Source organism: Phragmites australis, chromosome 8, assembly GCF_958298935.1.
Source record: "Phragmites australis chromosome 8, lpPhrAust1.1, whole genome shotgun sequence".
Taxonomy (NCBI): domain Eukaryota; kingdom Viridiplantae; phylum Streptophyta; class Magnoliopsida; order Poales; family Poaceae; genus Phragmites; species Phragmites australis.
In genome coordinates this window covers 17,037,385-17,109,473 of record NC_084928.1, presented here as the reverse complement: position 1 = coordinate 17,109,473, position 72,089 = coordinate 17,037,385, and the positions used below count along the sequence as shown (strand labels likewise).

The following is a 72,089-nucleotide window of genomic DNA, read 5'->3' as shown; positions in this document are numbered from 1 at the left end:
CACCATCTTTTAGGACAAACTCAACTGGATTAGAGGGAAAGTTGAGAAGCTTTTGGTCAAGAATGAGTATCTCCTTTCTCTAGTGGAGAAATGCTCAGAGGGTAAAGGCAAAATGAACTTGATCTTGGCCAAGACCAAGATGTGTGCCGAAAAGGCGGGTTTGACACTTTGGTTAGGTTTTGAGAGGGTGGCTTATAATGGGGAGAGTAAGACTGTGTTCACCATATCTATTACCCTAGAAGTTGAGAAATCCAAAATCAATACCACACACAAACCATCAAGAAACCCAAGCCCGCATACAACCCAAGAGAGCTCCACAACCCAAGATGAGAGACTCTGTGAGAGAGCCCGAGTGACTGGCAGTTGAGTTCTTGAGAGACGCTACCACTGCACCTACTGCTAGAGAGAGGGTCACTTGGTTAGGTTTTGCTTTCGCCGTAAGAGAGATGGGTGGCGTGAATGGGAGTGGAGCACTCGGGACATGTACCGCCCCTCTATTGGTATACATGAGCCTTTTTCTCGCTTCCACTCACGAGTCCCTAGCGCTTTTCAGTCTCTTCCTAGAGGTTTTGCCGGGTGTGGATCCTACCATGACTCATATAGTCTTGATTCATGTGTAAGAGGCTTTGAGTCACAGTGCTTTGGCGGACCACGCTCTCCTCGATGTGGTACTCGCCCCCAGCATGCTTGTGCTAGCATTGATTTGCATGCACTTGCTTTTACTACCTTAGGGCGGATGATCCAGTACTGGATTGCCAATAAGTTTATGACTAACCCCAGTACTGAGCCATCCACCTACTACTCTTCTCGCATGTAGGTGGCATGAGGAGGCCTGGAGAACAAGTAGCTTATTAATTCCGGTTGTTCACGCTATATGACTGGAGATGCATCATAGTTCTCCAGCCTCACCCCGACGAAGCGGCACGAGTACATCACTTTCGGGGATGATCGGAAAGGAAGGGTGAAAGCCAAAGGTATGGTAAGGGTGAATGAGAGTTTTACTCTCAAGGATGTGGCTTTGGTAGAGCATTTGGGATACAATCTTCTCTTCGTAGATCAGTTGCTAGATGAGGACTTGAAAGTGCATTTCAAACGTGATACTTCTCGAGTTTTTGATTCTTCTGGTGCTTTGATTTATAAGATTTCTAGAGTTGGGAGAGTTTTTGGAGGTAATTTTTTTAAGTCTCTTGGTTTTTTTCGTTGTTTGATTGCTCAACCTTCTTTTGAGCTTTGGATGTGTCATAGAAGACTTGGGCACATGAGTTTTGATCTACTTACTCGTTTGAGTGCCCTAGGTTTGATCCAAGGATTGTCTAAGCTCAAGTTTGATAAGAATTTGGTTTGTGCTCCCTGTCGACATGGTAAGATGGTTGCTACCTTCCACCCACTAGACAATCTAGTGATGACTGAACGATCGGGAGAACTTCTCCATATAGACATTGTTGGTCCTTCCCGTGTTCGTTCGGCTGGTGGGAAGTGGTATGTACTTCTCATTGTTGATGATTTCTCTTGCAACTCTTAGGTCTACTTTCTTGTGAGCAAGGATGAAGTGTTCTCATACTTTTGGAGCTTGGCTTTGACATTGTTCAGGGAACTTCCTGGTGCATTGAAAGAAATTCATAATGATAATAGCACCGAGTTCAAGAACTATCTCTTTAATGCCTTTTGTCTTGAGCAAATGGCATTGAGCATCAATTTTCTCCCCCCACGTATTCCTCAGCCGAATGGCGTAATTGAGAGGAAAAATCGCACTTTGATGGAGATTCTTAATCTGATTGTGAGAAAGCGTGAAAAGAGCCAAGAGACTTGAATTTAAGGCTGGTTAGGATGATGCTCGATGAGCATGGGTGTTGGAGCAAGAGATCGTCTTGCCCTAGCAAGTACGGTGAGAGTTTCTTCTGAGGAGACTCAAGCTTGGAGACGAAGTTTGAGAGGAAGGAACACCAAAATGTATTGATAGTAGAAAAAATGGATTGTTCTAGGGGAGTATAACAACGTGACTTTTTGTTTGTGCACCTCTGTGTCTTGTGTGTTGCCCTCTCCTCTCCCAGACGACCATGACCTCCTATTTATAGGGTTGTACGTACCTTAGTGTACAAGTTATCGCTATGAGCAAAATATCCAGGACCCGACCGAGTTACATGGCCTTATCCTGGATAACTACTTTTTACCCTACATAGAAGATAAATATCTACCATGGCAACTAATGTGGTGCATGTACCTTGAGGGGTGAGTCGGTCAGGACAACCTCTATTGTACTGGGATGTCAGGACGGTGTCCACTAGCCTAAGTACTTAATACCAGTCACTTCCTTGCAGGCAAAGAATGATTGGTGTTCCCCTTCTGGTAGATCTTTGAGGCTTGATGACTCACCCCGTAGCCTTTGGGAAAACTGCCCGAGCCTTTGAGACGGGGGCTCCAGGGTGGCATGGCTCTGGGAGGTGGAGGCTTCGGGAGGCATGGCTTCGGGAGATTGAAGCTTCGAGAGACATGGCTCTGGGAGACAGTTACTTCGAATCCCGGAAGTTCGAAAGTGAACTTCAGGAGGTGTGGCCGTCGGGGGTCCTTAACAACGACCCCCAACAGTAGACTCTCGCGAGGACGGCCAGCGGAGCGGTCAGGCCCGTGGTTCTTTCGAAGCAGGGCCTCCAATGGTCCCTAACTTTGGTGTTTGATGGCTCAAGGTCCCTATTATCTCTTGGCTTGCCTTGGAAGATTCGATCCACTTGATCTGAACTGTCTGTTCGATGATGTTGGTAACAAGAGGAATTGAATGCGCCTTGTGGAAAAGGCACGATCACGCCTTGTCAGGCGAACGTGGGACGTGTGGTGTCTTGCGGTTGGGGGGTCGTGGGGGGCGGTTCCGCTGCCCCTTGTTCGTGGCCTGGTAAGCGAAGGGACACGACATGCACCCATTTTTCTAGGGGAGGTAATCTCTCCCTTATCTTTTCGAGGAGAGGGATTACCCTGAGCGGCCTTCTTGCTTGCGCCTCGTTCTCATCTTCCCTTTGTCTCCAGTTGTTCTTTCTTTGCACGTACGTCCATCGATTGCTGCTCTTCTTTCTTTCTTGCCATCCAGTGCCTTCCGCCATCCTCCTGCGATCTGTGTGGCCAGCTTGAGTGCCCCGGGTGGAGCTGAAACTCAGGCGGCGAGTGAAGCCACCGGTGCGGCCGTGGCAGGGGGCCCTTAGGTGGCGCTGGTTCCTCCGTTGTTGATTGGACCACCGCCAGGTGTGGAACTTCGCTGCGCTAGCAGAAGTATCCCCAACAGACCACCGTGTTGGGGGTGTCTACCATCGATGACACGGAGCTTGACCGGATGGTTAGGGAGGAGAAGATTCCCTCTAGAGTCGTCGCTCAGTCTCCGCTGGGCGAGGTGGTCCTGGAGCCTCTAGCCCACGAGGTCGTGGTGTTTGAGGCTTTCTTCGAAGCGGGCCTGGGCTTTCCATCGGTGCCGCTGCTTGAGGAGGTGCTCCGCCACTACTATGTGGAGCTTCCGCAGCTCCATGCCAACGCCATCGCTCACCTAGTCGCCTTCGAGTGGGCCATGCAGGCAGAGGGGTGTGAAGGGAGGGCGGATTTCTTCGCGGCCCTCCACTTTGCCAGTTGCCAGCCGAAGATTGTTAAGGGTGATGGGATGAAGAGGCCCCTCACCTTCGGCAATGTTAACTTTCAGATATGGCAGCATACCGCGATTCCTTCCCGACGAACGCTATTAATGGTCGGTGGTATACCAGCTGGTTGCTGTGATGGTTTCACTACAACGTCAGCCTCGCATCCCCTCTTCGATCCAGAAACCAGGATATCGCGTATGCCCCGAAGCCAGAGACAGGGATCACGGATGACCAGTTTGCTTCACTGCTGGCCCTTCTCCTGAGGGTGACTGAAAAGATGAGCATGCGAGACCTTGTGGAGGAGTTCACCATGTTGCGCATTCAGTCCCTTTAGATGGGCTGGGACTTCGCCTTCGAGAAGGTGCGAAAGAGTGGCCGAAGGTGTACTCTGATCCCCCCATCAACTCTGGTGAGTCCTCTTTGTTGTCTAGTTTTTGATCCTCAAATGTGAGCTGTCATTTTCTTCTAGAGAGCTGCCTTCTGCTGCAGCGTGCGGTGGAGATCGCGGAGGAGATTGCGGAGCTCGAGCGGCGGATGGCTCTCACACAGAGCAGGGAGCGGTAAAACCACATCTACTTTCACCTCAGAGTGGGGCCTCTGGCGTGGCAAGATCCGCTGGAGCCTAAGTCCCCTCGGAAACGAGCATGTGCCACTCCTGCGATCCGCGCGAAGCCACTCCTAGCCCGGCGGCCTTCTGTATCTGAAGGTTCGCATGCCGGCTCGACTGCTGAGTCGTCCGAGTTGCTGCTAGTCTGTAGGATGCGTCAGAGGCGGGTCGGGAGTGCGGGCGACCAGTCTGGAGGTGAGGGTCAGCTCGGTAATGGTGACCGGGGGAAGGGCCTATCCTCGCCGGATATTGCCAGCCACTGCCAGAGCCGGAGAGGAGGCGTCACCTCCATGGAATATGATTTTGGGTTCACCGGTTCGGATGTCGATGGTGTTACGGGCCCTTATATGAGAGGGTTTGAGGGACATGGTGAGGTGCCATTGCTTCGTTAGCTATATCCTGTTTTGGTTGTGCACCGGGATCTTGATTCATGTTTCTTGGTATTTTGCAGTGACCGTTGAGGTGGATGCATCTTCAACTCCTCCCCTAGAGGCTTCGGAGCCCTGGCAGGGGATGGGGACTCCTCTGGAGGTGTCCCTTAAGGCCGGATTGGTGGACGTGGCCTCATCTTCGCGGAGCCCTGAGTCGGCTGGTGACTTGGTCTTTGCAACCGATGCTGGGGGTACTGTGCCCTCCGTCGGGGCTCCCTTCGCGACAGCCGAGGGGGGCCCTAACCTTGGGGTCTTGACTCTGGATGACTTCGCCCTGCGCCCAGAGGCGTCATGGGCCTTCGTCGTGGCCTCCTCTCTTCTGCGGTGTGGAGAGGTTGAGCTATTGTTGGCCCAACATCCTTTGGAGGAAGTGGACGTACGTCTGGTAGCGGCGGCCCTACAGGTCAGTAGTTTAGTCGTGATTTGTTGGGTCCATTGTCTGGTTCTGAGTAGCTCATTTTGCCCTTTTTCATCTTTTGCTATGCCTCGTAGCAAGTAATTTTGACGAGGGCACTGGGAGAAGGGGGGCGCCAGGCCTTTGTTGCGGCCTGTGACAAGGTTGAAGGCCTTCGTCAGGCCTTGGAGGAGGCCCAGAAGCAGGTGGACTCTTCAGAGGGTCGTCTTTAGGAGGAGACGGCACTCCGCGAGCATGAGGAGGGTCTCCAGCAGGAGGAGGTTTTGAAGCGGGTGCGTGCAGAGGCTGAGGCGCAGAAGGCTGCCAAAGACCTTCGGGAGGCGAGGGAGTTTGCTGATACGGCCAACGCAGCCCGCGTGTCGGCCAAAGGTGATGTTGAGACCCTTCGAGTTGCGTTGGGTGAGGTGCGGCGAGAGCTGAAGGAGGCTCAGGCATCGGAGGGGGTACTGTGCTCGGAGTGCCAACAGTTAGTTGCACTTGTGTTGGAGGTTGCTGGATTACCTCTGGTGGCATGAGCGACCTTGGGGTTAGGTGTTCGCCACTACCCTCCGACTCATAGGCGTCGGTTATGCCACTCTTCTGGCTCCGGTCTGCTGCGAAGGTCATGGTTAGAGCTACGGAGACCTACACGAGGTCCAGCGCATGTGTGGTCGTGGCGCTCCAGCTGACCCTGTTGCACCAAGCCGGGGTTGGTCCCCTCGAAGTACTGGAGCAGCAGGTGCCGGACTCTGTGATCGAGGTTTTTCGTCTAGAGGCACCTCTGGTGGAGATTCGTGTGGCTCTGGAGAACTTCCGCCATAACTTATGGGTGAGGCATGGCCAGAGCGTGGTGCTGCAGTACATGACAGGTCAGGTGACTCTAGGCATCTCGGGGTGTCTTCGTCCGGATTCTTCGTCGGGAGGTCTGGCCCTTCATCCGGAGCCTGCAGGCGCACTGTGGCCCTCAGGAGGCTTTTCGCTTCACGCTGTTGCTCTACAGGAGCAGTCTCCCCGTGCGGACACCCTGGAGGTGTAGCTCTATCGTAGGCTGTCTGGTTTTTGCTTTCTTTTCTTTCTAAAAGGGGTCAAAGTCTTAGTATGTTGACTACCCTCTTCTACTTCATGTATTTGGCCTTTTTCTAATCTAATAGAGCTATGTCTGCCTTCTTGTGATTCACCTGTGTTGTTCTGGAATGTTTGTACCTTTGAGGCTAACTAGAGTCTGATCTATGTATATAGGTGCGGTGGTTCGAAGCTGGAGGGGGCCTTGCTTGTATCTGGGATGGTGCCTCCGAGGAGGGATCGAGTGCGTCCAGAGGTCAGGGGCCACTCTGTCCGTCCGACGGTGGAGTCACTTCGTTGTGCCCCGTCATTCCGAGCCGAAGGACCCCTTTGTGTCTGCTCTGGATGTATATTTGATTCCAAAGAATGACTGGTGTGCAGCCCGAACAGCCCGTGAGATTGCCGGCTCATGCTTCTTTCAACGCTTCGTCCTCTCCCGAGATTCTGACGGAAGGGTGCCTTCAGAAATCCTTGAGCCAATTCTGGCCAAGGTGAAGGTGGAAGAGGTACATACTACAAAGTCCCCGCTGGAGGAGCAGGAGGAGGAAGAGCTGGATTTCTCAACCTTTGACTCATATCACTTCCCATCCTTTGTCTTTCCGAGGCCGAGGGGGCTCCGTCTTAGGCAGTACCTCCCTCCGTAGAGAGGATTTGCGTTGACCCCCTGTGCGCAGTTACCGGGGTCGATTCTGCATGTCCCGCGGTATTTCTAGGAGGCTTGGCAGTCAAGCGCCCTCATCCTCCTGTAGTATTTTAGGGAGGCATAGCAGGCTAGCAAGTTTGCTAGGCATAGATTCGATGTACAACGGTGAGCTAAATGCAAATTCTTTGTATATCATCTATGAATAAACTTGCGTTGTGTTAGCTTTGTTTTTGGTGTTTATAATTTATTGTATCAATGCTTCCCCTGTGCCCCCTATCTCAGCCCCTTCGCGTTCCGCGGCTGTTAGCAAGGGTTATTGCGTTGCGTTAGGTGTGAGCAGGGAAGAACATATCGTTTACTAACGTTCCAATGTGTGACGCCTTGTAGTACGGAGCCTAGGCCTTCAAGATACCAGAGGGGTCAAATGATTTTGGCACGGAGGATCAAGGTGCCGGAGGATCATTACTTTGTATGAATCCTTTTTGGCACGGAGGCTAGGCCTTCAAAATGTCAGGGAGGTTATCCCTCTGCCATGTAGGTCAGCTAGGCCTTAAAGATGACGGAGGGTCTTTTGCCTCCCCAGCACGGAGGCAATACCTTCAAGATGCTGAAGCGGTCTTTGCCTCTCTGCCACGTAGGTTAGCTAGACCTTAAAGATGGAAGAGGGATATATGCCTATCTAGCACGGAGGCTAAGCCTTCAAGATGTTGGAGCGGTCTTTGCCTCTTCGCTACGTAGGTCAGCCAAGCCTTAAATATGACGAAGGGATATACTTCTCTGGCACGGAGGTACTACGTTCAAGATGCTGGAGGGTTTTTTGTTCTTTGGCACAGAGGTAATGCCTTCAAGATACCGGAGGTTTTTACCTCTCTGGCACGGAGGCAATGCCTTCAAGATGCCGGAGGTTTTTACCTCTCCGTTACGGAGGCAGTGCCTTCAAGGTGCCAGAGGGTATTTGTAGGATTTGTGTGGGGTTGTTGTGGGGTAAGGGCATTTTTGGGAGGTAATACCTCTAGGTTTGGTGGTGATTTGTGGGTGTGTAAACCTACAGTTTTTTTATTGTCCTGGACCTTCGGAGATGACTGATCCTGGGGTCCCCTACACATAATATTTGCGGAGGGTCTCCGCATTCCAATGATGTTCTGAGTGGGGTCCCTTCTGTATCGGCCAAGCGGTAGGAGCCAGGCCTGTTAGACCTGAGGATTAGGTATGGGCCTTCCCATTTGTTGTGTAGTTTTCTCGGAGCTAGGGCACATCAAAGTACTAGATAGCCAGAGCCGTGTGCCTTCAGTGAGATCGAGGGAGAGCTCTCTTTCTCCGGTAGTTTTTGGAAGCTGCACCCTGAGCGAGCATCCCTTTACCTCAGTAGGGGTCATGGCCTCGTTGCCATATAGGAGGCAGAAGGGGGTGAACCGGCGGCTCGCGTGATAGTGGTGCGGAGGGACCATAAAACCTTGGGAAGCTCTTCGACCCATAGACCTCGAGCTAGGCCGACGAGTCAGTGATTTAGGCTGGAGAGGATGTTATCGTTGGCCTGTTCGGCGGCCCTGTTGGACTGACAATGTGGAACTGGCGCGAAGCATAATTCGATATGCCGAGGTCATCGCAGAATTGTCTGAAAAGGCCTGGAGTCGAATTGTGTGCCGTTGTCGACCATGAACTGTCATGGGACACTGAAGTGGTAGATTATGTTCTTCCAGAAGAATTTCTGGACATTTTTTGATGTCATCATCGTGAGGGGCTCAGTCTCGACCCATTTGGAGAAGTACTCCAATGCTACCACCACGTACTGAAGGTTACCTTTGGCCCGGGGGAATGGTCCAATGAGGTCCATGCCCCAACGAGCTAGGGACCAGATGGGAGCGATTGGTTGTAGGGGGGCTAGGGGCCGGTGGCTTCGGCGTCTCATCCATTGGCATCCTTGGTAGGTGCGGATGAGGTTGTCTGCATTGGACATGATTGTAGGCTAATGGAGCCCCTGGCGAAGTGCCTTGCCAGCTTGGGTGCGAGGCGCAAAATGGTTGCCGCAAAGGCCTTCATGTATTGATGAGAACAGCGGCCCGATCTTCCGATAGGTTCGATTGATTTCGTCGTGAGGACGTTGACGCTTGGAGGCTTTCAACCCGCAGATTGTCACCTCGCAATTCGTTACACCCGCACGACTGTCGTTATCAACCACGCTCGCACGCGATCGACCTTACCACGAGGGTTATTGTTCCTGCAAGCAATCGAAGCAACTCACAAGAACAAGGAAGATGCAATCTGAATTGCTAATAAAGATGAAGCACACGAGTTGGGGTTCCACAAACCGATGAATGGTGAAAAACTGACTAATTATCTAGTTGTAATCTAAGCAAAATCCAAACCCTAAAAGAGGGGGCGGCTATCTATTTATAAGCTAGGAGGAGAAAGGATTCGGCCACAACTGAAAGTAGACTCCGCGAGCTTTCCAACCAGTACTCATGGGCCTCGACCACCTTTTGGAATCAAGAGTTATGGTCGTTTGAATTTGGTGCTGTCTGTAATTCCGATTCCGAATTGATCTTGGGGACAGAACTGGATTTATGCGCGGTAGCCCTCCGGTTACACTTGTGCTTATATGGATCTTCTCTCAGGTTCCTAAGGATAATAAAATCATTGCAATAAGTTAGTAGCATCCAATCCTTAGAAACATTTGTATGGACAGCGAGGAACGAGTTCACCTGATAATTAAGTTCTCGTGCACAAGCTCTTGTCAAAGGACCTTGAATTACAGCAGCGCGAGGAGGAATATTTGTGGTGCGTGTAACCGAAGGAGTGATGTCCTCATCATCCCCCCCCCCCCTCTTGAATTGGAGTCGTCCTCGACTCAATCTCATCTTCTTCTCCCACATACGGCTTTAAGTCTGAAACGTTAAATGTGGGACTAACCCCGAAATCTGCAGGCAACTCAAGCTTATATGCATTATCATTAATCTTCTCGAGTATTTTAAAAGGACCATCAGCTCGAGGCATCAATTTAGATTTCCTCAACTCGGGAAAACGATCTTTACGCAAGTGTAACCAAACAAGATCACCCGGTTCAAAAGTTAAATGTTTCCTACCCTGGCTACCATAAGCACGATATTTTTCATTCATCTTCTCAATATTTTCTTTAGTTAATTCATGCATTTTAAGAATCAGTTCAGCACGTGTCTTGGCATCAAAATTCAACTTTTCAAAAGTAGGCAAAGGTAGCAAATCAATAGGAGCACGTGGATTAAAACCATATACTACCTGAAACGGACTTACCTTGGTGGTGGAGTGGACGGACCTGTTGTAAGCAAACTCTATATGAGGTAAACACTCTTCCCACAACTTCAAGTTTTTCTTCAAAACAGCCCGCAACATTGTAGATAACGTGCGGTTAACGACCTCCGTTTGTCCATCGGTTTGGGGATGACATGTAGTAGAAAACAATAGTTTCGTTCCCAATTTATTCCAAAGTGACCTCCAAAAGTGACTCAAAAATTTCGCATCGCGATCTGAGACAATGGTATCGGGCACTCCATGTAGGCGAATAATTTTCCTGAAAAACAAATCAGCTATGTTTGTAGCATCATCGCTCTTGTGGCAAGGTATACAATGTGCCATTTTTGAAAAACGATCGACAACCACAAAATATTATCCCTCCCCCTCTTTGTTCTAGGCAACCCTAAAACAAAATCCATAGAAATATCCTCTCAAGGTATACTAGGAACAGGAAGAGGCATATAAAGACCATGTGGATTTAAGCGAAGCTTAGCTTTATTGCAAGTAGTGCAGCGTGACACGTAGCGCTCGACGTCACGTCTCATCTTTGGCCAAAAGAAGTGGGCGGCCAGCACATCTTCCGTCTTCTTTGCTCCAAAATGCGCCATCAAACCTCCTCCATGTGCCTCCTGCAACAACAAAAAACGAACAGAGCTAGCTGGAACGCATAGCTTGTTAGCACGATAGAGCAAACCATCATTCAACACATATTTATTCCATTCTCTTCCTTCTTTACAATGTTCTATCACTTCTTTAAAATCCAAATCAATAGCATACAAATCTTTTATTGTCTCCAAACCGAAAATTCTATGATCCAATTGGGACAACATGGTATATCGTCTAGATAAGGCATCAGCAATGACATTTTTTTTACCTTTATTGTGTTTAATCACATAAGGAAATGACTCAACAAATTCTACCCATTTAGCATGACGTCTATTCAATTTTGCTTGACTTCTAATATGTTTAAGTGATTCATGATCCGAATGTATAACAAATTCCTTGGGCCATAAATAATGTTGCCATGTTTCAAGAACTAAAGCATATAATTCCTTATCATAAGTAGAGTAATTAAGACTAGGCCCATTTAATTTCTCACTAAAATATGCAATAGGCTTACCTTCTTGAATCAATACACCACCTATCCCAATTCCGCTAGCATCACATTCAATTTAAAAAGTCTTACCAAAATCAGGGAGTTGGAGTAGTGGTGCTTGAGTGAGCTTCTCTTTCAAAAGGTTGAATGCCTTCACTTGTGCAGGACCCCATTGGAAAGGCACTCCTTTCTTTGTCAATTCATTCAATGGTGCAGCAATGGTACTGAAATCCCGTACAAAACGACGATAGAATCCAACAAGGCCATGGAAGCTCCGCACCTGTGACACAGTAGTAGGCGTCGGCCAGCTTTGGATGGCTTCAATCTTTGCCTCATCCACCTCAATTCCCTGTGGTGTCACAACATAACCAAGAAACGAACTCGATCGGTGCAAAAGGTGCACTTCTCAAGGTTACCAAACAAACGTGCATCTCTTAAAGCATTAAAAATAGCACGTATGTGATCAAAATGTAGATCATGTACTTGCTATAAATCAAGATATCATCAAAATATACCACCACAAATTTTCCAATAAAAGCACGTAAAACTTCGTTCATTAATCGCATGAAGGTACTAGGTGCATTAGTTAACCCAAAAGGCATCACTAACCACTCATACAACCCAAACTTAGTCTTAAATGTGGTCTTCCATTCATCTCCAAGTCTCATTCTAATTTGATGGTATCCACTCCGCAAATCAATTTTAGTGAAAATTATAGCACCACTCAACTCATCAAGCATGTCGTCTAGCCTAGGAATAGGATGACGATACCTAATTGTGATATTATTAATGGCTCTACAATCAACACACATTCTCCAACTACCATCTTTCTTAGGAACCGAAATAACATGAACAGCACATGGACTAAGACTTTCTAGTACGTACCCTCGGTCCAATAAATCTTGTACTTGTCGTTGAATCTCCTTAGTCTCTTCTGGGTTGGTCCTATATGCAGTTCGGTTTGGCAAAGTAGCTCCCAGAATCAAGTCAATTTGATGCTCAATTCCTCTCAAAGGTGGCAGTCCCGGGGGTATTTCACTTGGAAACACATCAGCATACTCCTGCAAAAGGTTAGCAACAGCAGGAGGCAAAGAGGGAGGCATATCCTCAAGTGTAAACAAGGCCTCTTTGCAAATCAAAGCATAGAAAAATGAATTATGTGCTAATAAATCAGAAATTTCAGATTTAGTAGCTAACATGGCAGCACCCTTCAACTTAATGGTGTCTTTCCTAGCATGTGTATTTAACATTTTTAGCTACAACCTAATTTTCAGATTTGTTATCATTGCATTTTCTTTCATTTTCAGCACGTTCTACTTCATCTTTCAAAATTTCAGCATGTGTCATAGACAACAACTTAATCTTCTTACCCTTATGTGAGAATGAGTAGGTATTAGCTCTACCATGGTGCAAAACATTATTATCATATATCCAAGACCTACTAGCAACAAAGAGCATGCTTGCATAGGTACTACATCAAAGTTTGCACTGTCTTTATAATTACCAGCCGAAAATTGTACTCTCACAACTTTGTTTACCTTCAACTTACCACACGAATTGAACCATTGGATGTAGTAGGGGCGTGGGTGTGGCTGTGTGGTCAAGCCAAGCTTCTCGACCATCTTGGAACTGGCAAGGTTGTTGCAGCTACCTCCATCAATGATGACTCTGCAAGCTCTCTCCTTCACAAGAAATCTGGATTGAAACAAGTTGTGCCGCTGATTTTGCTCTCCTTTCCCCATTTGTGCACTTAGAACTCGTTGCAACAAGGCTCACGTATCTCCCTGTATCAACAGCAGCTACTTGTTCTTCTCCATCATCAGCATCATTTTCTGTCTCATCTCCATCACCTGCAATGTTAGCAGCCAGTACATATTCATCCTCAATATCACTAGCACTTACATAACCACCATCTTCTGTTGCAATGTACGCGCGCTGACTTGGGCAGTTCTTCATGACATGGCCTATTCCCTTGCATCGGTGGCAAACAATCCCAGTTGTACGGCCCGTGGAAGCAACTGAAGAAGAACTCTTAGCGGGGGCCAGCACACTAGTAGATTTACTTACCTTAGTTGCATGTGACGGTGTAGTAGGTCCTGCTGAACGCGCCCTGGCAACAGACCGTGTAGCAGAAGGTGGAATGGTTTTAACTTACCCCGGCGTTGATCTTGGTGTAGACGTTCTTCCAAAATTGTTCTTTGGCCTCTGTTGTCGTCCCTGCAAATCTTTTTCTGCCAAACATGCAAGTTAGAACAATCTAGGAATATTATCATATTCTTTGTAATCTACTATGTCCTGAATTTCACATCTCAACCCTCCATAAAAGCGTGCCAAAGCAGCCTCTTCATCCTCAACAATATCACAACATAACATACCAATTTGTAGCTCTTGATAATATTCTTCTACTGACCTATTGCCTTGGTTTAAGCGCTGTAATTTCTTACGCAAATCACGTCTAAAAGATGGTGGAACAAATCTATTACGCATAGCCACCTTTAAAGCATCCCATGTAGTAGGCGATAACCCATCATTGCATACCCTATTCCACCAAATGATAGCAAAGTCTTTAAACTCACTAATGGCTTGCCTAACTCTATGCACTTTAGGAACTAGGTGAGCATTAAATTTTTGTTCCACCGTCATCTCCCAATCTAGATATATTTCAGCATCATAAGTACCCGAAAAAGATGGTATGGTAAACTTAACTTTAGCAAATGGATCATCATTACCACGTGTATTATGTTGCTGAAAATTGTTACCTCTCATACATTGACGGTTGAAGTTCAATCGGTTCCTTTGTTGTGCATCAAAGGCGTCACGCTCTTGCCTCAAAATTTCATCATCAGCGACGGACTCTTCATGTTGGGCTGCACCTTGAAGATGGCCATTGTCGCCATGAATACCATGTTGCATTGGGGCTGCTCTGGAATGCGCGTCTCCATCATGTTCAACCTATCAGTGAAATTAACAATAATACGGTTAGCAGAACCTAATGCATCATCCACATGATGAAGTCGGGTCTCATGGCTCCGAAGTAATTGTTGCATCTCGTTCGTCTTCTCAGTTTGATTGTTCGCACTCTCAACCAGTTCATCGATCTTACGTCCATAACTCCTCATGAATTCCCGCATCTCCTCCTCGAACGTTTTACCTGTCATGGTTAGTAGCAAACAAGAGACAAATATATATATATTATCCCTATCGACTACTGGGTTGTGGAGGTGAAGGTGCACAATCACACACTCTCAAGCGTCTTACCAAGCTCTTAAGAATTTCTTACCAAATTGCAGCAGGTGGTATGAGCGAAGAAGGTGGGATGTATGACCGCAACGGAGGCGAATGCGAGGATCCAAATCTGAGGGCCAAAAGTATGTGGAGCTTGGATAGGCACAATATATGGTAGCAAAGATTAGCAATAGTTCAATTCAGAAATTGCAAGACTGAAAAGTAGTCCCAAGCTAGTCTATGCCGCCGGCCTAAACTCGTCCTAGTTCAAGCAAGCAAAAATCCAACTCAGCTCAAGAACTCAAAGGATGCAAGCACTTCTGTTTCTGTTTTTTTTTAATCTTCTTTTCTTTTGGTGCGGCTTTTTTTTTCTTCACTTTTTCTGCACCTCTTTGCCTTTTGCTCTTTTCCTTTTTTTTATATATGACAGAAAGTGCCGCATGAGATAAATTACAATCTGAGATCGAACTACAAAGCTTCTGCACCGGAAACTGTTGCACTAGACAAATAAACACTCTCCAATACGCAAATAGATTTTCTGCACTAAGCAAACTCACCGCTGGCAATAAACTAGCAGCCGCGCTATAGAACAAATAAGCTTTCGGCTTTGGAATTTATAATGCTTGAAAGCTACAGCTTAGCAGAACCGAGCCAGCGTAGCAAAACGGTCTTGGCACTTGCTGCTCGAAATCAGCAATAAAAAAGGGCAAAATTTCTTTTCCGTTCAGTGCTATTGACTAGACAAGACAAACTAGCTTGCTATCATTCGGCTTTCCTCTGTCTCCGTATGAACAATAATTCGCATGAACATGACGCACTTATCAAAGGCAGAAGTTAATGGCAGCAAAACTCGAAACTAGAGACCAAGAACAAGACCTAGACACGACGAACACAACGACACAACAAGGGACTAAAATTCAGAAAAGCAAACAAAACTGAAAATTGCACGGCACAAAGGGGTTGTAGGACAGCGGAAGACGATGAATAATTTTTTTTTGGGGGGCTAATTTTCTGGATTCAAGGACGATGGCAAATTTAATCTAACAAAAGGGGATACAAAGTTACCTATCGGGCAACTAAGGCTCTGGTACCATGTGATGAGAACAGCGGCCCGATCTTCCGATAGGTTCGATTGATTTTGTCGTGAGGACGTTGATGCTTGGAGGCTTTCAACCCGCAGATTGTCACCTCGCAATTCGTTACACCCGCACGACTGTCGTTATCAACCACGCTCACACGCGATCGACCTTACCACGAGGGTTATTGTTCCTGCAAGCAATCGAAGCAACTCACAAGAACAAGGAAGATGCAATCTGAATTGCTAATAAAGATGAAGCACACGAGTTGGGGTTCCACAAACCGATGAACGGCGAAAAACTGACTAATTGTCTAGTTGTAATCTAAGCAAAACCCAAACCCTAGAAGAGGGGGTGGCTATCTATTTATAAGCTAGGAGGATAAAGGATTCGGCCACAACTGATGGAGCTCGAATACAACTCAATTACAAGGCCCAAGGTCCAAACTGATTCGGACTGGAAGAGCGACGCGACTTGTTTTGCCGATTCCGGACAACACAGAAGGTATTTGGAGATGAGGTCGGATCCGTATGAAAGTAGACTCCGTGAGATTTCCAACCAATACTCATGGGCCTCGACCACCTTTCGGAATCAAGAGTTATGGTCGTTTGAATTTGGTGCTGTCTGTAATTCCGATTCCAAATTGATCTTGGGGACAGAACTGGATTTATGCGCGGTATCCCTCCGGTTACACTTGTGCTTATATGGATCTTCTCTCAGGTTCCTAAGGATAATAAAATCATCGCAATAAGTTAGTAGCATCCAATCCTTAGTAACATTTGTATGGACAGCGAGGAACGAGTTCACCTGATAATTAAGTTCTCGTGCACGAGCTCTTGTCAAAGGACCTTGAATTACAGCAGCGCGAGGAGGAATATTTGTGGTGCGTGTAACCGAAGGAGTGATGTCATCATCATGTATCTCCCGGAGGAGGTTGGCCCCTTCTTACCTGGTAATGCAGCGAAGGATGGGAGCGCAGACACCTATCTTGTAAAGGGCGTTTTCTATGAGACAGTAGCATGTGGCGCGATGCTGAATGCAGCAGAGCACGATCGGGTCTTCCGGCTCTTCTGTTCCACTGAGGAAGGATAAAAGGGGAGCTGTCAAGTCAGTTATTTCGATAGGGAGGATGGTGGCGGCTGTCTCGTCAAGAGTTTTAGCAGTCGGTTGGTGTAGAGTCTCAAGGAAGGTGCCCAACGATGGGTCTATGCCTGTGGCGGTAGCTTTTGCTAGGGTGTCTGCCTGGCCATTGTCTGTTCGCGGTATGCTTTGTATTGATATGCTAAGGAAATGTGCTTCGGCCTTGCGGATGGCTTCGAGGTATCTTGTCATATCCTGATGTCGAACTTGGAAGCTCTTGTTGATGTGGCCGACGACGATTTGAGAGTTGATCCAAATGATGACTCTGTCTGCCCCCAAGGCTCGAGCTTCCGGAGGCCCAAAAGGACGGCTTTGTATTCGGCTATGTTGTTGGTCGTCTAGAAATCCAGGCGAGCAGCGAATTGGACTTGCTGGCCTATGGGGGAGATGAGGACCGCACCATCTCCGGTGCCCATGGAGCCGTAAGCTCCATCGGTGTAGATAATCTAGATGTCTTGGGGAGGGGTAGTGGTGGGTTCGGTGGGCGTCGGAGTCCATTTGGCAATGAAGTTTGCCAAACTTTGGGATTTGATGGCGGTGCGGGCCACGAACCTTACTATGAAGGGAGCTAGTTCTACTTCCATTTGCCGATGCGTCCTGTCACCTCTCGGTTGCGAAACATGTAGCCAAGTGGGTAAAAGGTTGGGACAGTGATGTCGTAGGCAAGGAAGTAGTGCCGGAGCTTGCGTGAGGCCATTAGCAGGGCATATGCTATCCTTTCGAGCTCGGTGTAGCGTGTCTTGGCCCCGGCTAAGGCCTCTGAGACATAGTATAGAGCCATTTGAGCAGAGTGACTATCACTTTTCTCCTCCTGTACCAGGGCGGTGTTGACAACAAAGGCAGAGGCAGATACATATAGGAGCAGCCATTCGCCAGGGAGGGGCATCGCGAGTGTTTCGAGGTGGGAAAGGTGGGCCTTGAGGGCCTTGAATGCTGCCTGGCACCCTGGAGTCCAGCTGAATGGTTCGGAGCCCCTCAGCATTTTGATGAAGGGGAGGCTATGCCCGGCAGATTTGGCGAGGAAGCAGCTAAGGGCTGCGAGGCGGTCAACCAAGCGTTGTACTTCCTTGGATTGGTGAGAGGTGACATTTCTGTGATGGCACGAATCTTGCCCAGGTTGGCCTGAAGCCTCTTCGGGAGACGAGATATCCCAGCATCTTTCTAGCCTTTGCACCGAATATACAGCCGCACGCCTACAGGCCGGAGGCTATCAAGTGTTTCTTGTAGGTCGGCAATGTGGTTGGCTTCAAGTTGGCTTTTTACCACAATATCATCCACGTAGGCTTCAGCATTGCGGCCCAATTGCTGCTGTAGTACCTTGTGCACTAGGCGAGAGAAGGTAGCCCTCGCATTCCTAAGATCGAAGGGCATCCGGACGTAGCAGTATACCCTGAATGGGGTAATGAAGCTAGTCTTGCTCTCATCCTCCATCGCCATTCACACTTGGTGGTACCCGGAGTAGGCATCTAGGAAGCTTAGCAACTCGCAGCCGACGGTGGAATCCATTAGCTGGTCGATGCGAGGAAGGGGGTTCGGATCCCAAGGGCATATTTTGTTCAGCGATGTGAAATTGATGCACATGTGCCACTTTCCGCTGTGTTTCTTGACTAGGACGGTGTTGGAGAGCCACTTGGAGTGGATGGTTTCTCCGATAACACCGGTCTTTAGTAGCTACTGGACCTCCTCTTTTGCGTTTTCTGCCTGCTTTGGGGAGAGCTTGCGAAGCCCCTGGCATATGGCCTAGCCTTTAGGTCTACCTGAAGAGAGTGCTCGATAGTGCAGCAGTTGGCTCCTGGGAGGTCCTGTAGGGACCATGCGAAGGTGTCGAGGTTACCCTGTAGGACGGCTAGAAGCTGGGCTTCCTGCCTGAAGGTGAGGTCTGCCCCTATTTTGAAGGTCCGATCGGGTTGGTCTGGATGAATAAGGACACGCTTTACATCCCCAACCGGTTGTGGCCTCAGAGGGCAGCGGTGCCCAGGATGCACCAATAGAGGGTTCTCAGAGCCCTCCTGGGTCACGTGATGAGGACATCCCTTCCATTGATACAACCATGCCTATTGCACAGCAGGGACCAATGACTCGAGCTTGAGCACGCCGAATCAATTATCAGGTAAAGTCGTTCCTTGCTGTCCAAACAAGTTCCTCTCCGAATGGGATACTACTAAAGCCTTGTGATGATTTTCTTATGCTTAGAAACTTGGGAGACGAACCAGCTGGACACAAGAGTAACCAAGGTAACCATCAGGTGGATGCTGGTGTTAACAAGAAGATGATCGGACCAAACGTCCAGACTGCACGTTCGGACCTCCAGGCATCACCATTTTGATTTGTCCATAATTCTCTGCTCCGGAAGGTGATTGGGGCCCATGAGCACTTGTTGGAAGATCTCATCATCTACTTTCATATGGATCCAACACCAGCATCAGACTCCATCAGAGCTGCTCAGAATCGGTGAAAGAGCATTCGGACCTCCAGCCATGGGCCTTGGTCCTTGTATCCCGTAGAGCCCACTAGGGGCCCATTCTAAGTTAGGGTTTCTTCCCCCCCCCCCCCACGCCTCCTGGCTACCTCCTATGTATAAATAGCTCCAGCAGCCACCAGGAAGAAGGTTGGGTTTTGTTTAGATGCAAGATAGCTTCAGCTTCTTCCTTGTAAACACGTGTGTCGGCTAGACCACCTGTTTTACTCGATTCAGAACCCCAACTTCGTGTGTATCGATTTCATCCTTGGCAAGGTCTGTGCACTCTTTGCTTGTCAACTTGTTCTTGCTTGTTCTTCGATTTGCTAGCAGGTTCAAGGTTGTTCTTGGCACGGCAGGAACAACAACAAATCAGAGTCGGTGTAACTGTCGCTAAGGCGCAGCGCCCCTGTTGGTCGTTGTAGTCGGGCAACACAACGTCGAATCCACCCCAAATTGAGTTATCCTCTCTCACCGAAAGGTCAGGATCAGCCCCTGCCTTATCATGTGGTAATCAGAGCAAGGTTAATCGGTGAGAGTTTTACCCATTCTTTACTTTAACTACAGTCCAAAAATTCCAAAAATAGGTTAGAACCAAAATCCCAAAAAAAAATTTTAGCCTTTGCTGTTCTGCTTAGTTCTTGCTTGTTGAGTTTTCAGTTGCATCGATTGGTCAAGTTGCTGGTTCTTAGTGTCTAATCCATTAGAGTTTCTAGTTCTGCTCACGTTTTGGTCACCATCGTTACCACCACATCCACCTCCAACACCACCACCACCACAACCAGAACCGCCACCATCTTTTCCCCCATATACACCTCCGCTGCCACCGCAAACACCTATTTGTTCTTAGTTTTTTAGATCGGTCCGAACAGCCACCCAAATAGCAGATCCATTGGGCTACTCTTTTGGTTGTTCTAACTTATGGACAGGTCCAAACATACCAAGACACCGAACCAAACACTCTCTCTTTGTTCAGAACTGAGTATATATGTAATGACTTTCTGATATCCTTGTGAAAAGTTTTCAGATTTGAGCTAGTTGTGCAAAAACAAAAAAAAGAAAGAAAAAATAAGAAAAAAAAGAGGGAAAAGGAAAAGGAAAAGAAAAAGAGGAGAAAAGAAAGAAGGGGTTCTTGCTGCTATTTTCCTTGTACTCCTTGGTTACTTTTATGTGTGACAACGTTTGTGTTCAGGCTCGCGTCTCTAGCACGGGTTAGCCTAGGACCAGCACGATACCATCATTGAACGTTTATTCAATTTGCATCGACTAATGTGGTTCCAGCTGTACCTTGAATTTTTTGCAGCCACCTATAGCTCCACAAATTTATCTACAATGTCACAGGTTTGTGCTTGCTGCCACCTTTTGTTGTTGTTCTTGCCGGCTGCCAACACCATCTGCAAAAGCGTGATAAGAAAGAACATGTAAGAACTTGGTTGTAAAAGTCTGAGGGAGAGATGGAGTGATGTCACCTAGTTCCACTAGTTGATAGGCTTAATTTCTTGTGAATTCTTTGCTACATACTAACCATGTCAGGAGATGCGGATTATACATCTCAACATTCACCGTGTACGAGAGGCATCATACAACACTTTGAACGCCAAGTGAGGGTGCATGCTGAACACCTTGATGAGGATGTTCGGGTCACCAATGAACGTCTTGGCCAATTGGAGACGGCTCAGATTGACACCAACACCAAGCTGGCCTCATTGGAGAGCTCTCTTGGGGCTGTTAACATTTCTCTTGCAGGTATCATGGATCGTTTGGAGAGGATGGACCAGAATGGTCGTGATGGTTCAGGACCACACAACAGCAACAACCACAACACCGTGGGCAGTGTCACGGGTGAGGATGACGTAGAATATTCTGTGGACACCGAGCTTGATGAAGAGGTAAATGGTAATCAACGCAGGCAACAACGCCGCAACAGCCATGGTACAGGCGCTCACCGACCATGATGAGAGGTACGTGCTGATGACTCTTTTGGCAAGATCAAGTTTACCATACCCTCTTTTGATGGAAAGTATAATCCTGACAAATACCTCTCTCTATTGATCAAAAATTTAATTGCCATGAATTTCCTGAGGAAAAACGTGTTAGGGCTGCCACTAGTGAGTTTACTGATTTCGCTTCTGTTTGGTGGAGTGAGTACCATCGTAGGAACTCAAATAATATTCCACAAACTTGGGAAGTTTTGAAACGAGTCATGCGGGCTAGATTTGTTCCTTCGTATCATGCACGTGATTTATTACATAAATTGCAGCAACTAAGACAAGGTACTAAATCTGTAGAAGAGTATTATCAAGAGCTGCAAATGGGCATGCTTCGTTGTGGTTTAGAGGAGAATGAGGATGCTGCTATGGCCAGATTTATGGGTGGGCTGAACCGGAAGATTCAGGACATTTTAGCTTATAAAGAATATAATTCAGTCACTCGTTTGTTTCATCTTGCTTGCAACGCTGAAAGAGAAGTGCAGGGACGACGAGCTAGCATGAGAACTAACATTCCTGCAGGTCGTGCTAGCTCTTGGACGCCTTCCATCGTTGCTGCAACATCGACCCGAGCAGCTGCACCATCCTCCTCGAGCAAGCCGCGTCCCTCCACAACAAATTCTGCACCATGTCCAACTGAACCAACAAGAGGGTAGCAGCCACACCTGCTAAGAGTTCGTCCTCAGTGGCATCATCGGGACGCACAAGGGACATTCAGTGCCTATGCTGCAAGGGCTATGGTCATGTGTGCAAGGACTGCCCAAGCACACGTGTTCTGGTCATGCGAGCGGATGGTGGGTATTCCTCTGCTAGTGATTTAGATGAACATATGCTTTGCTGGCAGCTAACAATGCAGGGGAAGATGATGTACACCACCAAGATGCAGAGCACATTAGGGCCGAAGATGCAGAGCACTATGAAAGCCTTGTAGTGCAGCGAGTGCTAAGCGCACAAATGGAGAGGGCTGAACAAAATCAGCGACACATCTTGTTTCAGACCAAGTGTGTGATCCAGGAGCGTTCTTGCCGTGTGATCATTGATGGAGGGAGCTGCAACAACTTGGCAAGTGTTGAAGTGGTGGAGAAGCTTGCATTGGACACACGGCCACACCTGCAGCCTTACTACATTCAGTGTCTCAACAGCAGCGGCAAGGTGAAGGTAACACGGTTGGTAAGAGTTAACTTTGTCATTGGTTCTTATCATGATTATATTGACTGCGATGTTGTGCCTATGCAAGCATGCTCTATGTTGTTAAGTAGACAATGGCAACATGATAAAATTCCTTGCATTTTGGCAAATCAAATCAGTACTCATTTGTGCATAATGGCAAGAAACTTGTGTTGCATCCTATGTCCCCTGAGGCCATTTTGAAAGATGAAATTGCTAGAGCTAGCAAATTGAAAAATCTTGAGAATGCTAAGAGTGAAAATCAGATTGTGGCAACTGAACTTGAGAAATATAAAAAGAAAAACACCAAATCTGTTCATGGTAATAAGAATGAGATTAAGCTGAAAGGATCTTATTTCATTGCTACTAAATCTGATTTGGAGGAAATTGATGCTAGCACTGTTGTTTGCTATGCTTTGGTGTGCAAAGAACCATTGTTTCCACTCAAAGATATCTCTACTTCTTTGCCTCCTACTGTCACTAACCTTTTGCAAGAGTACGCTGATGTTTTTCCAAAGGAGGTGCCACCAGGGCTCCCACCAATTCGAGGGATTGAGCACCTGATTGACCTCATTACCGGGGCCTCCTTGCCCAATCGTGCGCCATACAGGACTAACCCGGAAGAAACTAAAGAGATTCTACGCCAAGTGCAAGAATTGCTTGACAAAGGTTATGTGCATGAATCTCTTAGCCCCTGTGATGTTCCCGTGCTTTTAGTTTCTAAGAAAGATGGATCATGGCGCATGTGTGTAGATTGTCGAGCAATTAATAACATTACAATCAGATATCGTCACCCTATCCCTAGGCTAGATGATATGCTTGATGAACTAAGTGGCTCAATTGTGTTCTCTAAAATTGATTTGCATAGTGGTTACCACCAGATTTGCATGAAGTTAGGAGATGAATGGAAAACAATTAAAACTAAATTCGGTCTATATGAGTGGTTAGTCATGCCTTTTGGTCTCACTAATACACCCAGCACTTTCATGAGATTAATGAATGAAGTTTTACGCGCCTTCATTGGCAGATTTGTGGTGGTATATTTTGATGATATTCTCATATATAGCAGATCACTAGAGGATCATCTTGATCATTTGCATGCTGTTTTCAATGCTCTACGTGATGCACGTTTGTTTGGTAACCTTGAGAAGTGCACCTTTTGCACGGATCGAGTCTATTTTCTTGGCTATGTTGTGACCCCGCAGGGAATTGAAGTTGATCAAGCCAAAGTTGAAGCCATACACAGCTGGCCGGTTCCCACAACGGTCACACAAGTGAGAAGCTTTCTCAGACTTGCTGGATTCTACCGCCGTTTTGTGAAGGATTTCAGCACACCACTGCAGCCCCACTGCACGAACTCACCAAGAAGGGTGTGCCATTCACTTGGGCTGCAGCACACAAAAACGCCTTCAACACATTGAAAGATAAGTTAACACATGCACTGGTGTTGTTACAAGAGGGGAAACCTGTAGCATATTTCAGCGAGAAGTTGAGTGGGCCTAGTTTGAACTATTCTACTTATGATAAGGAATTATTTGCTCTAGTTCGAACTTTGGAAACATGACAGCATTATTTATGGCCCAAAGAGTTTGTTATACATTCTGATCATGAGTCTTTGAAACACATCCGAAGTCAAGCAAAACTGAACCGTAGACATGCCAACTGAGTTGAATTTATTGAGTCTTTTCCCTATGTCATCAAACACAAAAAAGGGAAGGAAAATGTCATTGCTGATGCTTTGTCTAGGCGTTACACCATGCTTTCACAACTTGACTTCAAAATATTTGGTTTGGAAACAATTAAAGAACAATATGCACATGATGATGATTTCAAAGATGTGTTGCTGAATTGCAAGGAGGGTAAAACATGGAACAAATTCGTCCTCACTGACGGGTTTGTGTTTAGGGCTAACAAGCTATGCATTATGGCTAGCTCCGTGCGTATGTTATTGTTACAGGAAGCGCATGGAGGAGGGCTGATGTGACACTTTGGTGTGAAGAAAACGGAGGACATCCTTGCTGGTCATTTTTTTTTGGCCCAAGATGAGGAGAGACGTGGAGAGGTTTGTTGCTCGCTGCACAACATGTCAAAAAGCTAAGTCACACCTTAATCCTCACGGTTTGTATATGCCTCTACCTGTTCCTAGTGCACCATGGGAGGATATTTCTATGAACTTGGTTCTTGGACTGCCTAGAAAAAGAAGGGGAGGGATAGTGTCTTTATTGTTGTGGACAGATTTTCTAAGATGACACACTTCATACCATGTCAGAAGAGTGATGATGCTACATATGTTGCTGATTTGTTCTTTCGGGAGATTGTTCGTTTGCATGGTGTGCCAAATACCATTGTTTCGGATCGTGATGCAAAATTTCTTAGTCATTTTTTGAGAACTTTGTGGGCTAAGTTGGGGACTAAGCTTTTATTTTCCACTACTTGTCATCCCCAAACTGATGGACAAACCGAGGTTGTGAATAGAACTTTGTCTACCATGCTTAAGGCTGTTTTGAAAATGAATATAAAAATGTGGGAAGAGTGCTTGCCTCATGTTGAGTTTGCTTATAATCGTTCACAGCATTCTACTACTAAGAAATGCCTTTTTGAGATTGTTTATGGGTTTGTGCCTCATGCTCCTATTGATCTTTTGCCTCTTCCAACCTCAGAGAGGGTGAATTTTGATGCTAAACAACATGCTGAATTAATGATAAAACTGCATGAGACCACTAGAAAGAACATAGAGTGCATGAATGCTAAGTATAAACTTGCTAGTAGCAAAAGAAAGAAACATGTCACTTTTGAACCGGGTGATTTGGTTTGGTTGCATTTGAGAAAGGAAAGGTTCCCTAATTTGAGAAAATCTAAGTTGCTTCCTAGAGCTGATGGACCATTCAAAGTGCTAGAAAGGATTAATGAAAATGCATACAAGCTTGAGCTGCCTGCAGATTTTGGGGTTAGCCCCACCTTTAACGTTGCAGATTTACAGCCATACATAGGAGAAGAGGATGAACTTGAGTCGAGGATGACTCCAATGCAAGAAGGGGAGGATGATGGGGACATCCCTTCCATTGATATAACCATGCCTATTGCACAGCAGGGACCAATGACTCGAGCTCGAGCACGCCGAATCAATTATTAGGTAAAGTCATTCCTTGCTGTCCAAACAAGTTCCTCTCCGAATGGGGTACTACTAAAGCCTTGTTGATGAGGACATCGACACCTATATATCAGCCCAGACGCCATCCACTCCAGCCCAGGTGCCATCTCCATCAGCCCAAGTCCACACGCCATCTCCATCAATCCAGGCGCCACCAGCTAGGCCAATGACTCGGGCCCGTGCACGAGAATTAAAGATTGTTTTGGTGCTAAAGAATGAAGGCCCAGAAGCTCAGTTTGACCAACAGAAGGCCTAAAGACTGATGTGGACCAACTTGGGCCAATCTGGCCAAGGCGGCCCAAAGGAGGGCGCCCCTAGGGGTGCGTGCCTCTCCCTCTCCTAGCCGGCCCTAGGGGCTGCGCCCCCTCTTTTCCACCCTATAAAACCAGGGGCTGCGCCCCCTATTTTACTTGAGTTTTGTTTAATTGATAGCCTAGCTACAATCCGTCCTTCGACGTGAATTCAGAACTCCACCTTCGTGCAATACATCAGATTGCTCGCCTCTAATTCTTGCTCGTTCTTCGATTGCTTGCAAGAATTGATCCTCGTGATCAGGTTGATCTTGTTTACCGCAAGGTTAATATCCATCGGAAGTTGGTTCAGCGATTGCATTGGCGCTTCGGGCTTGCTCGTCGTAGTCGGATCGTGAGGGTCGACGTCCACTAATCGAAATTATCATCACTCGCCGAAAGATCGGGCACTCTACACCTATCAAGTGGTATCAGATTCCAGGTTTTCTCGGTGAGTTTATCGTGTGTTTTTCGTTCATCCTAGTCCACATAAACCAAAAAAAAATTTAGGTTAGATCTTTGTCCCAGCACCCTTTGCGCCTTGCACTTTCTTTCAATAATCTGCATTGTTGAGTTTTTTTGTGCTTACGCGTTCAATTGTTGCTGGTTACTCGTGTCTTTCTCTCCATCTGTTCTAGCCGCCCTAATCTTCCCTGCCGTGTGCGCCACGGTCTCTTGACGCGCGCAAGAGTCCAGCTCGTTTTGGCTACCGTGCGCGAGAGTCCTGTTCGGTTCCGTTTGCCGCGCCACGCGATCCGGCCGTTTCCTACCCGGTCGCGCCGCGTCTTTTGCTCGTCCAGATCCGCCGCGACAAGCACAAACCAGCTCAAATTTTGACCCTACTCTAGAGAGAGAGAGAGAGAGAGTATCTTTTAATTACCGTTTTACCCCTGCCTCTCAAAAAAAAAAGTGTGTGTCATCAATTGCTCTTTTGAGGTCTCTTTGTTCATATATTCAGATTTTACGTTCCCCTGAAGAAGAGAAAAAAAAAAGAAAAAAAAAGAAAAAGAAAAAGGGGTTGTTTATCTTGACCGATTACCACTCCGTTTTGCTCGTTGGTTTGTTGGAAAGATCGCACTCGCCTTGGTTTCAGGCGCGTCTGGCAATCGGCCATCAGTTTTCCACCGGCGGTTCCTACACCTTTTACTAGCCTTTCGCACTTGTGCCGGCAGCATCTGTTCGTGTTTAGCACTATTATTCAACTTTGCAGTTATTGTTTGAATTGTGCTAACCCTTGGATTGAGTGCAGCCTCCTAGCTCCACAAATTTTCTACTACGAGCAGGTTTTTGTTTCACCACGCAATCGCTCCTCCAATCTTCCACCGGTTTTACCTGTGGTTGCAGTTCACGCTTGCGTGCTTGATAAGAACGGGTAAGAGTTGATAACAGCTTTCTGATTGAGCTTTTTCATCCATTACTCACCTCTTGTCGTAGGATCTTTTTTTTGTGGTTGTTTTTGTTGGTGTTTCGATGACAGAAAAAGGCTCGCAGTCGGAGGAGCTCTCCCTCCAGGATGTCCAGGCGCAGGTTGATGGGCTCAAAAACGACATGAAGACGATGCACGAGAGATTTGATTCTACGATCACTTCGTCGAATGCGCGTTTTGATCAGCTCGACCTCGCTGATACAGCTGCCCACACCACGCTCGAGTCGATCACGACTCGTCTTGAGGCCATGACGACACAGCTTCGGACCATGTCGACACAGCTCACGGAGTTGCAAAATGCACGTGACTACGGCGCCGACACCGAGCTAGATGAAGACAATCGTCGTGGTCGTGCTCGTAGGGTACGTGTTCCTATTAATGATTCTTTTGCCAAAATAAAATTTAAGATTCCTACTTTTACTGGCAAATATGATCCGGCTGCTTATCTTGATTGGGAATTAGAAGTTGAACAAAAATTTGCCTGCCATGATATTCCTGCTAATTTACAAGTTAAGGCTGCTATTAGTGAATTTACTGAATTTGCTTTAATTTGGTGGCGTGAATATAGACAAAAATATCCTGCTAATATTCCAGCCACTTGGACGGCATTAAAAGCTGCTATGCGTCATCGTTTTGTGCCGTCATATTTTGCTAGAGATTTGCTTAATCAAATGCAGCGTTTTCAACAAGGTTCGCTTTCCGTAGAGGATTATTATCAAGCTTTGCAAAAGGGTATGATTCGCTGTGGTTTAGTTGAACAGGATGATGCTGCTATGGCTCGTTTTAGAGGTGGTTTAAACCGTGAAATTCAGGACATTCTTGATTATAAGGATTATGATGACATGACCACCTTATTTGAATATGCTTGTAAAGCTGAACGCGAAGTGCAGGGACGGCGATCTTCGACACGCACTAATCATTTTGCAGGTTCGAGCAAGGCTCCTACACCAGCCCCACGGTCGACGCCCCCTACTTCCTCTTCCACCCCGCGCGAGTCGACCTCTTCATCGACCGCACCTTCGCGCGACTCGTCGGCCAAGCCGACCGCGCCTCCGGCCAAGCCCGCGCCGTCATCTGGACGTGCTCGCGATATTCAGTGTCATCGTTGCAAAGGGTTTGGTCATGTAATTCGAGATTGCCCCAACAAACGGACCATGCTGATTCGTGACGACGGTGAGTATTCTTCCGCTAGTGATTCTGAGGATGTTCAACATTCTATGCTTGCTACTGACCATGCAGATAATACGGAGCTTCATGTCGACTCTAGTGCCGCCGACAGGTATGCAAATCTTGTTGTGCAGCGTGTTCTTAGTACACAGGTCGTTCAGGACGAAAAGAATCAGCGCCACAACATTTTTCATATCAAAGGCGTCGTGCAAGAACGAGCGGTCCGTATAATCATCGATGGTGGCAGTTGCAACAATTTGGCTAGTACGACCTTGGTGGAGCAGTTGTCATTGCCAACAAGGAAGCATCCACATCCTTATCATGTTCAGTGGCTTAATGATGGCGGCAAAATAAAGGTAACGCGCTCGGTACGTGTTCCTTTTTCTCTTGGCGCCTATTCTGATTTTGTGGATTGTGATGTTGTTCCAATGGAAGCATGTTCTTTGTTGCTTGGCCGTCCTTGGCAATATGATGTTGATAGTGTTCATCATGGTCGTTCCAATTATTATTCCTTCATGTTTAAGGGTCAGAAAATTGTTATTCATCCTATGACACCTGAACAAGTTCTAAAAGATGATATTGCTAGAGCGGCAAAAGCTGCAAAATTGATTAAATCACCTCCTGTTGCACCTGTTCAACCTGAGATTAAATTGCATAACCCTATCTTGCTTGCTACACGTGCTGATTTTGATGAATTACATGATGCTAATTTGCCTTGTTATGCGCTCGTTTGCTCTCGTATGCTTGTTTCACTAGATGAGGCGCCTACATTGCATATTCCTCCTGCTGTTGCTAACCTTTTGCAGGAATATAAAGATGTCTTTCCCGCTGAATTGCCACCGGGTCTTCCTCCTATTCGTGGCATAGAACATCAAATTGATTTAATTCCAGGCGCACAGCTTCCTAATCGCGCTCCGTACCGCACAAATCCTGAAGAGACGAAAGAAATTCAGCGTCAAGTCCAAGCGTTGCTTGACAAAGGTTACATTCGTGAGTCTCTTAGTCCTTGTTCGGTTCCTGTTTTGCTTGTTCCTAAGAAAGATGGTTCATGGCGTATGTGTGTCGATTGTCGTGCAATTAACAATATTACAATTCGTTATCGATATCCTATACCACGCCTTGATGATATGCTTGATGAACTTAGTGGTGCCACAATTTTCTCTAAGATTGATTTGCGTAGTGGTTACCATCAGATTAGAATGAAACTAGGAGATGAATGGAAAACGGCATTTAAAACAAAATTTGGCTTGTATGAATGGTTGGTTATGCCGTTTGGTTTGTCTAATGCTCCTAGCACTTTTATGCGCTTAATGAATGAAGTTCTTAGGCCTTTCATTGGAATATTTGTTGTTGTTTATTTTGATGATATTCTTATATACAGCAAATCCATGAATGAGCATTTAGATCATTTGCGTGCTGTTTTTGATGCTTTGCGTGCTACTCACTTGTTTGGTAACATGGAAAAATGCACTTTTTGCACGCAACGTGTTTCGTTTCTTGGCTATGTTGTCACTTCACAGGGAATTGAGGTAGATGGCAGCAAGGTGGACGCCATTCAAAGTTGGCCTCAACCGACGACGATTACACAGGTTCGCAGTTTTCTTGGTCTTGCAGGTTTCTATCGTCGTTTTGTGAAAGATTTTAGCACCATCGCTGCACCGTTGCACGAATTGACCAAGAAGGGTGCGCCATTTGAGTGGGGCGCACCACAGGATGAAGCCTTCAACACTTTAAAGGAACGGTTAACTCATGCTCCTCTCTTGCAATTGCCTAATTTTGATAAAGTGTTTGAATTGGAATGTGATGCTAGTGGAATTGGGTTAGGTGCTGTTTTATTACAAGATCATAAACCCATTGCATATTTTAGTGAGAAGTTAAGTGGTGCTGCTCTTAATTATTCTACTTATGATAAAGAACTTTATGCTTTAGTGCGAACTTTGCAAACATGGCAGCATTATCTATGGCCTCGCGAGTTTATTATTCATTCTGATCATGAAGCTTTGAAACATATTCGAACCCAAACTAATCTGAACCGTCGTCATGCTAAGTGGGTCGAATTCATTGAGTCTTTTCCGTACATCATCAAACATAAAAACGGGAAGGAAAATGTGATTGCTGATGCTTTGTCTCGTCGTTATACGATGCTGTCCCAATTAGACTTTAAAATCTTTGGTTTGCAAACTTTGAAAGATCAATATGTTAATGATGCTGATTTTCATGACATTGTTTTACACTGTAAAGATGGCAAACCTTGGGGCAAATTTCATATGCAGGATGGGTTCCTGTTTCGTGCTAACAAGCTGTGTATTCCAGCTAGCTCGGTTCGTCTTTTGTTGTTGCAGGAGGCGCATGGAGGTGGTCTGATGGGTCACTTCGGCGTTTTCAAAACACACGAGGTGTTGTCCGACCACTTCTTTTGGCCACGGATGCGCCGTGATGTTGAGCGCCTTGTTGCACGTTGCACTACATGTCAGAAAGCTAAGTCTCGTTTGGGTAATCATGGTTTGTATATGCCCTTGCCTGTTCCCTCTTCACCTTGGCATGATATTTCGATGGATTTTGTTTTGGGATTGCCTCGCACTAAGAAGGGGAGGGACAGTATTTTTGTGGTCGTTGATAGATTCTCTAAAATGGCTCACTTTATACCTTGTCATAAAACTGATGATGCCTCAAATGTTGCTGAATTGTTCTTTAGAGAGATTGCTAGATTGCATGGAATTCCTAAAATAATTGTCTCTGATCGTGATGCTAAATTTCTTAGTCACTTTTGGCGTTCTCTTTGGAATAAATTGGGAACTAAGCTGCTGTTTAGTACTACTTGTCATCCTCAAACTGATGGGCAAACTGAGGTAGTAAATAGAACTTTGTCTGCTATGCTTAGAGCTGTTCTAGATAAAAATTTGAGACGTTGGGAAGATTGTTTACCTCATGTTGAATTTGCTTATAATCGTGCTACACATTCTGCCACTAAGATGTGTCCTTTTGAGGTTGTTTATGGCTATATTCCTAGGGCGCCTATTGATTTGTTTGTTATTGATGTTGAAGATGAACTACATGTTGATGCTCTTGCTCATATTGATCACATGAAACAATTGCATAAAGAAACACAACAAAACATTGCTGTTGCTAATAAAAAGTATCAAGTTGCTGGTAGTAAAGGTCGAAAACATGTTTCTTTTGAACCTGGTGATTTGGTTTGGTTGCATTTGCGTAAAGATAGATTTCCTACTTTGCGTCGTTCGAAATTGATGCCTCGTGCTGCTGGTCCTTTTAAAGTGCTAACCAAAATTAATGATAATGCTTATGTTCTTGATCTGCCCATGGAGTTTGGTGTTTCCACTAGTTTTAATGTTGCAGATTTGAAACCATATTTGGGCGAGGATGATGAATTGCCGTCGAGGACGACTTCACTTCAAGAAGGGGAGGATGATGAGGACATCGACACCTATATATCAGCCCAGACGCCATCCACTCCAGCCCAGGTGCCATCTCCATCAGCCCAAGTCCACACGCCATCTCCATCAATCCAGGCGCCACCAGCTAGGCCAATGACTCGGGCCCGTGCACGAGAATTAAAGATTGTTTTGGTGCTGAAGAATGAAGGCCCAGAAGCTCAGTTTGACCAACAGAAGGCCTAAAGACTGATGTGGACCAACTTGGGCCAATCTGGCCAAGGCGGCCCAAAGGAGGGCGCCCCTAGGGGTGCGTGCCTCTCCCTCTCCTAGCCGGCCCTAGGGGCTGCGCCCCCTCTTTTCCACCCTATAAAACCAGGGGCTGCGCCCCCTATTTTACTTGAGTTTTGTTTAATTGATAGCCTAGCTACAATCCGTCCTTCGACGTGAATTCAGAACTCCACCTTCGTGCAATACATCAGATTGCTCGCCTCTAATTCTTGCTCGTTCTTCGATTGCTTGCAAGAATTGATCCTCGTGATCAGGTTGATCTTGTTTACCGCAAGGTTAATATCCATCGGAAGTTGGTTCAGCGATTGCATTGGCGCTTCGGGCTTGCTCGTCGTAGTCGGATCGTGAGGGTCGACGTCCACTAATCGAAATTATCATCACTCGCCGAAAGATCGGGCACTCTACACCTATCACTTGTGATGATTTTCTTATGCTTAGAAACTTGGGAGACGAACCAGCTGGACACAAGAGTAACCAAGGTAACCATCAGGTGGATGCTGGTGCAAACAAGAAGATGATCGGACCAAATGTCCAGACTGTACGTTCGGACCACCAGGCATCACTATTTTGATTTGTCCATAATTCTCTGCTCCAGATTGGGGCCCATGAGCACTTGTTGGAAAGATCTCATCATCTACTTTCATATGGATCCAATACCAGCATCATATTCCATCAGAGCTGCTCAGAATCGGTAAAAGAACATTCGGACCTCTAGACTGCACGTTCGGACCTCCAGGCATCACCATTTTGATTTGTCCATAATTCTCTGCTTCGGAAGGTGCTTGGGGCCCATGAGCACTTATTGGAAAGATCTCATCATCTACTTTCATATGGATCCAACACCAGCATCAGACTCCATCAGAGCTGCTCAGAATCGGCGAAAGAATATTCGGACCTCCAGCCATGGGCCTTGGTCCTTGTATCCCGTAGAGCCCACTAGGGGCCCATTCTAAGTTAGGGTTTCTTTCCCCCCACGCCTCTTGGCTGCCTCCTATGTATAAATAGCTCCAGCAGCCACTAGGAAAAAGGTTGGGTTTTGTTTAGATGCAAGATAGCTTCAGCTTCTTCCTTGTAAACACGTGTGTTGGCTAGACCACCTGTTTTATCGATTTCATCCTTGGCAAGGTCTGTGCACTCTTTGCTTGTCAACTTGTTCTTGCTTGTTCTTCGATTTGCTAGCAGGTTCAAGGTTGTTCTTGGCACGACAAGAACAACAACAAATCGGAGTCGGTGTAACTGTCGCTAAGGTGCAGCGCCCCTGTTGGTCGTTGTAGTCGGGCAGCACAATGTCGAATCCACCCCAAATCGAGTTATCCCCTATCACCGAAAGGTCAGGACCAGCCCCTGCCTTATCATCACGGCATGGATGTGGCGGCTGGGGAGCAGAGCAAGGTGCTCGTACTCGATGCGTCTAGCCAAGTCATGGTTGCCATGGATGGTTATCAGCCCTTGTGGTCTGGACATTTCGAGAAGAGGTAATTGTGGTGGGGTACAGCTCCGAATCTATTCAGAGTTCATCGTCCCAGAATGACGTTGTAGGCGTAAGGTACGTCCACAACGTCAAAGGTGATTACTTCGGTCTATGCTGCGGAGCCCTCACCGAATATGATCGGGAGTTCTATCTCGCCTAGGGTGTCGAGGGGGACCATTGAATCCCTGTAGGGGTCTGTGGCCTGGTGAGAGCCGGCTCCGCTGGATTCGGAGCTGGTCGAAGGCGTGTATGAATAGGAGGTTCACTGAGCTACCTCCATCGACTAGTATTCTCCAGACCTTGACTTCAGCGATGTTGGCTGCGATGACCAGGGCATCGGAGTGGGGAAATTTTACCCCCTCGAAATCATCGATGGTGAATGTCACGGGGGAATCGGCCCATTCATGGGCCTACAGATGGATGATGGTTGCTCCGATGTGGTGTACCCCGTGTGCATAGTCTCGCCACTTCCGTTTCGAAGTGCAGCCGGAGCTCCCTCCTCCGGTTATAGCGAGGACGATCTGTTTGTCCCATGCTCGTTCTTAATGCTTGTATTGACTCGGCACTGGATGCTTATGTGGTGGTCACTTTAAACATGATTCGGCTATGTGAACTTCAATGAGCCAACCAATTCTTTGGGTTTAGCTTGTAAAGCTTTATGCCCTTGTGTCACCATCTCTTTTTGAGCCTCTGTGCAATTGTGGGCTCCACCTTCTCCGTTTCGTAGACATTTGACAATTCTAGCTCTTGTAAATGCTTTGTGGTATACTTATGAAAGCTCGTTAGGATTGCATATTCATGTATTGTATAATGTTTTGTCCTTGATGTTTGTATTACCAAAGGGGGAGAAATCATGAAAGCAAGTCTCAAAAGGGGGAGAAAATGCAACATGTGCATTCATAAAGGGGGAACATAGGGAGAGTATCTTTTGCATTTTTATTTGCTTTTTGGCTAGTCTCTTCTTCTCTTCGAGTCTTTGCAATCTTCTTATGTCAAGTGACATGTTCTTGCTCTTTCTCGAGTTTTTTGTCACTTGGATTAACTTCTTGTGCGACCTTCAAACCTTTTATTGTTCTTTGTGATATTGGCAATGCACTCATTAAGGAGGAGATTAAGAAACTAAGTTGAGATGTGCCTTGGTTTATCTTGTGTGATGAGTGATTGACGTTTGTGTGGCTTTTGTTGGTTAGCATATACATAGTTATATACTACAATGTTGATTTTGTCTAACCGAAGTTGAAAAGAATTGGAGTTTGTATCGTTATCTCAACGTAGGAAGCTTACACTCACCAGATAGTGCGGTGTGAGGGTTTTTAACCTCATCGAATAGTCCGGTGTGTGGTAGATGTGAGCACTAGAGCTTTTCATCAAAGAGGCAGAGAAAAATTCATTCACCAGAAGGTCCGGTGTGGGTGAGAGTGAACACCAGACTAATTTCTCCAGAGAAGGGTGCAATATATGAAAGTCTGGTGCGGTAGCCTCACTGGATGGTTCGATGTATGCACGGGTAATCACCGGAGGCTTCACCGGACAAAGATTTCTAGAGAGGTTGAAAAACTAAGTTCCAGCGATGATGTACTCATCGGATGGTCCTGTGATGGTTGTGTGAACATCAAAGAATATCACCAGAGCCTTTTAGTTCTGTGGTAAATGTTGAGGTGTTCACCAGATTGTCCGGTGTTAGGATTTTATGATCATCAGACTAATTTTTCCAGAGAGAATGCAAACTAGGTTCCAGTGGAGTTGTACTCACCGGATGGTCCGGTGTTGCACAGTTGTGAATGCCGAACCATCCAGTGTTTATATTTTTGTTACATCTGAACTTTTTCAACTTGATTTCGATTTGGACTAACATGTGATGATGTTATATGGTTCTGGAGAAGCATGTTTGCTGATCTCATGGTGTGCATGTGATGGATGCAACTTGGTGGCAGATGGCGGGTGATCAGGGCTAAGCGGGATGCTTGGTACCGGACGATCAAAGAGGCCGGGCAGAGTCAAAGATGATCTTAGCGGTACACATGGAGCTCAAGCAAGGGAAGAGACGAAGGTTTATGAAGGTGGCGTGTTGACAAAGTCAAGCGAAGTGGGATGCCGGTGTAAGTGACAAGGCGGCCTGAGTGATCAGGAGTGGGAGAGACTTGCCAATGGTCAAGATCGCAAGACGAAGTACATATGTCATCATCAGTGCGCTTGCTTCAGGTGGAAGCAAGTGGCGGCTAGTCACTCTTTGAGAAGTGTACTAGGTTTTCAGGGTTTGGCCTCAAAACCGTGGGAGGACTAGAGGTCCACGTGGCATCATCACAAAGCTTACGTCGAGGCAAAACTAAGTCATGAAGGCACCACGGTCGTCCGATGGATAGAGGAGAAAATGGACAAAAATGCCATCGTCGTAGGTGGGAATGTACTAAAAAAGAGGGATATTTTGGGAACAATCAAGGAAGCCCTCCACTTGAGCCATCCATATGAGAGCCTTGTGCTAGGGTTTTAGAAGAGAGGGAGAGGAGTGCTTTGCCTATGTAATAGGTGAGAGTTTTGAGAGATAATTTTTTTAATCCGCTTAAAATAGTACTGACCTCTTTGAGTAACGAAGTATAAGTTTTGCATATGCTTGAATTCTCCTCCTTCTAGTTTCCTTCTATTGGTTCCCTTGCAAGTTTGCAAGTTCTTGGTGTTTTGTTGTTGATTTTCATTTTTCTTTTTGAGTTGATTTCAACACCTTGGGAAGTTATTTTTCTTGATGCTAGAGATATAGAATTCACATACACATACATATGTGATGGAGTCTTGGATTCCCTTGCCTCTAGACCATCACTTTGGAGAGTTTACTTGTCCGGTGATCTTGTCTCTGTTTCGTTTATCTTCAAAGCTACGAGCTTTTGGGCACAAAGATATATGGAATAGTTTTGAATGGAACCTATGGTTCATATTCCATCCATGGAGTCATATTGCCTTGAAACTTTCCATCTTGCGTTGTCTCTCTGAGTATTTTGGTTCTGCTGAAGGTTTGAGGTGCGTGGAGTGATTAAAAATAGGAGAAGATCATCTATTTTGCAAGAAATTGTTGAGGTGTGCCTATTCACCCCTTTCTAGTCGCCACTTTCGGTCCTACTAGAATGAAGATCGGTTTGCACAACGTGCTGACATAAATTGAGGAACTGATACACAGAGACCCTCAATTATTTGCACCCTCCAGGCATGAAAGAACTGCACCACTCATGAGGTAAATCATGTACGGCGTAAATCAAATCTGCAAGGACGCACAGGTCAGAATCAACCAACAATTATGTGAGGATGGGTCACCTTGGCAGAGGATTCGCCGGTAGTGCAGACTGCGGCGACGTGTGCTCAGGACAATGAGGGCTGCAGGCTCAGCAGCAGTGTGGGCTTAGGCTCAGGCTCAGGGGCGCGGGATTGACGGCGGCGGGAGGGGCATAGGCAGCAACGAGACAAGGAGGAGGCATTTTAGGACGAGTGGGTAGGTTTTTTGGTCTGATATTTTTACTAGTGGCAACTGCAAGTAATTACGTTGCAACATGAGGGGAGGTTGGGACCGGCCGGCTCGTTTCTCTGGCAAAACATCTTAGGGGCCGTTTCACCGATTCTACCCGAAAAAGCAAAGCATTTCACCAAGAATTGCCTCAGGCGATTCTAAGGAGAATCGGTTTAGATTCCGTGAACCAAACAACACTAATAGTAGAAAAAGAGTCCTACAATAAAAGACCACCCGCTTAAGAGGCCAGTAAGGCCAGAAGACAATGGCATGGCGGTCCAGCTCTGGTCTGGTCGGGGGTGAAACCCACGCATGGGGGAGAAACCAAACCACTGCTGAAGACGCATTTGGACAAGGGCGGGGATGGTACTTTCCCGGGTGAACCCCTAATATTCCACCGGGGAATCTAGCTCCCCCAGTCAAGGCTAGGAACCGATCTCACGCTGCATCTCCTCGCGAACAACACCGATAGCGTGTCCTCCCTTGGCGGTAGCAGTTGCGCTTCTTCCTCCGGTGACCAGGTATGTGGTGAAGTGCTTCTCCCCTTCTGTTCTAATTGCGCCAGCGCCGCACACCCCGCGTGCCCACACTGCACCATTGATCGTCCAGTCTAGCTCTCCTATCCACTACCCATCCAGGCTCTACCTCTCATCGCCACTGGCTGCGAGACCCCCTGTCTCCTAGCCGGTGCTGCGGTGCTGGTCTGTTGCTACTCTGCTCTACTACTTGTATTACTGCCTATCTCTTCCACGCTTTTATCATAATTTGTGAATGGCTTGTGTGCTTATGGTGCATTTGGTAGAGCTCTAGCTCTGAGAATTCTTGGAGCTGAATATTCCTAGCTTACGAGCTGAAGCTATGGGTATACCGTGAGTATTTAGATGAGTCATTTTGTTTCTATTGTAGTCTAAAAATAGAGACTTAAACTACTTTATCTAAGCCTACAAACTCAAGATCTAGCGTGAAGCTTGGAGCTGGAGCCCTGCCAGGGCATTACTGCTTGTACTTGTGTTGTTCTGTTCAGCTTACTGCATCTGTTCTATTCAGCTTGTGCTTGTGCTCTGAATTGGACAATTGGTTTTGATGACCTAGGACTCTGAAAATGTAAATGGAATGATTGTATGCTATACACTGCTAATCTGCTACATTGAGCTGTTACAATGTCAAATCTCAATTTTATTGGCTGAAAGTATATTATGAAACATGAAATACTTTAAAAAAATTGTATCTAGCATTTGTATGATTCTAACTGATTCATATTTTGGATTGAAACAATTTGGATATGCACTACTATTAGCTGCTAAATATTTTCATGCAAGCATCTCCTATTTAGTTTTGTATTAGCACGTTTTAGATTTTTTTTTTCATATCCTTTTCACATGTTCCATTTTTGGCAAACTGCAATAAACCGGTTACCTAGTTCCATTTTTGGCAAACTGCAATGTACATGGATGAATTTTTGTATTCTTTTTAATTGATTGATGCTATTTCCTAACCACATCAGGATATCATTCTGGAAGATATTAGTCATTTCTTAGCTTTCCCTATGTTCCAATCCATCATTCATTGCTAGAATTTTATGCGTTCCTTGGGAGGCTCAATCCATCATTCATTGCTAGAATTTTATGCGTTCCTTGGGAGGCTTAAGCTTCAGTTGAAAAGTGTAAAAAAAGCTAAACTAATATCATACTGATGTTTATATAGCTGACAATACATGTTTTGTCTGTAATCTAACATTTGTTTGGATAAACTATTTGGCTATTTGGACTGCTATGTCTTCTGTTTTCCATTTCTTGGAAATGGATTACAATGTGTTGTACAATTTGTTGTCTTTGGGGCAGCTAGAGTGATTGAAGCTAATTTTCCCCTTGACTTCTTATGTTGACAGGCAATTTTGCTAGGACCATGAAAAGGCTTCAGCTGACAATCCTGTTGAACATTAAGGTGTAATATATATAGAGCAGTGGTATAAGTGATTACTTTTTCTCACAACACATTACAACTGAAACTCTCATTTGTCAGTTTTATTCAATTAGGACTTAAGGCAACATAGGATCTGATCAGATTTACAAACATTACAAATGAAAACATATAATCTGAAGCCATGTTTTCTTTGCCTATATGCCATGTGCTGCCTAACGGTAAGAGATCGGAAGCATGTAACAGTTCAAGTTCTTCGACACTCGATGCTTGTTCATGACTTTCTCAAGGTTTGTGGGACTACCTACTACATGGCCAGTTGGTTGAAGGTGATACATCTAGACCACTCAAGTCCGAGTACTTTTGAACATGAATTTGAGTGCCTATTTTTTTGAAAAAAAAAGCTGTGCATCCTAGACGTCTTGTGGTGCAGAGACCGAAACTTGTACTTTCATTATCTAAAAAACCTAGTACATGTCATATTCTATATCTATACTAGGAGCATTTATGAGCTATTGTTGGCTAAATTGCAGTGATTTTTCTTTGGTTCAGGTAGTACAAAGTTGGGTACCCGGATGAATCAAGCTATTCCTATCAAATGGTGCCAAAACCTCAGAATTTCCCATGAACTGAACACCTAATAGGCTTCAGACTTTTTCTTTTGGGTAGGTTATTCTTTTTTTTTATGATGTCTTGTGCCAAAAAATTTTTATGATGTCTTGTGTCAGAAGCAGGACCAGTATTGAGCTTTGCTTGCTTTCTAGTAAAATTCATTTCTTGTTCCCATACTTTGGTATCTGTAATTTGTCATACTAATGTGAATAGATATAGTGTTATACATTGTCCACGCATGAGATGTGCCTCGGATATGCATACCTGTACTTTTTTAATCTCAATACAGACCTGTGATAGTATCTCTGGACTAATCGAGGCAAGATGTACATGGATTTTGAGTTTACATGATTTTAATTTGCACCACGATTTGTACTTTTGTAATGTATATTTGTGTTGTATTTCCGTCTAGTTCTTTTCTAATATACGCAGAGGTATTACACATATTCCTCGAAAAAAGAGAAGGTATTACACATAAGCCTCATGGAACCGATCCATGCTAATCAATGGCATCCAAATGATGCAAACAAACCAAGGTAATTAAACCTCCAACATGTGAGGGGATTGAGTGGTGGAAGAGAATCAACCCAATGCACCATTTGGACTGTTTTACACTTGGAAAATGCCCCCAACTTGTCAAACAAGCCCTTAACGATCACATTGTCCCTTGCCAAGAGTGCCACTTGACTTGGAGCATGGCGTGTTGGAATGTTTTCCTATTTCTCTAATTCCAAATATTCCAACAAACGTAGATGAAGATGGCATTGGCTTAAGTTATCCAATTAATATTTTATTGAAAAAATGGCTCCATTCTTCATATAAATCCAATGTGCAATTTGGAGCCATTTATGTACATCAACGCATGAAGGAAGAGAAGACTCTAGCTGCAGCTACTGCAAGCAAATTTGATGTGAGATTTGGTTCCGATATTCCGGTAGGGGAAGGATAATGTCGTTTTGGTCGCATGTGATGTTGACGTACAGGGCTTCCGATCAAGCTTCGACCTGAACCTTGCAATCGATACATCACACAACGAGTTGATAAGCCACACACAGGCACACTACATAGTTGACCTGATCACGAGGATTGTACTCTGCACGCAAATGAACAATGAGCAAGAATGAGAAAACGAGAAACTGAATTGCTAGATTAAATTAGTCGCAATCCTTCACACGGTCTATTCGAAACACCCACGAAAAACTAGTTGACACACGCATACGCAGGGGAATCCTAAAGAACTAACAGTGGTGGCGGCTAATATTTATTAGGGATGCAAAAGGCCACAGCGGTAAGGATATTGCGGCCATCTATGGAAGGGGCATGCGTGACTATTGGGGGACGTGGCCCATGAGCCCACCACAAATTACATGGCAAGTTGAGGTGTGGAAAGAGCTAGAGTCGGCCCTAACTCTTTTTGGTAGGGTACATATGAGACACACACGACCTACGCACACCAATTTAATTAGGATCACCAATTTGGCCGGTCATTTCTTAGCATTCTAAACCAGTGATACGGTAGAATGATGATTCCCCTTGGTACTGTTGATAATATTGTATTGTCGAGGATTCCTTAAATGAGTGGTGGAGACAACATAAGTTCTGCGCGGTGGTTTTGTCGCATGTCACAGGATGGGTGCAAACCTAATACAGTAGCTTTTGGTTGTTTGCCGAGTGTTTTGGCTAGCCTGGGAATGTTGAGTCAGGGAATGCGAGCTCATGCCTATGCAGTCAACATGGGATGGGTACTTGACTCAGCTGTTCACACTTCTTTGGTGACAATGGATGCAAAATGTGGAAGGATGGCTGAGGCTCATCAAATTTTCTCAAGCACAAGCAATCCAAGCCTTATTGCCACTAATTCTACGATTACAACATTTGCGCAACATGGCTTGGCTGAAGATCCGCTCAAAATTTTTGAAAATATGCAAAATGGTGGCCAAAAGGCTCACCTTGTGACATTTTTTGGAATCCTGACTGTGTGCGTACGTGCTGGTTTAATCCAACAAGGTCATGACTACTTTGAATCAATAGGCACTACGTGAAAAAAGTTATTAATGAAGGGTGATAACCATCATTAATGACAGGTCACATACTCGTCACTAATGAGGTCAATAGTGACGGGTCATAACTGTAACATGTAATTAATATTCAGTTAATAGTGACGGGTCAACTCATCACTATTAACTGAACATTAGTGATGGGTAAATGAACATTTTTCGTATTTTTTGGACAAAAAAATCAAAAAAATATTTTTCACCGAGCCATCCCAATGTAGGCCCATCCTATATGCCTCACAAGCCACATGTTTTCACATTGGTTTCAAGTTTGCGTTCCATAAGAATCGAACATGTGACCTCCTCCTCGCGCGTGTAGTTACCTTACCACCTTTGCTATCACGTAGTTGTGATAGAAACCGGATATTTTATCCTTTTAACCTTCTTTACCGAAGGTCATTAGTAATAAGTCATAACCATGACCCGTCACTAATGACTAATTTTGCCAAATTTCGTCGAGGGTTATAATTTGATAAGTGACCCAGAGTGCATTCGGTAAAACAGGCATAACCTTTATACACGGACTCTAATTTTGACATTTTTTGACACTACAGACATCTACAGAAAAAGTTTGAGTTTGAGAATTTTTCGAGGCAAAAAATGGCTTGGAAGATTGAGTTCTTACCCTCAGAAGTTTCTGCACCATTTTCAGAATGCGCATTTATGTCCATAGCCACCACCCCTTATATCAAACTTGAGCAGAAATGTACAATGGTTCCTATTCTAGTGCTGGCATAGGATAACCCATCACTGACTAGGTGAGAAAAATAAGAGAAAAATAAAAGAAAAATAAAAAATGTACAATGGTCACTAAAGACTGGCATAGGATAACACATCACTGATGAGAGGTCACAACTTGACCCGTCACTAATGAATGATCTAGGACGACCCGTCGTGATAGGTCACAACTTGACCAGTCACTAATGATTAGCTTAGGATGACCTGTCACTAATGATAAGGTCATTAGTGACGGGTCACAACTTGACCTGTCATTAATGACTGACCAAGGACGACTTGTCACTAATGACGATGGGTTACAACTTGACCCGTCACTAATGACTGGCTTAGGACGACCCACCACTGATGACCTTATCATTAGTAATGAGTCACAACTTGACTCTTCACTAATGATCTAGTCATTAGTAACGGGTGATAACTTGACCCGTCATTATTATCATCGGTGACGGATTATGTTACGACCCGTCACTAATACCACTCATTATGACGAGTTTATATCTGGTCCCTATCAGAAAGCACATTAGTGTCGCGTCCGTATTGGACCCACCTGTCACTAATATCATATTAGTGATGGGTGTTGAGTAGCCATTGCTAATATGGTGTCTCCTTTGAGAGGAGCAGTCTATGGCATTGAACCTAACCCTAACCACTACACATTTATGGTTGACCTTTTAGAATGATGATTCCCCTTGGTGTTGAATATTGTAATGTCGAGAATTACTCAAATGAGCTTATGGATATTGATGTGCTGATAATGTCATACTCAAGCAGACAGTACTCTAGTATGTATCTAAAATACGAAAGCATACTACTCTTAATCATTTCTCTATTGCTTCTGCTAACAAATCCTAGACGAGCCAATTGATCCTTGACTTAATTTTTTTGTACTGTAGAATATTTTAGCACAAAAAGGAGACAGAACTCAGGAATCTCTACCTAAGTAATTGTCTTAGAGAAAGAACTCACGAAGCACCAGCCTACTTGGAAGGAAGCTAAGGTTCATTTCTAAACTATAACAAACCTAACATTGAACTTTTTTCATACTGTTCATATTGTTCGTTTCGTTAGTTTATAATTTTGCATATGCATGGAGTCGTATTTTCAATTGATTGAATTGATGCATTTTGTGCAATTTTGGATGCATGTAGATGTAAGAACCAAATCACACTCGGCTTAATTGATAGTACCAACTGTCTATAAAGATAAGAGCTAGGACACACCTGTCATTTGACGTGTCGAGTGCTAACACTCATCTAAAAACATCCATTGCAGCAATTATTCGATTAAAACGAGAGCAGTTTTGGTAGTCCCGATGTATGCTCAACAAAGCTTAATACCACAATATATACTATTTACAACATAGTTTCATTACAACATATGAATACAGTATAAATATTTAATATTACATACCTTGGTAATACTACCAGTTTCTACTTATTATTAGAGTTTTCATACGCAATGAAAAGTATTAACAAACAAAAGATCAATGGCACCATTGCCCAAAAGACCCCACCAAGTCTAGCTCAATTAAACATCCTCTACTCTGCCCATCGCTAGCATAGGTAGGCTAGAAACATCCATATACACTAGTTCATTGCTACCTGCAATAATTTAAGAGCAGCATCCTGAGTATGAAGGTACTCGTAATACTTACATAATATAGGTATATACTATTCCTAACTCAAGGACAATGAATTTAATTGAATAGAAAGGAATAGCCATAAAGTTAAGTTGATTCAACGAAAAGCACTTTAATCAATGTAATGATAGGACCGAGATTGGAGACTAGAGGGGGATGAATAGACATCTCAACATATTTCTTTTGAAATCGATGGCCTTCTCCTATTTGGATCAACTAACACACCTCAAAACTCAAGCGAAACCCAAAATAGGGAGAAGATTTAACAACAGAGAGTCGAGGAAACATGACTCCACGGATGGTATATGTACCATAGGTTCCATTTAAGATCAGTCCATGTGTCTTAGCACTTGAAACATCACAACATGCAAAGAAACAAGAAAAGATGAACACCGAGCAACAAAACTCTACAAGTCGATTGTCTAGAGGCAAGAGAATTCAAGAATATATAAAAAACTATATTGCAGCAGAGGTCAGCCCTATTTTAAACAGATAATAAAGATTTTTCCTCACAAAGCTCTCACCTAATACATAGACTAAGCACACCTCTTCCTCTCCTCTAAAACCCTAGCACAAGGCTCTCATATGGATGGCACAAGGGGCTCAAGTTGCTAGTCTACTTCCTCCCATAGCCTTACCCCTCGTTGGAGCAAGAGTTCGTCTTGTCCCAGCAAGTACAGTAAGAGTTTCTTCAAAGGAGGAGACTTAAGACAAAGTTTGAGAGGAAGAAACACCACAAATGTATTGTAGTAAAAATATGGATTGGGCTAGGGGGAGTATCACAGGAAGACTTGTGATTGTGCTCCTTCGTGCTGTGTTGAGCGTGTCTTTCTGCTCAGATGACCCTGGCCCCTTATTTATAGGGTTGGGCGTAGCTTAGCATACAAGTTTACCACTATATGCAAAATATCCAGGATCAAGCTGAGTTACATGGCCTTATCCTGGATAACTACTTTTTACCCTACATAGAAGATAAATATCTACCATGGTAACTGTTGTGGTGCTGGTACTCTAAGGGGTGAGCCGGTCGCCAATTGCGGCCCGGCACCACACTGCCATGGGTGTCAGGATAACCTCCATTGTACTAGGGTGTCAGGACGGCATCCACTAGCCTAGGTACTTAATGCTGGTCACTTCGTTGATGTTTTGGCGTTGTCACTGCCGCCCCCAGCCGGTGACCTCCGAAAGCCTATTCACCATCAAGCAGCAGCTAGACAAAACCCTTTGGAATTACTTCCTAAGGTTTTCCCAAACCAAGGCCTAGATAACAGGCATATCACATTCATCGATTGTTTATGCCGCAACCCAGGGTTTGGCCGAAGGGCCCCTGTATGATCGATTGAGCCGGTGCCCCATACACTTGGTGAATGCCCTCATGTGCAAATTCGAGGAATACGAACATGCAAATATGAGGAATTGTCCAAATAATATTCTAGTTAGTCATTGAGACGATCAATTGTGTAATCACAACTCTCAAGACTAACTGGAATATCACCCCGGTAGTCCCGGCATGTATTTTTCTTCCAAGATCAGAACACACACCTTTACAACAAGCATATCATCACAAGATATAATAAAGAGCAAGTAATTAAAAATAAGTTACAAGTCTTTAAGCACGTAAACTTTACAACAAAAATATATGATCCAAACACCAATAGCGTATCTACGCAGCGGAAAGTACATAACTACAAAAGGTGGGTAGCGCCATTTTCCCTAAGGTGCCACCCCAAAATATCCACATACAAGTAGTAGGCACTACTCCTGCACGTCGCCTACGTCGGCGGCGTGAAGTAGCCAAAAACTAATGCTTCCTCACTTGAAAAGCAAACAGAGCATGTGAGTACGAAGTTACTCACAACGCTTAATCCATAGTAGGCACTTATAAATAGCCCGACTCCAAGGAGAATGCAATTTGGATAATTAGCAAGAACTTAGCCTCAAGGTTAAGTAAGTTCTTAAGCAAATGCAGCAATTTTGACTCAAGTGTAAGCATTTACACCTAACCATAAACAACCTTCTATCATGAGATCATTACCATACCATAATTATAATTTGAACCATATCAAAACTTCAACAACATCACCTTACATTTCCCAACATACCATCACAACCACAACCGAAACTCTACGATTGATGCAAATGGACAGCAGCGTACTCATAACTGAGAGCGCAGCAATTCGAATTGTTTTACACCCTGCAGGGGGTTCTCCATTACCCACATGACTTGAGGATCATACGCTTTGCGCTACCACACAGGTCCACACAAGGGGGTACTCATGTCAACCTTTCCCAAATAAGCCCCAATTGTTTGAACATGTGCCTTGATATGCGGGGGTCATCTAGAACTACTCCCAGAGCAAACTAGATACCCCTTCCAAGCCTATTATGCCAACAAAATCTGAGACTAGGACGCCAAAAGATCACAGCTACATAAGATATTCAGCTCATCCGTCCCATATTCGAATACGTGGTATGTACGGAAAAGTACTAAAGCCAACTACAACAATAGACGGTGCTTAATAGACTCAAGCAACTCTATAGCATCCAAGACTCCCTTCTCAAGCCATCCCTATTGCCTGCCCAAATCACACCAACCTCCATCTTCCATATCATTGTATAGAATAGTAAGCCCTAAGCTCGTGAACGACAGTCGAACCATCGCTTGACTTCTACCGAGGACCTAAGCCTTGCCAAGCATAACGCGTTCATTTTAAGTTAGACCATTAAGTGACATGAACAACCCAGGTTACAACGGACCAAGGGATAAACAACGTCAAGGGAGGATAGTGCAACAATTAGGATCTAACCGTCTGAATCCGACACTTGACTCATTACAATGCGAACATACATAAAGCATATCTTATCAAGTTATCTCATACAAGATCCGAAGTAATAGGTGCAGTATGCTTAGATGTTTGCCTTGTTTATTAGCTTCACCAATAACAGAAATAACCTCCGGATCACCCTCCATCATAGCCTCGTCACCCTCCGATCCTTCGTTCATTAAATAAGAACGAGTATGAAAGAGATGCGATGATATGTGCTACAAGATGTATAACAGTACAAGATGCATCATAAGCATAAGCTAAAGGCACAAGACATACAAAGGAACAAAGAAGCTTTGCGAACTAAACAACATTGGAAAATAACAGCTGCCCAGATAGTCCAGGTTAGGCCGAAGTATCCGGGTTCGAACCATCCAAGTGGGGTCGGACCTTCTGGGTCAATCTGTTCTCGATATTTTTCTAACTCAATTGGTCCGGACTATCCGGGCTGGGCCGGATACTCCGGGTCAGCCAGATTGTCCTGGTTATACTCCACGGGGGAATCTCGGGAAGTTCTAATCTGAATTACCCAGAGTCTCTAGGTGGATCCAGAACACTCCGGATTCTGGCGGCCCAAAACTCACGGCAATTCTCGCGATTGATTCAAAAGTGCATGTTAAATCCCTTCCATCCAAACATGCATAAGGATGAGTACAAGAGTTCTAAACTCAAAACAAACTCTAAATTGTAACGATTTTTTAATAGAAATCAACGGGATGCCCATGTGCAAAGCAAAATTTTTGGTGAATTTGATTTGCATGTTAAAATCCTTACCACATAAATATGCAATGGTACTCATACACTAGTTCTAGACCTAGTACACTCTAGCAACACGAGTCACTAATCTTCACCTCATTTCACTCATAAAGCTCAAAACCTCAAGAACATGAGGTGCTTGGCCAATCTTCGATTTGCAGCCCTCAACACCATATAAAATCAAGTTAAAATGTTCAATGCCATCAAGGAGAAACTTGGGATACTTACCCACAGTCCCTTGCCAAAGCTTAAGGATGTTGATTTGGGGAAGAATCGAAGGAGAACACTTGAATAAGGGGAGCAACTTGCTGCAATTTTCAGCACCATAACGGGCGACGAAATCGATTGCCACTCCTCCAATTCTTCATGCATGTGAGCAAGAATTAGAGGGATGGAGAGCTAGAGAGGAGGGGATTTCAGTGATAATACATTAATACCTTAAATCCAAGGGCTTTGGGGTGGGATTTGGGTGGAGAGTGAGAAAGTTTGAGTGGGGGAGGGAGGGAGCAGCAGCTCCTGCTACTGTTTGGGTGTGGGGGGGGGAGGAAAAGAGAGTGAGGGAGCTGAGGTGGAGGGGTGGGGTTGCTGCCCAAGTGAGGGAGAGGCTGTGGGGCTATGGGTCCCACACGTAAGAGAAAACAAAAGTTCAGCTGAAAAATAAATCTTTCTCTCCCCATTCTAATAGCCCAAAGATTAGAACTCTATTGTTTCCCACATTCTCACGAACTCTAACATCGGCCATTTGTAAAATATGAAACAAGTAACAAACCACCATATGAAATTCAATAAATTAACAATGCTTAACACATAAACATGATGCTAATGATGCTAATGACATGTGCATGCTTAATGACGTGACAGTAGGGGAGTAAAAGCTCCACCAAAAGCTCACGCAAGCTACCACAATACCCAGCATCGAGCCCGAGAAGTTGCACTCACAAGCGGTGTCCTCACATGCCCCTCCTCCTCCATTAGCAAAAGGGACTCTGAGGTGGCTCATGGTTCCGGAGTCCATGAGGGACGACAACGATAGCAGTGTGGCCTCTACAACATTAACCAAGGCCGCGGGGCTCCGAGCTCGACCCGTCCTAGGGGCCATGGCCGAGGATGCCCCGGAGCCCTTCCAGAGTAGCACCACACCCCAGGTCGGCACCCTGAAGAGGGACACTGGTACACTCTACACGGAGCAGGACACGGGCACATCAGCAAGGACTACCGAACACTTATAACCTTCCGATAGGAATATGTTGGGAGGCAGGCAGCCACACCATGGCAGAGGGGGCCAATGATGGGAGGCTCGAAGACCGTAGACCAATGGTAGGCTGCCAGATTGATCACATGGCCTTGTGAACCCTCCCTAGGTGGCTCTGCCTTCTCCGCCTCCACCATTCGCGGAGTACTACAATGACAAGGGGCCCTAGGTCAGGCAGGTGGTCCTCGCCATAACAGGTGGAGGGAGCTCTAGATGTTCCTTGAAACAGCAGCGACGAGAGTACACACGTGGGGTGAACCACATTGGGGCAACCAGCATCCGTCGTCAGGCTGCCGGATGGGTCGGTGCCCCCATAATGTTTGGGCGTGGGGGAGAGGAGAGGAGAGTGAGGGAGCTGAGGTGGAGGGGTGGGGTTGCTGCCCAAGTGAGGGAGAGGCACCGACCCATCCGGCAGCCAAAATGGGTCCCACATGTAACAGAGAACAAAAGTTCAACTGAAAAACAAATCTTTCTCTCCCCAGTCTAATAGCCCAAAGATAAGAACTCTACTGTTGCCCACATTCTCACGAACTCTAACATCGGCCATTTTTAAAATACAAAACAAGTAACGAACCACCATATGAAATTCAATAAATTCACAGTACTTAACACATAAACATGATGCTAATGGCATGTGTATGCTTAATGACGTGATTAGGGAAATTTGGGACATGACAAACCTCCCCACTTAAAAGAATCTCGTCTCGAGAGTCGGTACGAGTTGGGGAAGAGTTCGGTGAAACAAGGAACTTCATGATTTTGTGAGAAACCACGCTGTGAGGATTTTAAACTAGAGCAATACTTACGAGTTGGAGAAGAAATCTGGATAATCAGCACGAAGTCGATCTTTCCGTTCCCATGTCGCTTCATCTTCGGAGTGATTACTCCATTGCTCCTTGAGAAATTTAAAGGTGTTGCGTTGTGTCTATCGTTCGGCTTCGTTGAGGATATGAATAGGGTGCTCGCTATAAGAAAGGTCAGGTTAAAGTCCTTGGTCATCCACTGTCACAACTTTAGGTGGAACGCGGAGACATTTCTTCAACTGCAAGGCATGGAAGACGTTGTGCACAGTGGAGAGGGATGGAGGTAGCTCCAATTGATAGGCCATCTTGCCACATCGGGCAACAATTTGGAAAGGACCAACATATCGCGGCACTAACTTTCCTTTGATTTGGAAACACCGCATTCCCTTGAGAGGAGAGACTTTGAGATAGATGAAATCTCCAATTTTGAAAATGAGCTCACGCTAGTGACGATCGACGTAGCTTTTCTAATGACATTGAGCTGTGAGAAGATTCTTGCGGATGGTGAGGACATGCTCTTCTGCCTCTTTGACCAAATCTGGGCCTAGAAAAGCTCTTTCTAAAGGCGACATCTTAATGCTAGATTGGTAGCTGTTGTTTCGGCAAATGGCAAGCAAATCTCCCATTGCTTTCCATACGTAAAAGTGCAAGCTCGCAATAGGTCTTCAAGAATTTGATTCGCCTGCTCGGTTTGACCATTGGTCTAAGGATGGTAGGCGGTGCTATGGAATAACTCGGTACCCATAGATTCATGAAGGATCCTCCAGAAACGAGAGACAAAGATGGATTCATGGTCGGAAACTATCTTCATGGGAATGCCATGGAGGCAAACTATTCAAGCGAGGTATAGCTTTGCATATTGCTTAGTAGAAAATGTTGTCTTGAGGGGAAGAAAATGAGTAGACTTGGTTAAACGGTCCACAATGACCCAAATCGAGTCGTACCACCTAGAGGTCTTAGGAAGTCCGATAATAAAATCCATTTTGATCTCCTCCTACTTCCAAGAGGGAATGGGCAGGGGTTGGATTGTACCAGCCAGCTTGAGATGTTCGGCTTTCACTCTCCGACATACGTCGCACTCGGTGACATAACGAGCGATTTCACGCTTCACGCGGGTCCACCAAAAACGTTGCTTGAGGTCTTGATACATTTTGGTGCTTCTGGGATGAATAGACAACAACGACTCATGTGCTTCATCCAAGATCTTCTTCCTCAACTCATGGACCTACGGGACCACAAGTCGCTTCCTGAACCACAAAACGCCTTGATTATCCTCCAAAAAGCTCACAGCTTTGCCCTCCTTCATCTTGTCACAAATTCAGGCCATACCCTTGTCATTCTTCTGTGCTTCCTTAATTTGATGGAGGAGGGTGGATTGAATCTCAAGATTAGCAAGAAAACCCTCTGAGACCATATTGAGTCCCAAGTCTCCGAAAATCATCACAATGTGTGGTACTTTCGGGCTTGACCATAAGACAATTGCACCGAGCTTTTCGGCTCAATGCATCGGCAACGATGTTCGCCTTGCTGGGATGATAATGAACCTCCAATTCATAATCTTTGATCAATTCAAGCCATCTCCACTACCTCATGTTGAGGTTGGCTTGAGTGAAGATATATTTATGACTCTTGTGGTCGATGTAGATATTGCAAAGATTTTCAAGGAGGTAGTGGCGCCAGATTTTTAGAGCATGCACAACGGCTGGAAGCTCTAAATCGTGAGTCGGATAATTTTCCTCATGGCGCTTTAACTGGTGAGAAGCATAGGCGACGACCCGACCCTCTTGCATGACAACACAGCCGAGGCCTATATGGGAAGCATCACAATAAACGTCAAAGCCCTTGTCCACATCTGGTTGAGAAAGGATGGGAGTAGTTGTAAGAAGATTCTTCAAAGTCTGGAAGGCTTGTTCACAAGCACCGTACCATGAAAACTATGCCCTTCTGCAAGAGCTCGGTCATGGGCTTGGCAATTCTGGAGAAGTTCTCAATGAACCAGCAGTAGTATCCCGCAAGTCCAACAAACTTTGAATGTCGGTGACGTTCTGAGGTTGCCCCCAATTTAGCACATCTTGAACCTTGCTTGGGTCAACAATGACACCATTTTCGGAAAGGACATGACCGTGGAAAGCAACTTTCTTGAGCTAGAATTCACATTCGCTGAACTTGGCATATAGACGATGTTCATGGAGTCTTTCAAGAATGGCTCAGAGATGCTGGGCATGTTCTTCTTTGGTCTTGGAATAAACGAGGATATCGTTGATGAAGATTACGATGAAAGAATCCAGCTCTTCTATGAACACTGTGTTCACTAGATACATGAAATAAGCTGGTGCATTGGTTAGGCCGAAGGACATGACTGTGTACTCATAAAGTCCATAACGAGTGGAGAAAGCAGTTTTAGGAATGTCCTCCGATCGAATCTTTATTTGGTGATAACCCAATGTTAGATCAATCTTGGAGAAGAAACGAGCACCGGTCAATTGATTGAACAAATGTCAATACGGGGAAAAGGATATTTATTTTTTATGGTGACTGCATTAAGAGGATGATAATCAACACACATCCTCAAGGTATTATCCTTCTTCTTGACAAAGATAGCCAGGCATCCCCAAGGTGAGGAGCATGGACGAATGAAACCCTTCTCAAGCAATTCCTTCAACTGCTTCTTCAACTCTATCAATTCATTGGGAGCCATATGATAGGGCCTTTTAGACACCAGGATCATTCCGAGTGCAAGTTCAATGACAAATTCAACATCCCGGTTTGGCGGCATCCCCATTAATTCTTTAGAAAAAAACATCTAGGTACTCGCACACCATTAGGATATTCCAAAGGTCCGTGGTTGCTGAGCATAGAGATGCCGCCCAACCAGGAGGTCTGTGGTTGCGGAGCATAGAGATGGGGACCACCCTCTCCCAGACACCGGCCAATTTTTTTAGAGAGATGATCCTCCGAGCGTAATAGATGAGAGTGCCATATTTGGTCAACCAATTCATTCCTAAGATGACATCCACTCCCCTAGTATCAAGAATGATCAAGTTCGTAGAAAACGAAATTTCTTCAATGATGATCTCGACCAAAGGAACAACTCTATTAGTTTGCAACTGAGTACTGGGTGTATCAATATGGCATGACAAAGGTAAAGTCTTGGTGACCATATCGTGATGAAAGACATATCCCTCCTTAATCAAAGAATGGGATGCTCCGGAATAAAAAAGTGCAACTGCGAGGTAGGAATTCACTAGTATCGTACCAACAAGCACGTTGTTATTCGCCTGAGCCCCTTCGGCGGTGATATGGTTCACTCAGCCATGCTTTGGAACTTGCGCAGCCTTTGACGCCTGTTGAGGTGGTTGTTCTTGCAGTGGCAGCCTTGGAGTAGTCTCCATGGCTCCCATCTTAGGAAAATGACACTCCCGCGCAAAGTGTTCGACACGCCCATAATTGTAGCATGTCCATCATGACCACCAGTCACACTCCCCTAGGATCTAGCGGGCCTTGGAGTCTGTCCTGGTGATGAGGAGTATGAACGTTGCACCACCCACATAGGACGTGGCGCAGACGGTGTCGACATGAAAGACAGAGGGAGTTGATTCCCCGTTCTCTGATGTTGATAGCTCCTACCCACAGAGGATGATGGGACTCTTTTACGCTTCTTCTCCTCGTGATGGTTCAAATCTTGGTGGAGAGACCATCAACAAAGCGATCTTGCTTCCGAGCATTAGTACTGATTTCTTCCGGCGCATATTGTGCCAAGTGGTTGAACACTTGCACATATTTCATGACCAACTTGCCTCCTTGCTTGAGGTCCAGGAATTCCTGTCACTTGATTTCCATTATCTCCTTAGGGATATGATAATCGCGAAAGGCTTGGCGGAATTTCGCCCATGAGACGCGATGATCAGCAGCGTGCATGGTGATATAGTTCGTTCACCACGCACCGGCCGCGCCTTGAAGTTGATGTGCGGTGAAGAGGGCCTTCTCATGGTCCTCGCACCAAATAAGAGTGAGCTTCTGCTCGATGGTGCGAAGCTAGTGATCCGTGTTAAGAGGATCATCGGTGTGCCCGAAGGTGGGAGGGCTAGTACGGAGAAAATTTGAGTAGTCATCTCGACGCCTAGCTCCTCCTCCTCCTTGAGGAGCCATGTTACGCACAAGCGCCTCGAGAAGAGTGGTCTGCGCTTGACGGTTCTGCTCAATTTGCATGAGACACATCTGTCATGCTCGGCGGCGGAGGCGGCATAGGATTGTTCTCGTTGGACCCCTCAGGAAGATCACCTGAATTGCTACGGGTCCTCATCCTGTCGTCATTTTTCAAGGTTAGTGATGACAAGATATAGACAAGGAAGATACGACAAGGAATTTAGAATGACAAGGAATGGATAAGTCAACATGAATGCGGTCGGGCCTTTTAAAGCCAACGAGATGTAAATGCGTGCAAGATGAGCAATTAGGAATATAAGAATATGCTTGATTCCTATCTACTCGTTTCTTTCTCGAGTGCATCACTCACCACAATCATCACATTCATCACCCTTCGCACGAAAAGAACAAAAAGTCATGCGAACGGTGCTTGTGCATCTCACCACACAAGCAACGTTTCATACGCTGTTGCTAACGTATTCACTTCCTATACCTTCGTCTTACGGGACACCCCATGTAATTGCCACATGAGTAGATGACCATATCTACCATCGTATGGTGGATGTTTATACATTATTGCTAACGTATTCACTTCCCGTACCATCACCGTACGGGACATATCGGGCCCCTGTCTCACATCGGTTGAGCCCCCGATATTTACCGCTATTGTAATGTGTGAGATCATGTGATAAAACATTCGTTTGATTGATGAAATTACCAGAGCAAAGTGATTTAGAATAATGACATTTGGTTGATGTTCATGAGTTGCTAAGATATGCTTATCTTAGCGTGTTGGTTTTCCTTGGAGTTTGCGTGGTGTTGCATGAACTGATCTTGAGTCAAGTCGGGAAGGACTTGTGCTCGTACTCAATTGTTGTTCGATTCATTTGCAGGTGTTGCTTGAAGCCGAACGTGGTCCATGACAGATGGACAAACTAAGTTCAGGGAGGAACTGAGGTTCGGTGACTAGGTTCAGGAGGAACTGAGGTTGTGGTGATCGAGGATGTCATGCGAGATGTTCGAGTTGAGAAAACAATGCATATGGAGACAAGGCTTCGTGATGGACGCAGGAGGCGATCTGATCGTGAGAGGACGTGAAAACTAATTCGTGTTCAAGTTGGAGCAAGCACGAGGGAGTCGTGTGGTGGCTGGACTTGAGACAAAAGTTAGTTTCGAAGACGGACTCAGAGTTGGTTACGTATATGCATGTATGCACGGGAGATGTGCATGCATGATTTCATAAGAGTTGTTGTGTAACTAGCTTAATTAGCGGAAGTTCTTTGTCCTTTTGTGATAGAAACCAGATTAAATACGACAGGGAGTCGTAGTTTGATTCGGTCATGTTTGTGCATGTGGCTACCTTGTAAATAAAGAGGTCTGTTGTATTGTGTAGGTAAGCGCAGAACAGTGTAGCACAACGCAGTAGAGAGATAGAGAAACTCGAGAGAGAGCTGTTTTTGGGATTTCATGGAAATCCTTGCTGGATGCTTTGAAGAGGCATCTTGTAAACTCATCTCTGCAATGAAAACCAAGTTCCGTAAGTTGATGAGTTGCTGATTCGGATTTTTTCTCTGTTCTATATTCTGTATGAACGCTTTTGATTTTCAATTAAATTCATGTTTCTATGAATTTTCATCTTTGTTTAATCCATCCAAAACCTTGCTAGAATATCTAGTGTTTGATCTGAGAAAATTTCGAGTGGATTTGGTTTGATCTCGAGTAGCTTTTTGTCAACTCGACTAAGTTTTGATCTACTCGATTCTGATTGACACAGTCTACTTCGACTAGGAATAACTTTTGATCCACAAATCTGATTCAATCGATATTTGTGGGGTTAGTTTCATATTTGAATCTAGTTTCCGCTGATCAAAATTGAGAGCAATCCGACTAGCAAATATTTCTCTAAATCATTTTCACTAGAGCTTGTGCAATCTGTTTTGAGTGGAATATCGAGTTTAAATCGTGTTTCGATTTGGGTGAGTTAATCTTTGAATTTGGTTTACGCAATCATTCACCCCCTCTGATTGGTTATTTTGTGCGTATTCGATCCTACAAATAGTATCAGAGCCTTAATCTCTTCTAATTGATCTTAATCAGTAATTAAAAATATGGCTTCAGTTAGGTATTCCACAAAACCTTGTGTTTTCGATGGAGTTAATTTTCAGTTCTAGAAGGCGAAAATGGAGGCCTCCATTCAAGCACAGGGCTTTGCAATTAGGGAAAAAGTCTACAAGCCATATGTGGTCCCTGAGAATAATGAAGTTACGACATAGAACATGTCTCATGTCGAGACTAATAGCAAGGCAAGGAACCTGATCATCCAAGGCTTGGGAAGGAGCGACTTTGATCGAGTAATACATCTCAAATCGGCGTACAAGGTATGGAAAGCACTATGTGATTATCATGAAGGTTCAAATACTATTACAGAGGTATGTCAAGATTTATTTAAGAAAGATTACATGTGTTTAGAAATGAAGCTTGGAGAGTCCCTAGATGATTTCTTTGCTCAGTTTAATAAAATTCTTAGTAATTTACGTGCTGTTAATATTACATATACTGATGCTGAGAATGCATGTCAATTACTAGGAGCTTTAGATATATCAGTGTGGGAGATGAAAGTTGGGTCTATTAAAGAATCTACTGTCATGAGTTCACTTACATTAGATGTACTTTATTCTAAATTAAAAACTCATGAGCTAGATGGTTTTGCTAGGAAGAACGTTGATAAATCAATTGCTTTGGTTTCTCAACCTAGTGTGTCTCATATTGAATCTTCATCAAGTTTTTTATTATCTTCTATATCTTCACTAACCGATGATCGGCTTGAGTTAATTCCTGAAGAAGATTTAGCATTTCTTTCTACTCAATTCTCTAAAGCATTGCAGAATGTGCATATGAAGAAGAAAGGAAGTGGAGGTCCTCAAAGATGTTATGAATGTAGTGATCTCAATCACATTCGCTCCAATTGTCCTAAGCTCGCAGATAAAGCATTAAAAGAGGAGGAGAAAAAGAAGTGATCATTCAACAACAAGAAGAAAAAGAGTTTTCTCAACCGAATGGTTGTCCATCGAGTTCTTTCAGCGCTCGAACAAGTCAACTTGAGTGACGTTGATTCAGAGAGCAGCGAGTATGACACAACATCTAAGAGCAAGATATTATGTGATTCGACTGGATTATGTCTCATGGCAGGTAACAAAGAAAGCTCAACCGAGGATGAACTTACGATTTATCTATCTAATGCTATTGTTCGTCTTGGTGCACTCTTAGAGAAACGTAACAAGAAAATTAAGAAACATGATGTTTTAATTGAATTGCTTAATTCTAAAATTAAAAGACTTATGACATTAATTCCTGATGATGATGCTTGCAAGTCATGTGACTTCATTTATTTTGAGAAGAAACTAAGAAAAATGAGAAACTTGTTGTGTTAAATTGCAAATATGTTAAAAATGCAAGTTGTTCAACGTCTATTTTGCATGATTCAATTTCCTATTCTAATTTCTCAATTCTTGAATTGAAGTTGCATGATGTTAATACTAGAGTTTCTAAAATAGCTGATGACATGATTACTCATGAGGTTCTTTCATGCTCTAACTGTCGTAAACAAAAGAAACACATGAGTGTTGCTTGTGATAAGTGCTCAACTCTTTCTAAACAGGTTGATTACTTGAAAGGAACTTTAGAATATTTTTCTAAGGGAAAGAAAAATCTGAACCTGATTTTCTAAGTCAAGTACATGTAAACAAGGTTTAGATTTTGATCCCTATACTCGTTTTAAGACAAATACACCCACTATTGTTAGAGCTCTTGGCTGTGGCAAATTTGAAATTCTTGCTGAATCTTAACCTAAGAAGGTTGTTCTTAAGTCAGCTGGATTTTTATTCTCTACAATGAATGCTAATGTTGCTTCTTCTTCAAAATCCATACGTCGAATTTAAGTACACTTGCACTCATTGTGGTAGAGATGGACATTTAGTAGATTTTTTCTTTTAGACTAGCTAAACAACAAAAGAAAGAAAAGTCTAAGGCTATGTCTTATTTGCGAAAGGCACGTGTTATCCCTCGTGAGGTTATGGCACCTTATTTTGTGCCTCAGGTGAAACAGTCATCGTCTTTTACTACTCGTGTAACTCAAGTTGAACCTACTCGACCTTCTCGAGTTTAGATTACTTGAGCTGCTATTGCTTCTCGAGTTGAACTCACTAGAACTTCTCGAGTTAAGTCTACTCAGGCTACTCTTGTTTTGCCTACTCGTGTTGTTGGTCGAGTAACTCGGTATTGGATTCCTAAAAGCTTTTTTACTAACCCCAGTACTGAGCCCTCGATATCTTCTGTTTCCTTGTAGGCTTCTCGAGCGAGGAAAGAGAACATTTGGTTAGTCGATTCCGGATGCTCACGCCACATGTCCAGTGATAAAAAATTGGTTCTCCTCCCTTGTACGTGCATCTCGTGTTGAAAGTGTTACTTTTGGAGGTGCTTCTTCTACCTCAATTGTTGCAAAAGGTACAGTGCAAGTAAATGACAGGTTTATGTTCAAGGATGTTGCTTTGGTCAAAAACTTAAAATTTAACTTTCTTCCTGTCTCACAAATGATTGATGAAGACCTTGAGGTGCGCTTTAAGAAGAATGAATGTAAAGTATTAGATACTATAGGTGATTTTTAGAATCTCACGTTTTGGAAGAGTTTTTAAGGCTGATTTTGATGCATCACCTTCTTCTAAGCTTAGATGTCTCATTGCTAATGTTTCTAAAGATTTATTCTTTTGGCATCGTAGATTTGGTCATGTTGGTATAGATCATCTCACTCAAGTTAGTGGTTTAGATCATCGTGGCTTGCCTAAGCTTAAGGGTGATAGCGAGTTAGTTTGCTCTTCTTGTAGATATGGTAAAATGCATTCAGGTTCACATCCACTTGTCACCATGGTTATGACAAATGCACCCGGTCAACTTTTACACCTTGATACTATTAGTCCTTCAGAGTACAATCTTTTGGAGGTAAATGGTATGTACTTGTTATGGTTGATGACTACACTAGATACTCTAGAAATCATTGCCAAAGGGGGAGAGAAAGTTGCTCATTTTTTGCGAGAGTTGTGAGATTTTTCTTTCTTCAAAAATTTTGTCAAAGGATTTTTGTTGATCTTTTGATTTCACTTTGCGTTTGATTTTAAAATCAAATCATGTCTGTTAAATGGTTACCAATGTTCACATGAGGATTGCCGATGTTTTCATCAAGGGGGAGATTGTGAGATCATGTGATGAAAAATTGGTTTGATTGATGAATTTGCCAGAGCAAAGTGATTTAGCATAATGACATTTGGTTGATGTTCATGAGTTGCTAAGATATGCTTATGTTAGTGTGTTAGTTTTCCTTGGAGTTTGCGTGGTGTTGCGTGAACTGATCTTGAGTCAAGTCGGGAAGGACTTGTGCTCGTACTCGATTGTTATTTGATTTATGTGCAGGTGTTGCTTGAAGGCGAGCGTGGTCGATGACGGATCAACGAACTGAGTTTAGGGAGGAACTGAGGTTTGGCGACTATGTTTAGGAGGAACTGAGGTCGTGGTGATCGAGGATTTCATGTGAGACGTCCAAGCTGAGAAAATAATGCATATGGAGACATGGCTTTGTGATGGACGCAGGAAGAGATCTGATTGTGAGAGGACGCAAAGACATTAAGTGTTCAAGTCAGAGCAGGCATGAGAGAGTCATGTGGTGGCTGGACTTGAGATAAGAGTTAGTGTCGGAGACGGGCTCTGAGTTGGTTACATATATGCATGTATGCATGAGAGATGTGCATGCATGATTACGTAAGAGTTGTTGACTAATTAGTTTAATTAGCGGAAGTTGTTTGTCCTTTTGTGATTAGAGGAGGATAGAGACCAGATTGAATAGGATAGGGAGTTGTAGTCCGATTTGGTCACGTTTATGTGTGTGGCTATCCTATAAATACAGAGGTTTGTTGTATTGGGTAGGTAAGCGCAGAACAAGGTAGCACGACGCATCAGAGAGATAGAGAAACTCAAGAGAGAGTTGTTTTGGGATTTCGTGGAAATCCTTGTTGGATGCTTTGGAAAGGTATCTTGTAAACTCATCTATGCAAAGAAAACCAAGTTTCATAAGTTGATGAGTTGCTGATTCTGAATTTTCTTTCTATTCTATATTCTGCATGATCGATTTTGGTTTTCAATTAATTTTATGTTTCTATGAAGTTTCATCTTGGTTTAAGCTATCCAAAACCTTGCTAGAATATCTAGTATTTGATCTGAGAAAATTTCGAGTGAATTTGGTTTGATCTTGAGCAGCTTTTTTATCAACTCGACTAGGTTTTGATCTACTCGATTCTAATTGACACAGTCTGCTTCGACTAGGAATAACTTTCGATCCGCATATCAGATTTACTCAATACTTATGGGGTTAGTTTCGTATTTGAATCTAGTTTCTGCTGACCAAAATTGAGAGCAATCCAACCAGTAGATCTTTCTCTACATCATTTTTACTAGAGCTTGTGCAATCTGTTTCGAGTGGAATACCGAGTTTAAATCGAGTTTCGATTTAGGTGAGTTAATCTTCGAATTTGGTTTACGCAATCATTCACACCCCTTGTGATTTGGTATTTTGCGTATATTCGATCCTACATAATGTGTTCCTTATCTTCTTACCTTTTTCGTCGAGTGCGTTGATGCAATATGAATAAAAAGACAAAGTTTAATCAATAACGATTAACCGAAATGGAGGACAATTAAACAGTCATAATACGCATACAACAATACAGTTACATAAGTCTCAAACATATGGCATAATTATATGGCTAACTTAGTTCGTGAAAGGACTACGTCCTATTACAGTTTTCTTAACTCCACGACTTAACACCACTCACGATATGGACTCCGAACAAAGTCCTCAGGAAATTAAACTAAGAGATGAGCTTGCGGAGAAGCTGTATCGTCAACAGCATCGGGGTGCGTGAGATGTTGTGCTTCACCCAACAATGTTTCCCTAGTGAAACCCTCGTTGTGTAATTGTGGCACTTGCAAAGCATTGGATGCTCTCACACCACGGCCACGGGGATGAGGTACCCGTGTGCCGATCACCATCGGGAAACGGTGAGTCAGAGGTGCCATGCCATACGGTGTCATATGGCCCTGTCCATACAACACCTCACGGTTCACCAACCCGCGACGCACTTGCAACTCCATTGGGTGTTGCAGCTGATTGTAGCACCTTCGTGTTTCCCAAAGCTCGGCCTCCACGCAATGGTAAGAGTGGTCCAAGGAGCGAACCAACTCCACCATGTGATGCTCATTAAGAGGGGCCACATCCGGGACATCTTCAAAAATGTTGGCGTTGTTGCCCTGTCTTCGAAAGTAGATGAACGGCCATCCACATAGAACTAGCAGCTCACCACGTAGAGTCGTCATCGCCTTGTACGCCACTGCTTGGACTGCCATTTCTTCAAAAGTCCCAACTGCTTCAAAGTAGTGGAAATTTGTCCGGCCTTCAATGATCCTTGCTTGAATGTCCACAGTAGCTAAGTAGTCCACCAAATCCTATCCAACTCATCGCGCATACACCGCATACTCCGACGCATAGGTGAAGTTCACGAGCCATAGCATCTCGTGGAGCAGTGAGGGAAAACCTTCCACACCCTCAGCACGAGTAGCCATAACCAACGTTATAGCGCTATCCTTAACCGATTAAGAAATATATGAGTTAGAGATAAATTTTAGCTTGGTTTACAACAAGAAGAGGGAACGATTAAGCTCTAAGATAAGATGAGGAATAAAAATAGCATAAGGACTTAAAGATAAACTTCAGTGGGTTGTATTAGTGAGGTTGACAAAACTTTATTAACCCATTCTAATCATTTTTAGGTCAATTTATTAAACCAAGCTTTGATACCACGCTATGAAGAACCGTTCAGATAATATTCCAATTAGTCGTTAAGTTGATCATTTGTGTAATCACAACTCTCATAACTAACCGGAATATCACCCTGGTATCCCGACATGTGTTTTTCTTCCAAGATCGGAACACACGCCTTTACAACAATAATATAATCACAAGACATAATAATGAGTGAGTAATTAAAAATAAGTTACAAGTATTTAAGCAAAAGGTGCGTAGCGTCGTTTGCCACAAGGCGCCACCCCAAAATATCCACACATGAGTAGTAGGCACTACTCCTGCCCATCGCCAATGTCGGTGGGTGTAAAGTAGCCAAAAACTAATACTTCCTCACCTGAAAAGCAAACAAAGCACGTGAGTACGAAGGTACTCGAAAGACTTAATCCATAGCGGGCACTCATAAATAGCCCAACTCCAAGGAGAATGCAATTTGGATAATTAGTAAGAACTCGGCCTCAAGATTAAGTAAGTTCTTAAGCAAATGCAGCAATTTTGACTAAGTGTAAGCATGTACACCTAACCATAAACAACCTTCGATCATGAGATCATTACCATGTCATAATTATAACTTGACACATATCAAAACTTCAACGGCATCACCCTACATTTCCAAACATACCATCACAACCACAATCGGAACTATACGATTGACGCAAATGGACAGGAGCGTGCTCAGAACAGAGAGTGCGACAATTCGAATTGTGTTACACCCTACAGGGGTACTCCATTACCCACACGACTTGAGGACCATACGACTTGCTTGACCACAAAGGTCCACACAAAGGGTACTCATGTCAACCTTTTTGCCAAATAAGCCCCAACCATGCGCCTCAACATGTGAGGGTCATCTAGAACTACTCCCAGAGGAAGCTATATACCACTTCCAAGCCTATTATGCCGACAACACCCGAGTCTAGCACGCCAAAAGATCACAGCTACATAAGGTATTCTGCTCATTTGTCCCATATTCGGATACATGGTAAGTACGGACAAGTGCTAAAGTCAACTGCAACAACTTACAGTGATTAATCGACTCAAGCAGGCATGTAGCATCCTAGACTCCCTTCGCGAGCCATACCTATTGCCATCCACCATCTTCCATATCACTGTGTAGGACCATCGCTAAAGACGGTCGAACCATTGCTCGACTTCTACCAAGGACCTAAGGCTTGCTAAGCATAACACGTTCATTTTAAGTTAGACCATTAAGTGACATTAACAACCCAGGTTACAACGGACCAAGGTATAAACAATGTCAAGGGAGGATAGTGCAACAATTAGGATCTACCCGTCTCAACCCGATACTTGACTCATAAAGCATAACTTATAAAATTATCTCATATGAGATCCAAAGTAATAGGTGTAGTATGCTTAGATGCTTTCCTTGTTGATTAGCTTCACAAACAACAGAAACAGCCTATGATCGCCCTTGATCGCGGCCTCGTCACCCTCTGGTCCTTCGTTCACTAAATAAGAATGTGTGCAATGATGAGTATGAAAGAGATGCGATTATATGTGCTACATGATCGCAACAAAGTTTAAGAAAGAGCGAGTAATTAATATTAAATTATAAGTTCTTAAGCATTTAACCATTTACAAAAATTTACACAAAATATTAAATCAACTATGCAGTGGAAACAAAATATAGACCAGAAAAGAGGTAGATATATCCTCGAGTGTAACAAAGGCATCTTTGCATATTAAAGTATAGCATGACAACTCATTTTCATGAATTTCAGCAAGATCAAATTTAGTGGCAAGTATAACACACCCTTTTAATTTAATTCTATCGTACTTAGAAGTTGTCGTCACTTTCTACTTTTTGTGTGGAAAAACATGTTTCGTTAATTGCTGATTTTCAGATTCAGCTCACGCTCTTTTATCTTATTTTCATCTATCTCTTTTTCATATGTTATAATTTCAGCAGGGGTCAAAAGTAGAAAAGTTATTTTCTTTTCTTTATGCATAAGGGTGTACTTATTATTTCTACCATGAGTTGTTGTATTAGTATCAAACTCATATGGTCGTCCTAACAAAAGTGAACATGCTTGCCTAGGCATTACATCGAAATCAGCACAGTCATGGTATGAACTAATAGAAAAATGCACCCTAGTTGTTTGCATTACCTTCACCTTACCCCTGTTGTTGAACCATTGAATGTGGTATGGGTGAGAATGTGTTCTTATTGCCAAGGCAAGCTTCTTGATCAAATCTGAACTTAGCAAGTTGTTACAGCTCCCTCCATCAAAAATGACTCGAACACAGTAATCCTTGACTATGAAGAATAGCTGAAATAAATTGTGGCATTGTAGCTATTCCGCTTGCTCCATTTGAGTGCTTAACACCGCTGCACAATGAGGGTCCGATAATCCTCCATGGAAATGGCACCCAATTCTTCCCCCTATCCACCATAGGTTCATCATCACCTGCACGGTTAGCTGCAAGAGCATAATCAACCTCAACATCACTAGTACATCCCCCGTCTTCTGTTGCAATGTATGCTCGCTAACTTAGGTAGTCCTTCATTACATGGTCCATTCCCTTCCAACAGCGGTATACAATCCCCGTTGTATAAGTCGTAGAAGCAACCAAAAGAAGAGCTCTTGGCGAGCCTGCATGCTAGTTGATTTTCTTACATTGGGTGCTTATGTAGGACCAAGAATGGTGACTAGAGGAGAATATATAGGTGCCTCCCCAATTTCATTCAAAACAGATGGTCTTCTCCTATTTTGTCACCCAACGCACCTAAAAAAAAGTGAAAGCAAAATCCAGAGACAAACTAGTTGCTACAAACAAACTCCAAACATGGCTCTCATGGGTGTAAATGAACTCTAGGTTCCATTGGGGAGGCAACACAATAGAAAGATAGTAACTTGAAGAAAGAAACCTTTGCTCCAAACAAAGGATCACAGAAGAAGAAATTCTCCGAGTTGATAGAGGCAAAGGAATTCGAGACCCACTTGTATATGTGTGAATTATCTCTAGCAACAAGAAGAACAACTTCCCAAGGTGAGAAAATCTCAGCTCATCAATCAAAACAAAAATCACACAAAAAGGAAAAACTCGCAACAAAGTAGGGAGCCAATAGAAGGAAACTAGCAGGAGATGAACATAAGCATTGGAGAAAACATGCATTTCATTTCTTACAAAGGTCAGCCATCTTTTAAGCAGCTTACAAAGTAGTTTCACTCACAAAAGCTTTCACCTACACAGGGCTAAGCACTCATCTCTCCTTTCCTCTAAAATCCTAGCATACAAACTCAAATGGCTAACTCAAGCCTCCCATACAGCTCTACCTATCTATTTATAAGCCTAGGGTAGTAGTTTAGCCCTTAAGCTTCCTTGTTCCCAAAATACCCCTCTCTTCCAATAGCCTCCTAGATATCACCGGGGCATTTTGGTCCATGTTTCACTCCATCCATCAAACGGTCGTGGTGCCTTCATGACTTTGATTTGCCTTGACGCAAGCATCGTGATGATGTCACGTGTCCTCCATCCTTCCACGGTTTTGACGCCAATCCGTGAAACCACCTCACATGCTTCTCAAAGCGTGACTTGCTGTCACTCGCTTTCACCTCAATTGAGCATCCTGATGTCGACGCGTGTACTCTGTTTTGAGATCTTGGTCACCGGTAAGTCTCTCCCGCTCCTGATCCCTGCCTTGTTACTTGCATCGGTATCCCTTTCGCTTGACTTCGTCAACACGCCATCTTCATGTGAGGTGGTTAGCAGCTAAGGGCTGACGGAGTCGCAGAGCGCCTCTCCCGGCCGTGCCTTCGGCTTTGCCTCTGACACGCTATCGCCAGGATCCAAATGGATTGCCTCCAGAGCTGGGTAGCGGCTAAGGGCTGAGAGGGTCACCGACTCGACCTAGCCTTTAGCTTCACCGCTGACACACCGTTGCCAGGCTCCAGACAGATGGCAACCAGAGTCAGGCAGTGGCTAAGGGCCGAGGGGGTCACAGAGCGCTTCTCCCGACCTAGCTTCAGCTTTGCCACCGAAACACCATCGCCAGGCTCCAGACGGAGTGCCTCCAGAGTCAGGCAGCGACTAAGGGCCGAAGGGGTCGCAGAGTGCCTCTCCTGGCCTAGCCTTCGGCTTCGCCTCTGACACGTCGTTGCCAGGCTCTGGACGGATTGCCTCCGAAGCCAAGTAGCAACTAAGGACCGAGGGAGTCGAGGACCACATCTCCTGGCCTAGCCATAGGCTTCGGGGCCTCCAAACCTCACGACATGGGCCTTATTTTGGCAAAGGTACGCCCATGATCACCTGCCAATAGTTTACCTAATTGGTCTATATTTCATACAGTAAGATCAAAACATGTTGGAAGTATCCAACCTTGCTGTTAGAAGTTTTTGCAACAGATAGCCACTAGGTAGAAAAAGTAAACTTAGATTATGTCCTTGTTTAGCAGTAAGCAGTAGAACTTAAGGTTATATCTTAGTTTGGCATGAGCTATGAATAGTCATCTGACCTAGCTATGCCTTATACTGCAATTAGCTGCTTATTGACAATAATAGACTGCCAAATTTAACTAGTACATAGCCATGCAAATACCTACACACCTGCAAGCACAGCATGCCTAGGTCACCTAGAAGGCAAGACTGCATAGGTGTCCAGGAAGGTATTGCGTAGCCGTGTAGTTGCCACGTATCAAGGGACTTCCTTGATAGATAGTGTTGCAGCGCACCTGAAGAACTTCTTCAGGAGCCGTGACAAGCCCACGTACCGTGGGTGTAGCATGCCTAGGTCACCTGGAAGGGAAGCCTGCCTAGATTTCCTGGAAGATATCACATAGTCTTGGTAGACAGTGAGGCCCACACACCTGCAAGCGCAGCATGCCTCGGTCACCCAAAAGGCAGATTATACCAAGGTGTCATGAAAGGCATTGCATAGTCTCAGTAGTGTCGAAGCCAAGCACTGAGGGAATCCTCAGTAGCAGAAATGCGGTGCTCTGAGAAATATCATCGCGGGATATCCTCGTTGCACGACATGCCTACACACCGTGGGCACAACATGCCTAGGTTTCTTGGAAGGCAGATTATGCCTAGGCTTCCTGGAAGGTATTGCATAACCTCGATAGAGTGTAGATGCTAGTTACCAAAGGATGTCCTTGGTAATATAGTTGTGGCGCCCCCAAGGGATTTCTTCAGGAGTCGTGACACGCCCACGCACCTGTAAGCATTGCTTGCCTAAACCTAAGGTCACTTGGAAGGCATCAAGCCTAGGTTTCCCGGAGGGTATAACATTGCCCTCATAAGAAGTGGAGCCCACACACCTGCAGGCGCAGCATGCCTAGGTCACCTAAAAGGTAGATTATGCCGAGATGTCCTGGAAGGTATTGCATAGCCTCAGTAGTGTGGACGCTGCGTATCAAGGGATGTTCTTGATAATGAAGATGCGGTGCACTCAAGGAGCCACCTCGAGATGCATGACTTGCTTATACACCGCGAGCGCAACATGCCTAGGTCACCTGGAAGGCAGATTGTGCCTAGGTTTCCTGGAAGGTATTGCATAGCTTCGGTTGTATAAATGCCACGCACCGAGGCAGACCCTCAGCAGCGGAGTTGCGGTGCACTTGGGAGTATCCTCGAGAGCACGACATGCCTACACACCGCGGGCGCAGCATGCCTAGGTAACCTGGAAGGCAAGACTGCCTAGATTTTCTGGAAGGTATTGCGTAGCTTCGATAGTGTGTATGGCCTTCAACATTAATACATGCCAAAGGAGGTGCAAAACCTCCGCAAAATTGGAGATGTCTTGAAAACCTCCGCAAGACAGGGAGTCTTCCAAAACCTTGCAAAACCGGAGATGTCTTCTAAAAACTTCCGCAAGACGGAGAGTCTTCCAAAAACCCTCGCAAAATGGGAATGTCTTCCAAAAACCTCCGCAAGACGGAGAGTCTTCCAAAAACCGCCGCAAAATGGGGATGTCTTCCAAAACCCCCGCAAAAATGGAGATGTCTTCAAAAAACCTCCGCAAGACAGAGAGTCTTTCAAAACCCCCGCAAAACGGGGATGTCTTCCAAAAAACCTCGGTAAAAATAGAAATGTCTTGAAAACCTTCGTAAAACGAAGAGTCTTCCAAAACCTCCCTAAAATGGAAACACCTCCCAAAACCTCTGTAAAATGGAAAAGCCTCCCAAAACCTCCGTAAAATGGAGAGTCTTCCAAAACCTCCCTAAAACGGAGATGTCTTGAAGAACCTCCGTAAAACAGAAATGCCTCCCAAAACCTTCGTAAAATGGGGATGTCTTTCAGAACGTCTACCAAATGGAGATCTTGAAAAAAAACAGCCATGAGGCAAAAACATCTTGAAAACCTCTGTGCAAGGGGATGTTTTGAAAAACTCCATCTACAGAGATGTTCTTAAACCTATCTGATAAATCCTCCAGCATCTCAAAGGCGAAGCCTCCGTGCCGGAGGGGTTTGAAACCCACTAGCATCTGAAAGGCACATCCCACAGGTCGGAGGGGTATAAACCCTCCCCGTAGGGAGAGGCACGACCTACGTAACTCAAACACGTATGGTAAAAGGTAAAGTCATTACCCTACAATCTCATCTAGGCATGTTCATACGTCATATATGAAGACTATGCTAATGTTAAGTGAAAAGTCCACTCTGTGTGTCATGAAAAATAGTATGGAATCCCCAACTGTTCATTATAGAGGCAGCATCTTCACCCCCGACATACCGCTGCCAGGCTCCGAACGGAGTGCCTCCGGAGCCGGGCAGCGGCCAAAGGGCCAAGAGGGTCACAGACCTCCCTTTCGACCTAGCATCGGCCTCACCTCCAACAAGATGCCGCTAGGCTCCGGACAGAGTGCCTCCAGAGTCAGGCAGCTGCTAAAAGTCAAGGGGGTCACGGACCTCCCTTCTGGCCTAGCATTAGCCTCGCCCTCAACACACCACCGCCAAGCTCTGGATGAGATACCTCCAGAGCCGGGCAGCAACTAAGGACCCGAAGGATCGAGGACCACCTTTGGATCTTGTCCCCAAAGTTCTAGATGGACTGCTTTGAATCGTAAATCTTGAACAAATTTGGGTGAAGTCCCTACCACTGCTGGACATGAGGATTATGTTGCGCTGAAACTTAGCGATGGCCGGGAACGATGAGGTCGCCATTACTTCGCTCGGCCCTCCTTGGTTACCCTTCATGTCCACTGCTACTAGATTCCCGAGACCACCTCTCCTCAGGAAGGAACGAAGTTAGTTTGCTCAGCCACAATGACGAGATCCAGACCCTCTGTATTGCACTAGCACCTACCTCGGTCGAATTCAGGCTAAGACCTATGCGAGGTCTCGGTACTTCAGTTGCAAAAACCAACCATCACCTACGAAAGAGCTAGAGAGGCGTGGTACAAAGGCACAAAAGCACACAAACATGCAGTCACATGTTTGGATGACCCCTACCTACACTTCGGCCCAAGAAGTAATACAATCATCTCCAAAGGCTCAAGTTATATTATTAGCAAGTTATACATCCGGGGGCCGCGTACACAACAGTACAAAGGTTTCTACGGAGGAGACATACCCTGAAAGAGCAAACCAAAGGGAGAAACAGTACAAGGTGGTAGACAACAATTATGGCACGCAGCGAAGCCATAGTCGACCGTGAGACAGGAATGTCCCGCGACTTCACGAAGAACTCCCCCGAAGGGTGTTCGCCTCCTACGGGTACCAGCAGGGGCCTCGCATGAAGCAGCATATGTGCCTCATCTACCACCTGTCGCTGCGGAAGTTGATGCAATAGCTGGCCCTCGAGCTGTCGAAAGACAGGGAAGAAGTCAAAGAAACCACCATTGTGGCCTCCTTTCCCTTCTTCCTGGCTTCCTCTTCGTCGCCAGGGCCGTTGACTTCTCTACCGACGTCTGCTCCTCCTCATCACTCTCCTCCCCAGGAGATCCCAAACGATCTCCTCTTCATCATCGGAAATATCGATGATCTCGATAGGCACAATCCCTTGGACTGGGGGTTGAGCCGGAGCGGCAGACGGTTGTCCTCACCATAGGGGTGGAAGCAGGATGGCCACCGGAGCCATCACCGGCAACCAAGACAGCCCCGCCCCAGTCAAACCAGTCGAGATCATCGACATCTCCGAAGAAGATTAGGAGGAAGAAAATGCCATATTCAGTGCTCGCTCATGAGGCAGTAACGAATCTAGCCGGATGAACCTAGCTTTTATAGCCAGGCCGAGCAGCCATGTATGCTCGGGAGATTAAGCGAACCTACGTGACATCATGGCACTCCCCATTACTCCTAGGGGAGCCCGTGGCCATATCCCGATCGTTCCGCCTACACGTGGCAACATCCTACAGTGATGCCTCGTTGTCTCGCACACACATCCTATCGTATTAATGGCTTGGACTCCTTTCGGTACATGCCAGGGACGCGGACACGAGACCCCAAACGAACCCACGTATTTTCCAGCCAAACACTCTAGTGACACATCCCGTCCTTCCGTTCTTAAACAGGCAAACATGGGGAGCCCCCCACTCCCACACGTAGTCTCCACTCTAACAAATTCAAGTGGCGAGAGGACTCGTCATCAAGAAGTCTGAAGGATCTAAATCGGCCTTAGCATGGACTCTAGAGTGTGTCATCTCCACCAACATCCCTCCGGCCTCTAGTCCCAATGCCTTATGTACCAACTCCATTAGGCTCCGGAGCGTGTCTCCTCTGCCTCTGCCAATACGTCTTCGGTCTTCGACTTTGATGCCAGTTGCGCCTCTGACCTCAGCATAGGCTCCGGATCATGTCACCTTCGCCAACACTTTTTTTTACTTCGGCCTCGACGACGACCACACCTCTAACCTCAGCATAGGCTCCGAAGCGTGTGCTAACGGTGACACCCGGACAGGCTTTGGCTTTAACAAACAATTATACCCCCGATATCATCATGACGAGCCACTGAGGATGTTAGGGACTCCCTCCCTCAATGTCTCCTCTAAACGTGCCTATGTCTCCGGAATACGCTATCAACATAAAGCTTCACCATCGAGGCCCACAGCTTCCACTGAGAAACTCCTCAGAGGCAAGGGATTGCGTTTGGGCATCCTTATTACTATACCAAGTTAGAGTTGGCTTTCCTCTACATCCTCTCACCCATCCGAACGTCGGGGCCATTGGATCGGATACTGTAGGGAGGAAATAGACCAGCCTACGGACAATGGTTAAGGATCGCTATCAAAGGTCCCTTCGGAGCCTTTGGTCTCCGAACTCTCAGCCAGAGGCCTAGGCTCCGGAGGCTGTGGAGCCCTTCGGGTCCATCCCTCCTATGCCTATGTGGCCTTCTCAAAGCTCGAAGATGCAGCAGGTCTCCATGGAGATAATATCAGGGAAGAAAGGGCACCCCTTACAACCGACCTGACACGAAGTGATGGGCAATTAATGTCGGTATAAGTGGTGCTTATCCTAACACTTCAGTGCAATGAAGGTCACCCTGACACCCCTGTAAGTGAGGCGCCAGGCCGCAATTGGCGACCAGCTCACCCCCAGGGTTGCTTGTACCGCAATAGTTGCTATGGTAGATATTTATCTAATATGTAGGGTTAAAAGTAGTTATCCAGGATAAGTTCATGTAATTCGGCCAGGTCCTAGATATTTCTACATGTTGATAACTTGTACACCAAGCTACGTACAACCCTATAAATGGGGGGCTATGGTCATCTAGGGGGAGAGGGCAGATACACAAAGACACATAGTTAAACTCCCCATAGACCAATCTTTTAGACTTTGAATACATTTTCAGTGTCCTTTCTTCTCAAACTTCATCTCCAAACTTGAGTCTCCTCCTTAGAAGAAACTCTCAACGTACTTGTTAGCAAAACACGATCTCTTTCTCCAACAATATTTATCAAACTAGTCTTAACACAACCATTGACTAAGCCAACGCAATTACAAATATGGTGATCAAGAATGTATAGTCTATATGATTCATAAAATTACCAAGTTTCATCTTCAGCGAAGCTAGCTCGCATGGAATGATCCATGTCAAAGTATAAAGAGGAGCCTAAGTTTAAAAAATTGCTCTGCGCAACTACTCAACTTAGTCCAGATTCAAATCTAACAACTGAAAATGCTAAAGACATACAAGTCAAAGCTTAACTACTATGATTATCTTACAAGATGAGATGCGATACAAATGCAACAAAAGTAAGATAAAGTATGTACCGCTGTAACTCCCCCTCACAAAATACCATAGGGATGGCAAGTCTACCCTCAAATAGGCAAATCTTATTGTATCTAGAGGTTTGATAAAGATATCAGCAAACTGGTGTTAGGTATCTATGTATCTTATGTTAATATCTCCATTCTCATTGTGGTTTCGTAAGAAATGGAATCTCACATCCGTGTGTTTTGTTCTGGAGTGTTGACTGGGTTATTGGCTAACCTGATGGCACTGGTGTTGTCACACGAAATGTTGCACACTCTTGACGTCTAATCTAAAATCCCTTAAGGTAGTAATCATTCAAAACATCTGAGAATAACAGCTAGCGGCAGCAATATATTTAACTTCAGTGGGTGACTGCACAACACTAGATTGTTTACAAGAAGACCAACACACAAGAGAAGTACCCAAGAAAT

At 44.9% G+C, this 72,089-nt stretch overlaps 1 long non-coding RNA gene across 2 annotated transcripts; it reads left to right on the top strand.

Annotated features, from left to right (window-relative positions):
- Positions 1-37,139: 37,139 nt before the first annotated feature.
- LOC133925864 (uncharacterized) lies at positions 37,140-39,617 on the top strand. 2 transcript variants are annotated; one of them, XR_009911023.1, is made up of 3 exons: positions 37,140-37,373; positions 38,741-39,101; positions 39,325-39,617. It is a non-coding gene; the product is annotated as an uncharacterized LOC133925864 (long non-coding RNA). The 2 variants fall into 2 exon arrangements; XR_009911024.1 differs by lacking the exon at positions 37,140-37,373 and adding an exon at positions 37,385-37,553.
- The last annotated feature ends 32,472 nt before the right edge of the window (positions 39,618-72,089 follow it).